The following is a 72,089-nucleotide window of genomic DNA, read 5'->3' as shown; positions in this document are numbered from 1 at the left end:
GGATAAAAGGTTGAAGACAAAAAGAAAAAAAAAAAAAACCTTCAAAACAGCAGAATTTATAATCAACATAGAGATAAAAATGCATATTATATTCAAACACTAAGGAGGTATACATATCAACCTTTGTTTTCACTGGTGTAAGTTCCTCTAGCTCAATTTGTAGATTATACCTTGTGTAGGGAAAGTGGAGTTAATCGGGCTTTCTCTTGCCTCCTGCCACTAGCCTCTACAGCTCCACCTGAGGCCTTGCTTTCCTCCCAGGTTTCATGCCCACACATGAGAACAGGTTATTGCAAAAAGCACTTGGGGGTGCAAGCATGGGGCACACACAGACAGTAGTGCCAAGAGCATGGGGCAGGCGTACCTATAAATGTAGATGCTAGGGAGATTACTTGGAGGGGAGGGGTGCTTGAAGCCTTGGTTGCTGCCAGCCTCCTGACCTCCCGGCCCTGTCAGCCCTCCTGCCCTGCCCTATGCCTGGTTTGCCCCACACCTTGTAATACATTTTCCTTGATTATATTTCTTTCAAAAAACTAAGTGTCAATTTTGTGCAGAGATGCTTTGCATTTCTTTTCTCTTATAAATTACAGGAAGAAGAGATCACGTTTTGGGAGAAGGAAAAATTGAGACTGAGCGTTCGGTAATTTTTCCTACAGGTAGTATGTGGGATGGCCAGGATTTCACCCAGGTTTGTCTGCTTGTAGGGTAAAGTAAAAGAATCAGGCTTTTCTTCCCTCCTGCCATCAGGATAGATGACGGAACCCTGCGGTCCTGAATGCATGCCTGATGGCGGCCACCTGGAGTAGGATGTGGGCATATGTAGATGGGATTCAGCTGGGCTAAGACTGGGCTTTTAAGGGTGGCATCACGGGGATGCCAGCAGAAGCAGGAGAGCAGAGAAGCAGAGAGAACACGAGAGAACGCCAGAGAGCCCAGATAGAGTGAAGACTGGCTGGGGGCTGGGAGGCCTGCCAGCCTCCCGGCCCCCCGACACCTCTGCCTGCCGTGTGCCTGGTAAATCCCAATAAAAGCCTGTAAAAGACACCGAGGACTCTAGGACTCTTTCTTTATCCAGTCTGCTGGATTAGAAAACCTGCACTGTGTCTTCCTGCCACTACACTGCTACGACACACTCTCTTAAACATCAGATGACTCCTTCAGTGCTCCCTGGACATAGCTAATGTAGGGTAAGTAAAGAATCAGGGTTTTCTGCCCTTCTGCCATTAGGATTAACAAAGGAACCCTGTGGTCCTAAATGCATGCCTGATGGCGGGCACCTGGAGTAGGGTATAGGCATATGTAGATGAGTACACCTAGGCTGAGAGACTGGGCTTATAAGGAGAGCGTTACGGGGACACCAGGGGAACAGCAGAGCGAAAGGAGCAGAGCAGAGAAGCAGAGGCCACGAGAGAACGTCAGAGAGCCCAGGAAGAGTGAAGACCTGCCAGCCTCCTGGTCCCCCAGCACCCCTGCCTGCTGTGTACCTGGTAAATCCCAATAAAAACCTGCAAAAGCCACCGAGGGCTCCAGGACTCCTTATCCCTTCTGCTCAGGTCATAGAGATCCTGCCCTGTGTTCCCGCTGCTACACTAATTTTCTGGAATTTCATTCAGGATAGATTCCCTGAGATCTTTGTTCATCAACACTTATTTTTCTTTCTTTTGATGACACTTAAGTTATACCCATGGCCTTCAGAATCTGACTAGACCTTGGCCAGTGTCGACTCTTTAATCAATGATTGCCTTAGTGGCCCGTCCTCAGAAGCCATTAAAACCTGCAGGAGAGCCTTGGGAGGATGAACCCCACTTGCTCAAGGACACAGCTGTACACTGCTGAAGAGACCAGCACTCACTCAGGAGTGCTGCATTAGCCACAAATGTAGGTACTACGGGAATTGGGCAGAGGATAAACATGTCTGATGCTAGGTGAGGGGTAGCCAGGGGGTTCCTGGCTCTTTCTCAATAGATTTATGTGTTGTTCCTGTCTCCACAAAAACAATGAAGCCTGCTGGAGTTTCCCTCACACCTTTCTGGCTAAAGCCAATCAGATTTCTGCCCTCCCTCAGGCTATCTGCTAGGAACCACTCTGCTATTTTCCTTACCTTCAGTGACTCTTCTTTCCTGTTCTTTGGACATCCTCAGCCTGAGGGCCATTCATACACAGTAAGAGAACCTTCTGTATCATCTCAGAAATAACTAATCTGTCTCTTTCACCATTTTATACTGAACCCAATGAAGTAGAGTTTCATAGATGTCTGCCCAGTTGTTTTTTTTATGGTAAAATTTAATAAGGAAATAATATTAGCATAGAGCCAGCACCTTAATCTTTCTGTAAGCTCCTGGATACATGCAGGAGTTTTGAAACCTCACATTCAGCCATTCTTTTTCTTTGTTCTTCTTAATTAGCCTCCTAAGATGAACCGCAGTGGTTTTTCCCTTAGTAGCTTTGGCATTTCGTTTTGAATTTATTTAGTGCAATGCCCTGAAGCAGCTAGGAAAGGAAATTGTTTGCTAATTAGGACATATATCTCTGTTTTTTGAGGTGATCCTCCATTTTCTTTGTGTCCTTTCTTTTGACAGAATCCTTAGTGTCTGCTTGGATCCTGGCATGCACATCTTTCTGCTGTAATGCTTTCTCTCCATTTGACAGGCAGGATTGTCTTACAAGGAAAAGCTGAGCACTCTGACAGCTGATTACATTACATGGCTTTTAAAATTTTGTTCCTCAAAGGGCACTGAATGACAGTGATGATGACCTATGAAAAGCAATTAAGGTTTCAGGATCATTTCTACGTGTGAGCTGGGGAGGAGATGGCAGGGAGCACAAAGGGACTGTTTATAAGTGGTGAGAGGCTCTTGGGATAAGCATAGGGTAGGACATGAAATATCTTAGGTTCCGTAAAACTGTGTTGTTTTTCTATGTCAAAATAGGTAGAAAAATCCAATAGAACTGTAATACTGGTCAAGCAATTTAATCTTCTCTGCTTTTGCCAAAAGATCCAATGAAAAGTAAAGTCATTTATCTTTTTCAGAAACAGGTTTTCTTCTCTTATTCAGAAAATTGCTTAGGATTCTGAAAACATTGCAGCACTGTGGACACTTCCATAGGAAGTGGAAGAAGCTACTCCCTTTGAAGACCAAGCTGTGAATAATTTCACATAGGTGGAGTTGCAATGCACAAAAGCGGGGCACCAGTGCTTTTGTGATCTGCGAGGCTTGTGCTGAACGTGGAGTGTGTGGTTTCTTGTTGGTGGAATCTGAATTTTTGGAGTTGGGAAGACTTGTCTTTCTTTGATTCACTGGAGGAAGCACCTTGGCATATTAATTTCCTAACTATTTAAGTGGTAGGAAGTAAGCTGATTGAGAAATCTCAATCCACCAGGATTCCAGAAAACTTGTAATTTATTTTCTTAAAATAGTTATTTTTGCTTAGAAGAGTTGATATTTTGCCTATATTCAGCGTAGGCAGTAATATTTGCTGTTCCATTTAACATATGAAGTTGATATAAAACATGTGTGAAAATATTAAGATTGGGCACCTTATATAGAGAACCCACTTCACTCAAAATTGGATAATTGCCAGGTATTCAAATATACTTGAAGAAAAGCTAAGTTTCCATGGCACCAGGCAAGACATATGTTTCCCAGTCCAAATACAAATTTTAATTTAGATTCAAAATGTTCTCCACCTTCCTTTATTTGGTTTTTGCTAATATGACAATGAGAGAATAGAAGAAAATATTTAGGACTATCTAACACAGGTCAATTTCCAGAAAACAGTTCAGTTCATTAGAAAAAGACATTGCAGAAAAAACCCTCGCAATGCTCATGAATATTTACTTTGTTCTGGAAATTTTGACATAGTGACAGTGCAATGAAAAACATCATGGTCTAAAATAATATCTGATTTCCACTCTACAGGCACAACATGAGGGAGATAGAATGGCACACAACAAGAAAGCTATCCCATGCATTATTTGTAATTCACTGTATTATCTGCCTCAGAATAATTCATGTGCTGCTTAACATTTTTTTGAAACATTCTCTTATGTCTTGGTAGTTTCCTTATTTTGAGTCCTGCTGTGTTAAGATAAATGCAAAAAAACTGACAGAACCTCAGTGTGTGAAGTACAAATGCACAGGATGTAGATTTCCCATTTGGATATACCTGGACTATCTATGGATGAGGAAGGGAGCGATTAGGATGTGACCCACACAGAAACATCTTCTGGCAAGTGTGGTAGCACAAGGGTTAGTTAGGTACGTGACAGAACAATGAAAACAAAGCATGGAAGCTTAAGTCAAAATTTAACCCAGAGGGCTTCCCCGGTGGCGCAGCGGTTGAGCGCTGGGTTGCGAAGCTGCGCGCAGCCTCTACAGCGCAGGTTCGATCCCTGGCTGTTCCCCGGCCTCCGGAGGAGGGTCCCACATGGTGCGCAGACCTCACCTGTCGCCCGCTGCTCCCCTCAGCAGTGTGCTTCGGTCCTTCTGCCTGCTCTGCTCTCCGCTCTGGCTCTGGTGAATTCTCTCACCCTCCCGCGCTTCTGACTGTACCCAGTGCTTGTATAAATAAATAAATCTTTAAAAAAAAAATTTAACCCAGGTGCAACAAATAAAGACACTGGAAATGGAAGTTTGGAAATAGTCCATAGAATGAAGGAATCTGAGAGATTTCAGTGATCTCCAAATGTAGTTCTTTTCTTACTTAAATTAGAATTTTTCCCCTCAGTGTTCCTCATTGCTTCTGAACCTAAATCTAAATTACCTCAAAGTACTAGGGGAAAATTTTTTTGAGTAGTTTCAAAGTTGTAAAACAACATTAAGAACATAAAAATTGTCCCAAATCATCATCTGGTATAACTTTTCATTAGCTTTGTTCCCCCAGTTTTGAGATATAATGGCACAATACTGTAATTTTAAGGTGTACAGCATCATTTTAAACATGTATGTATTGTGAGATGATTACCACAATATCATCACCTAATCATGTCATCAACCACATCCATCACCTCAGTCACCTCTGTGTGTATGTGTGTGTGTGTGTGTGTGTGTAGTGAGAATTACTACTCTCAGCAATTTTCAAATAAATGAATATATTATTGTTGCTATAGTCAACATGTTATGCATTAGCTCCCAAGAAGTTATTCACCTTATAACTGCAAGTCTGTATCCTTTGAACACCTTCACCCATTAGTACACCCATTTTCCAACTCTGTTTGACTTAATTAATATTATGCACTTAAAGTATATTCAGATGGTCACAAATGGCAAAATGTCCGTTTAATGGCTGAGTAATATTCCATTATATACACACATATAAACGTCTATAGATATATGCACATATATCTGGATGCTGGATATTATGATAGTTCTATTTTCAATTTTTTTTGAAACTTCATATTACTTTCTGTAGTGGTTTACCAATGTATATTTAACTAACAACACAAAGATTCCCATTTCTCCACATCCTTACCAGTACTTGTCATCTTTTTTGATAATAGTTGTAACAGGTATGATAGTTCATAACTGTGGATTGTATCTTGCTGATGATTAATGATGTTGAGCACCTTACCATCTACCTGTTGGCATTCTGTGTATCTTCTTTGGAAAAATGTCTATTCTGTTCTTTTGCCCATTTTTTCATTGAATTTTATGGTGGTTTTTCAAGGTATATAAGTTTCTTATTATTTTGGCTATTAACCCCTTATCAGATAAATGATTTGCTTATATTCTCTCCCATTCTGTAAGTTATCTTTTCATTTTGTTTAATTTTCCTTCTGCACAGAAACTTTCTAGTTTCAGGTAGTTCCACTTGTTGATTTTTGCTTTCTTTCCTTGTGAGTTGGTATCAGATCCAAAAACACCACTGCTAAGATTGATGTCAAGGAGCTTATCCCCTATGTTTTCTTCTAGGAATTTTGCAGTTTCAGTTCTTACATTTAAGTCTTAATCCATTTTGAATTGTTGTGACTTGTGCAAGATAGGAGTTCAATTTTATACTACATACACTATATATAGCAATATAGCATGTATGTATGTGCTTTTCCCCACTCGGCAGTACACCTTGAGCAAATTTTCACATTTTCTTATTGATTATACTCTTAAAAACATCATTTTGATGTCAATTTATTATTCAATGTGTGAATAGCACAATCTCTGAAAACAACACTAATAATATCCTTAAAAACTCCTAGAATTAGAATTTCTGGATAAATAAAATTCATGTTAACACTTCACATGGCCAAAGAGCTTTACAAATATGGATACCAAGTTATAATACTCTCATATATGTGAATGTCCACTTCCCCACATTTAACTGAGCTTTGTAACATTTATTAAAATTATTTTCTAATTTGGTATTAGAAGAATTCCATTATTCTAAAGTCTTTGTTTTTATATTTTATCAGTGTGTATATATTTAAATTTAATACTCTTTATTCTTACACTTACTGTTATAATAACTTATAATTATTATAAAATTATATTACAAAAATTAATTATATTGTCATGAATAATTTTTATACTATGAAATTTTCTACTTCATTTTAATGATAATAGCATTCTATTTCAGACGTATCATGATTTATTTATACATTCTTCAATTATTTAGGCTATTCCAGTTTTTTTTCAGTATTATACCTGTTTTGTGAAGAACATCTTTGAATATAAATTTTTAGTCAAAATTTCTAATTTCCTTAGAATATTTTCTTAGAGTGAGACTACAGGGCCAAAATGTATGAACTTTTTTAAACTTCTAATACCAGACAATGTTCTTACAGTTAATGAATAAGTCTATTTTCTCATCAGTCTTGGCAATTGACTTTAAAAAATCAGAATTACCTTACAAAGAGGATGATCAAGAGCAAAACAGTCAGCATATTAAAAATACTAATGAGATTTAACTTCCACCCAATCTATGTTCCTTAGTTTTCAATATTTCCTTTTATATTTATAAAATGAGAATGTGACATTTAAAATTAGCATTTATAAATCCAGTTGCATTGGAGGAGTCATTTTGTAAGTTCTTAATTTGCATTAATTTATATAGCCTTGTAAATGAAACAGCTAGAGCAATAAAAATATACTTGATGAAGTATATACACTTAAAAATTAAATTTCAAGGAATTACAGATATATACTTTTTGCAATTACCTATAACTTTGATGTTGGAGATAACTTTGCTGTTATCTGTAGTTCATACTGGAGAGGTTTAATGGCTGTGGAGTTGCCATGGCCCATGGAGGCAGATCTGTAGACAAAACTGAATCATCATAAGATTAGAGAAGAGAAGACTTTTAGGAGCAGAATGCTATGTATGATCACAGACACAATCCAAATGTCAATGCCCTGATGTGAACAGGGTGGGAATTAACAGAGGAAGACAATGAGGTAGAGTTTGCTGTGTTTTTATTTGCACTGACATTATTTTATTTTATTTTTAAATATTTATTTATGCATACAAGAATTGGGGTGTAGAGCAGAGGTGCAGGGGGTGGTGAGAGGATTCCTCAGAGAGAGTGGGAACAGAGCAGGCGGATCTACGGAAACACTCTGCTGAGGGGAGCAGCGGGCAAGGCAGGAGAGGTCTGCTGTGCCATGTGGGTAGCTCCCTGGCCAGCTGGGGATCAAACTTGTGCTGCAGTGGCTGCCAATAGCTTAATAGTGTTGTGTTTTTAACCCCTGAGCCACCAGGGAGGCCCCTGACATTATTTTAAAATAAATACTTTTGTGTTGAAAAATATGCTTAAATTTAAATGTTTGATTTGATAGCATAAGTTTAGTTCTTCTCAGCCTTTATGATATTTTTATTAAAACTCAGAAGTGTATCCATATCATTAAGGAGGAGTGGCTGAATCTGTGCTTTTCTATCTATGATGGCAGTTACTACCTTAGTGCCTGCATTGATGGACTGGGATATGGCAGCCTCTTCTGAAGGTTATTTCAACAGGATCATTTCTGTTTCGGTGAGTGCTCCCTAATTTCAGTCTATATCACATGGGTTTGTATAAAGGAACAATGTTCTTCAGTACTTAAAATTCTCTAACAGCAGTTTTAAAGTCTTCTCTAGGAGTCCTTTCAAAGGATACACAGACCCCTGGGAGTCCCATAGCCCTTGCAACTCTTTAAGGGTGTCTTCAGAGCCCAAACTATTTTCATAATAATTCTGATATTATTGGTGATATTTGTGTTGATGACACATCTTCACAAGAGTCAAGACAGCTGGACACAGATATACTATATACACAGATATAGTCATTGTGTATCTGCTTCACCATCATATGCTGACAGCAATGAAAACAACAGCAGAAAAAAATGGCACAGCACTAAAAAGCAAATGTTGATAATTGAATGTGTCCTTTCAATAATTTAGATGATAAAATGGGAAATATATATGAAGCACTTGCCGTATATTACGATGCTATCTTGAAAAGAGTATTTGTGCAACTGTTTGAATTGCAATTTGAGCTACTTGCATTTTTTCTCATGACTTACCATTTTTACTTGAAAAAAAAATGACTGGCCAAATATGATCATTTTGACCTGGATATTTGGCAGAAATTTTCTTGAAAATAAATAAAGTAAACCTATCATTTTAAGAAAAGCAACTGACAGTATGTTGCTAAAGATAAAATTTGAGCTTTCAGTGAAGTTAAAAATGGAAAAATTTGTACCTAACATGAGCTAGACAACTTCTTAGTACTAAAGACTTTTTGATGACATTGTCATGATATTAACTAATGTCATTTTAAAAACACATTGTCCGATGAAATGTGTCAACATTTGTCATATCTGCATAACTCTTTCAAATAAAAATTTCAAGTAACGGACATGGTGTTACAAAGTTAAACAAAGATAAAATTTTGATTCAAAGTTCAAGATAGATCAATGGGTTTTAGTTTAAGAGTGCAGAAAGTTTATTGATATGATTTCATAGTCTACATTTTATTTATTCTTTAAGAAACTACTTTTTGAGTCTTAGTGTACGTCAGCAAAAAAATCCATAAATATACTCCTTCTTTTTTTAGGTGTGTGTATGTGAGGATATATTTTCTTCTTCAAATACTTCCCTGCACACTTTTCTTTCTTCTACATATGCTCAACCAAGCCATCATTTTGTAGCAAGATGAATGTCAAAGCAGATAACAGTATGTGAATATCATGACACTATCCCAAGTAAATGTATTCAGCAAAAGATTAAGATGACCTCCTGATTTGAAGGTAACATTGAATATAATGTCAGTAACAGTCACATAAATAATTCAGAGATGTCAAAAAGAAGAAACAAACCTTTAAAAGCCTCTTTAATACTTTGTTCATGTGCACGGAAGACTGCTGAACTTGGTTATTGACATGAGATGGTGAATGCAGTGCTTGGTCTCCTAGGGAAACTGTTTGCTTTGCAATGTCACACACACACGTGCTCTTTTGATCTCAAATACTCGTCTTCTGTCTGCCTTCCTTGTGTTTAATAATCTGACATATGGCTTGTTTATATCTTTTATTATGTTATTTCATCAAGGTACTTTGAGATCAGTATCAAGAATAATTAGCAAACTGTAATTTGGTTTTAAGTACACATCCTTATCAAAATACATAGAATTATATGATATTTTTAGGATTTAGTGCTTCAACTGATGACATGCAAGGTAGAGCTGAAAAAACTATATAACCTGGCATAGTTAAGTCTATTGTTACCTGACAGAGGACACAGAAACAGAAGATGGGGAAAGGTGCTTCAAAAATACGCAGCTGGATAAAAATAGCCAGATAAGAAAGATCTTTTCCTGCTGCTTTTCTGATGTCAGTATTTCTCTTTCTGAGCTTTGACTATCACTCCTCATTTCCTCTCTCCCTGGGACTCTGAATTCTCATCTCAAATTTGATCTAACTTAAAGATGCTGTCAGCATAATGAGATTACAGGTATATCTCTACCACTAGCTAAGTGACCTTGACCAAGTGACTTCACCTGTTTGTGCTGTATTTCTCTTTCTATAAAATGGGGAAAATAAGTGGATCTGTATCATTGAATAAATATTAAGTGAAACAATCCATGTGCCACACTCAGCATCCCTCCTGCCACCATGTGAGTTCTGCATGACTATAAGCCATGATTCCTCTTTTCTACTTTTACTCATTGACACTTTCAACTGTATAATAAATGGGTAGGAAAATAAAGAACTATATTAGGTAATTCAACAAATATATATTAAACTAAATACAAACGTTGTGCTGGGACTGGGGATACAAAGTTGAATCAAAACAATATCAGTGAAGGTGAAGACCATGTCCAGTAGCACACTCCTCTATTTATGACTCTGTACAAGCATCTACCATACAGTTTATGGTTGGCAAGTATATGCCACTAAGCAAAAAGCCTACTTTATAAGGTCAGTATAATTACTTTTTCCATTTGCAGATGCAGAAACTGAGGTCTAGAAAGGTAATGTAATTCATCCAGTGTTATCCAGTAACTAAGTGAAAGAATCAGCATAGAAACCAACTCACCGTGACTCAACTTAGAGCTAGTAACTATGCTGCATTCCTACAAAGGAAATACTAACACTAGGAATCCATTCTGCTTGAGAGGTGTGAATTGGGATCCCCCAATTTTTAATTTCCAAAACTTATCCTGCACATATACCAAATCTTCAACAAGACATTCCCTAAGTATCAAATATCCATCTTCTTGTGCAAGACACTGTTCTAATCTTTGAGGATTTAAAAGTTAATATGAGAGATGATAATGGAACTTACATTTCATCGAGAGGGACAGACAACAAACAATGATGTGATTGTCGTTGTGATAGATGCTGTCTGGGAGCATATGACAGAGGTTCTTCCTTAATCTGCTCAGTGGTCATCAGCCTTCCCTGAGGAAGGAATTTTAAAACTGAGCGCTGAAGGACAAATAGTAAAAAGTTAATTAAAATAGAAATAGATGAAGAGCATTTTCACATGATTATGTGAATAGCATGTCCACAAGATTAACTTAGGGGGGCCTCCCTGGTGATTCAAGGGGTTAAGACACAACCTGTGACACTGTCCGTAGCCACTGCAGCATGAGTTCGATCCCTGGCCAGGGAGCTACTCACATGGCACAGCAGACCTCTCCTGACTCACCCTCTGCTCCCCTCAGCAGTGTATTACAGTCAGTCTGCCCGTTCTGTTCCCCACTCTGTCTCTGGTGAATCCTCTCACCCCCCACACCTCTGGCCTGTACCCCAGTTCTTGTATGCATAAATAAATCTTTTAAAAAAAGATTAACTTAGGGTACTGAAGTAAACAAAAGAAGGCTACAGAAATGAGTTAAGGCAGTAAGATGATATGAAGCTATAGAGACAGGTAAGGGCTAAATTTTCCAGGACCGTCAAACCAGTTTAAATATTTTGGCCTTATCCTAAATACAGTGGGTTTTAAAGAAGAGAGTATGTGATAAGATATGAAATTTGGCAGCATCACAGTATGAAAGGAGACTATGGAAAGAAGATGGCAGTGTGGACCTGGATAGCAACAATGGAGAGGAGAAAATTGGATAGATCTGAAAGATACACATGAGATAGAATTCTCAGATTTGGTGGCTTAGATCAGAGAAAAAAGCAGGAGGCAAATCCAGATTTGTTGGGGCCTGAAGTTAATGGAATTGGGGAGCTTTCACAGAAATGGATTTGCTATACAAAAGAAGGGCCAAGGTGGTTGGCAAAATCTCAGACATTGCACACACATGCAATGAGTTCTGGATGAAAAAGTATAGAGGATTTTTCCCTGCACTTCTTTTTATTGAGGAGAAACACTTTTCCCAGAATCCTCCCCAGAATTCCTCTCATGTGTAGAAAATTACATGGAAAAACCAATAACTCCTTCCAATTCTGAGACTCTCTGAGTTGAAAGGAAACTATTTAGAGAAGTGCACTATCATCTGCAAGTCACAGGAAAGGCAGTCCATCCCTGCACTCTAGTAACAGGATATTATTGTACAAGATACTTTTGAAGTAATAATATATACTTGAACAGCAGTGATAAATTGAGCTGTCCTCAACAAGTAGGGCCAATGATCACTATCTAGCCCGACATGAATGGCTGGGTGGATTCCCTCCTTTTCTCACATCTGAGTCATCTTCCCTCATGAAGATGAGTTCCAGCTCTCCACGGTTTCACTGGTGGTGGATTGTGACTCATTGAAAGCAGTTGGCACCTGTTTTCTGTCAGCTGACTGGTGCTATAGCCTCTTAAACTGAGGCAAAGAGAAGTCATGAGCTGTAATCACTTAGAAATAATTGCGTGCATGGTGATTATAAGCCTTATTTTTAACAGGGAAATTATTGCTCAAAGGTAATGTCTTCCCAAGTTAGCGGAGAGAACACTGGTCCTAGAAGATGGTCCAGGAAAACAGGATTCTGTCTGGAGAAATGTATCTCCATCTTAAAGTTTCACAAGATCCACCAACATGTTAAAAAGGACTTCTGAGGACTCCTACAATAAAGAAAAATTCTGTGGTGAGTTAACATACATATGAAGGGATATGAACCTCTATCTACCCCTGAAACATATATGGTTTTGTAAACCAGTATTACTGCAATAAAAATGACATAATTAAAAATGATAAAAACCACCAAGTGAATGTATTGATGAGTGCTCATCTTTATATAGTGTCCTTCACTGTTTCTTGTTACCTTTTTCACCTGGAAATCTATTTTATATGATATAAGTAAACCTGTCCCTGCTTTTCTTTGGGTCCCATTTGCTTATAGGATTGTTTTCCAATCCTTTACTTTGAGCCCATATTTATCTTTGGAGCTCAGGTGTACTTCCTGGAGACAGCAGAAAGTTGGGTTTTATTTTCTAACTCAACCGCCCACTCTGTGCCTTTTGATGGGTGATCAGTCCACTTACATTTAGGGTGATTATTTATATGTGAGGGTTTGCTACTGCCATTTTGTCCTTAGTTTTTTTATTCTATTTATTCAGTTTTTTTTTCTTTGTGCCTATTGTTCTTTGCTCCTATTTAGATATGAGAGCTCCTTTCAACATTTCTTGTAGGGGACAACTAATGCATGCACACTCCTTCAGCTTCGGTTTATCTGAGAAGGATTTTCCTTTTCCTTTACATCTGAAGGAGAGTCTTGTAGAATATATTATTGTTAGCAGGAAGTTTTTATCTTCAAGTATTTTGGATACCTCATTTCATTCCATGTATTTCCTCAGAGAAGTTTGATGTAAGCCTGCTGGGGTTATCTGCTATTTCTCCCTTGCCAACTTCAATATTCAATATACTTTTTTTGTCTTGAACTCTTGGATGTTACACTACTATTTCTCTTCACAAGGGGCCAATATCCAAGATACACAGAATTCGTACAATTCAACAAAAAGAAAGCCAATAACCCAATCAAAATATGGGCAGAAGGACTAAATAGATACTTCTCAAAAAAAACTTGCAGATGACCAATAGGTACATGGCAGAATACTTGGCATCACTTATCATCAGGGAAATGCAAATCAAAACCATCTCACACCTGTGAGAATGCCCCATACCAAAAGACCAGACACAGGTTTCTGTAACTGGAATGAAAGGAATCCTTGTACAGTGTTGGTGGGAATGTAGAGTGGCCCAGCTCCCATGGAAAGTAATATGGAGAGTCCTCAATATATTAAAAACAGACCTACCATATAATCCAGCAATTCCACTTCTGGGTATCTGCCTGAAAAATGAAAAAACACTAATTAAAAGAGATATATGCACTCCTTTGTTCATAGCAGCACTATTTACATTAGACAAGCTATGGAAACAACCAGTGTCCAAAGGTGGATAAGTGGATTAGGAAGTTTTGGTATAGACACACAATGGGATACTACTCAGGGATATATATATTATATATATTAATATATAATATATATATATAAAATAAGCTCCTGTCATGGATGAAACTGGAGGTAATCATTCCTCCAATGATGAAATAAGTCAGGAAGAGAAAGACAAGCACTGGATAGTGTCACTTATATATGGAATATAGAAAAGAAAAGAAAACATAGAGAAACAAACAGCTAAACAATATATCATATATCTAGTTTCTGGAAGCAAAAATTTGCCTCCTAAGGGATAAATTTTAAAGAGGTGAAATAAATCTATAAAGTAAAGCAGGGTGGCATAGTGAAATGATGGAGCCATTTTATTTTTAATTTTTATTTATTTAATTTTCCTGACACTTATAGCACAGTATATGGTTTATAACATAAGTTTCAGAGGTACAGGCTCATATTTTAACATGTATATACATTATGATCACTACTGAAAATCTTGTTTCTATCCCCAACCTTACAATTGACCCCCTTTCACCCTTTTTACTCATTCTAGTTCCCCTTCTCCTCTGATACACACCTTTCTGTTGTCAAAACTCTAAGGGTTTGTTTTTGTTTTTGTGGCTTATCTTTGTTCATTGCTTAAGCTCTTTAGCCAACTTTTAAAATTCTGATTTAGCTGTATGACTTTGGAGTAGTGACTTAACATCTCTGAGCCTCTGTTTCCATATTCATAAAAATATGTCAATTGCTGGATTATGTAAGCATTGGAAATCATATAACTTATTCTCATACATTATTACCTTATCGTTTTGAAAATGTAGAATATATGGGCTTAACATGTAAATGTTCAATTAATAAAAACTATTTCTATTATTTCAAATAACAGAAAATAACTGATAATGTAAGACACATAGTACTCATTGGATTCCAGTCTTACAAATTTCTTCTAAGAGGTTATGTCACCTTTTTGTCTTGCTGTCATAAGCATAGTGTGGGTTTTGGAATTACTGCCATATTCAAATCTTAACTTTCCTACTTGCTTTCTGTATGACCTTAGACAAACCTCAGTAACCTTCCATTGCCTCAATATTCTAATCTATAGAATAGAGACAATTACAATTCTTGTGAGAGTGCAATGAAACAATACTCAGTGTTGTGATATAGTTAAAACTCATTGCTTTTCATTATTGTAAACATCAACACTTCTCAATGCTTTATAAAATATTTATATTTGAAAACTACTCCCACATATTACACAAAAATATGATTGGACATAGAACAAATTATTTCATTATGTTCTTTTCCTTCATTTGTTGCCTCTGGCTTTCCTTTGCCTTGTATAACTGCTCTTGGAATCTCCTTTGTCATTTTGAACTCTTTTCTCATTGCATCCAGTCTACACTGGCTAAGATTAAGTTGTTTCTTAGGTGAAGGTTCACATTAGAATAAGTCCCATGACAACACTATCGTGGCCTGCAACAATTTAGTGTTACCATCTTCTTCATTGATTCTAATTATTTTCTCCTTTAATGAATGTGTGGATAAGAGCTAAAATTCAAATCTATTTGTCTCTAAAGTCCATTTTCTTTTCACAACAATAAGAACAACAATCTCATTAATAATAAAAACTAGCATTTATTGGATATTTACTTGGTACAGGAACCATGCTAAATTATTTATCTACATTATTTTAATTTTTTTTAAAGATTTATTTATGCATACAAGAACTGGAGTACAGGCCAGGGGTGTGGGGGGTGAGAGGATTCACCAGAGATAGAGTGGGGAACAGAACAGGCAGACTGACTGAAATACACTGCTGAGGGAAGCAGCAGGCAAGACAGGAACAGTCTGCAGTACCATGTGGGTAGCTCCCTGGCAGGGGATCAAACTTGTGCTGCAGTGGCTGTGGATAACTTCAGAGGTTGCGTCTTAACCCCTTTCACCATAAGGGAGGCCCTGTTTCATTTTATCTTAACAGCAAACTTATCAGGCATAGACTTCATTGTCATAAAGGAAGAAATAAGGCTCCAAGAGATAGAGTAACTTGCTCAAAGACATGCAAGCTAGGAGATGGTAGAGCCAGGATTCAAAGTCACCATGGCTGTCTTAAGAACCCACACCTCTAGCCACTTTGTGTAACTGTTACATGTTCAGATTATTTTTGTCCTTTAATTATTAGAATAATGCAATTTATTTCAGCACATCAATAATACTAAAACTCATGGCTCTTTGGTTTCTGCAAGTAAAAATAGCATCATAACAGTGTGGCGAGAGATTTGGGACATCCATTCATGTCATGAAAGCACAGGAAATGCTGGTGAATAATGACCAGAGTAATTGTTTATGAGTTAGGGGGACCACTGGACCCTTTCCAAGAATAAATTTAGGTCTGAGCTCTGGTGATGTCTGGAAAAGGGGAATGATAACACAAGAAGGAACTATATAAAACTTAAGGTCGAATCAAGCCTAAAGGGCACTCCCCCCTCACATTAAAACATTGTGTAGATAATTTAAAAATTATCTGCCAGGGCACTCCTAGGGCTGGTGATTAAGGGCCTGACAGTAGGAGGGAACATAAACACTCTGCAATAACAAATAGGAGAATGTTTTCTTCTACCCTCTTCCATGGACAAGAATTCTTTTGATCTTATGACCTCCTCCCCAGTCAAATACTCAAGGAAGTTACCTATTTTCTGGGGTTATGTGGAAGTGGATCATATGTGGGTGGTAAGGCAGAAGAAAGTGTTTTGTGACGTTCCAGGCAAATTGTCTGGAAGTAAAACCATGGTTGAGACCAGAAGAGAAATCAAGAAAGTCATTTCCTGCCATCCTGACACATGCCAGCAGAATGGGGGACAAGTAATGACTATAATCACCTTCTTGTCCATAGTTGATGACAACGTAATCCTGACATACTACCTGTATGTAGCTATTAATGCATACAGGCAATACAGATGGTACAAATGTACAAATTGCAAGTTAAAACCTAAAGTGAGCAGAACTTATTTTTTTTTTAATAACAGAACTTTGTTGAGAGCTTCCTTTCTGTTAGTGGAATCAAGTTTCTTTCCCTTACTGTAGAATCACCTCTAACTTCTGAGAGAGGCTGGTGGAAGTATCAAAGCATTGACTGGGATGGGAATGAGTGCAACAGGGGAGCAGAGTTGTCTGTTCTGATGACCTTCTACCAATGCCAATATCAGCTGAAATGTCCCTTCTAGTCTGAGAGGTCCTGAGCTGGTCAGTGTCACCCCATATGGCTCACAGGTACTTGTGAGGACATCTGATCCCTGCTATTAACCCCTAAATAAACTACCAGTACACAAGTCATCAGTTACGTGAGGCTCTGCTTTCAGAGGGAACAAAGAGAAGGAAGACCTTTAAAATTTTTTTCAAAGCTTCAGCAAGATCTTTGATTAGTTTCGGGATTAGAATTGAGGTGTATAATAGCGGCTCTGTTTTTGCGCTCTAAGCTCAAGTAGGCACAATTTGAAAGAGTTAGTGTTGGTAGCGGAATGGACAAATGGAACATTTATTTATTAGTGAGATTTGTTGTTACAATAAGGCCATGTAACAAGCTACCACAAGATGTGGTGGCTTGCAGTAAGCATTTATTCTCATTCTCACAAGTTGCCAAGATGACAAATTCAGTTTATTTACATTGCATTCATCTGGACAGATCTGTTTCATGCTGTGGGTTGGCAAGTTTGGTTCCAGAATCTGGATTTGGTTAGATCCGCTCTATAGATATTTGTTGTGGACACTGGGCTGAAGGAGTAACAGCTCCCATTGACATAATCTTCTCATAGCACTGGGTCACTAAAAGCAAGAGTCAAGCCAAACTGTGCAAGCACATTTAAAACCCTGTTTGCATCATGTCTGTTAATATTCCATTGACCAAAACAAATCACATGGTCAAGCTCAACATCAATGATCCAGGCAAGTATCCTCTGTCCAAGGGGCAGAAGGAGTAGTGTAAATCATCATCATCATCATCATCATCATGTGCTAGTCTTGCAAAATTATAAGGTAGTAAGGAAAACATTTCTCTTTCTCCTAAAGGTTTAAGTTGACATTTAACAATTCATGTTTATCCCTGGGACATGTGTATCTGTGTTTGTACTTCTAACCTACACATGGTTAATCTAATTACTACTGAGTGAGTGTTCAGAAGAAAACAGAGACACATCTTCAATCCTTCTGGTAGAAAGACTTTGAAGATGGCTGGAATAATTATGACTTAGGAGAAAGCAATTGAGTAGGAAGGGAAATCAATGTTCCTTGCTAGGAAGGTCATATTCTGAAAAGGCACATGGAAACTCCAGGAATGGAGGTCTGAAGCAATATAGAAAAGTATGTCTGAGGAGAGGGGTGGATCAAAGTTGGGGGAACCCCTGGGCAGAACTTAATGCTTAAGTGTTGTACTCTGTCCTGTGAACAAAGTCATGATGAATAGTTACAAATAAGTCATCTCCCATGTAATAAGTTCCCTTAGTTTTTCCTCTTTTTTCCTTAACACTTCAGTTAAAGCTCAGCCCCACAAGTTTGTGTGTTATCAAGAAAGTGAGAGACCGGACTGTAGAGTAAAATGAAATACACCTATTCAAGTGGGTTCTTAAACTGCCTCCTAGAAGGCCCATTTTTCTAAAAAAGAATTAGTGTTTTAATGTGAACCTTCATTTGTTTGTACCATCCATTTGGGAAACACAATAACTAAGAGAAGAAGATACTACTTTTGTTGGAAACATGAGCTTTTTTCTTTTTGACTGAGTGAGAAACCATTTATTTTTCTGATTGATAAGCATATTTTACATATTCTGGTTAATACATCAAGTGTATATAATGTGGAAGTGCCCTTAAGAATGCTGACTACACAAGAGAAACTCAGCTACACATTGTATTAGGCTATCAGGCAAATGGCACTAAAATCACAACACATACATATTACACTTTTTTTTCACTGACAGAGGATCATGCCTTTCAAAAATATTTTATTGGATGAAACTTTCTTATTTTCAGGAAAATTTTGGTTCTTTAATATAATTATGCCCTTTAAAATGCTGTTTGATAAAAGCATTGGTACATTATAAATACCTGTAAAGAAAATATAGTTTAAAATTCCAAGGGAAATATTATATAAGTTTCCTCTTTTACATTTTCACAAAAATCCACACAGGCACTAAGAAAGACTGACAAAAATATTTTATGTCTGAACAAAATACTCCAAGTTGGAAACATCCAAACATGACTTCATTTAAGTATTAAAGCTTCTCTAGAGTGAACCTTTGGCTAGAATCCAATGAGTTGGTTGGGGTTTTAACCAGGAAAAGATACTGTTAAGGATGAAAAAGAAAGCTTTATACATTTAGCACTAGATTAGAAGTGAAGAAAGGATGAGTTCTAAATTATTACCACTTACTGGTTTCTATGGGCCTTAGCTTTGTTTTCAGTTGAAAATATATCTAATATCCAATAATTCTCTGGTCATTTTCAGAGCTAATGCTTTTTGATATGCTGCAATTTTCAAAATTATAGCCAACACTTACTATATCAAATACCACCTGAAACTTTAAGGACATAGTGAAATTGCAATCCCATTAGGAGAACATCCTCTAATCATCACAGGTATTACTTTGGAAATCCCCTCATTCTGCCAAAATTCAAATGGTAGAATAGGGGTAAACATGACTACCTACATTTCACACCAAAGCAAGTGATTGACTCTAGTGTTCTCCTCCTGGTCCAGTTCAATGGCATGTGTGATCTTACGGAGTTCAAATGTCTTGGCAAGTTTGCAGATAGCACATTCCAGTAGGCAACTGGAAGTTTTGAGAGTATATAGATTATAGGAACCTAGGGGTTGACAGCTAGTGAATTAGTATAATGAGCATATGTAGGTGAGGTGAGATTAAGTAACCACATCAAACTGAATTTCAGATGTACTTTCAAGGGTCTAAAAATACTATTTTGGATTTATAAATTAATTAGATCATGGGAAATGCTCATCATTATTATAAGATCCTGCCTGAAAGGAGCTGTGGACATTTTTCCTAATGCATTTACACATATTACATGTTCGTTCAGTTCCAGAGCAGGTACAATCTGATGCCTGTGGAACACTGACAAGTGCAGTGGCTGCTATGAGCAGTGTGAGCAGGTGCCACAGGACCTGGCATCAAGTTAAACTTCAGCTCCAGCCAGCTGATGTTGGGGGAAAGTTATGTCTAGGGGTGGGATTTTATATGGAATCGTGTATTCAATAATCACTCCTGTTTATAAACATTTCACATGCCAAACAAAATCTACCTGAAGTACAAAGACAGCCTGGGAGCTGCCAGGTTGTATCCTCTGAGTTAAAGCGTGGGAGAAATTAATTGGGTGAGAATTTGTATGCTATCAGCTGTAAGACAGGGAAGGGTCTCTAGTATCTGGGAATGAACCCAGTTTCAATGACCTAGAATAAATATAATTTTCAAAATACCTCTAATTGATTCTCGTCATTATGAATATTTTCCTGTCATTATACTGGTTTTCTGTTATGAGTGGTGTCCTGTTAAGATGATTTAAAAAAAAAAATTGTGGCTAGGACTTTCTCAAGTTCCAAGTGTAGGTTCGCTCTAAGGGTAGAAATAGTTCTCTCGGTATTTAGTTTGTGGCTGAGAAATGAGACAGGTGAGGAAAACCTTCAGGAGGGGAGGGAGAGGAAGACCAGCATACAGCCTGAATCATTGCTACCTTTAAACCCATGGAGGCCTTTGTATGGAACACCAGGCAGAGTGTTCTAGAATTGTTCAAATCTGATATCACGTATTTTCAGGTCTGTTTTATAGTTAAACCACCAATCTTTCTCCCCAGATAACCGGATGGCCACCCCCTGAATGAGTGGTATTTTGGAGTACAAAGGCCTAGAATATGGTTCTAATTATGACTCTCATTAGACTTTCCATATTGTGCCTTGGCACCAAATATTAATAACCACATTGGCAAAGACAGGGGACAAGATATAGGAACGTTTTATCTCTCTCCTCTTTTCAGATTACTTGTTCAAATTAACCTACTGCCTAGGTTACACATTTTCTTTTGAGATATGAAACAGGGGGTGCCTAGAAGGGGCTCCAGTGTAGTGCGAGGACCACCTGTAAACTGTGGCTGCAGAAAGAACAAACCATTTTACTTGTGCAGGCAGGGAAGACACATTTTGAATGAGCTATAATCAGTTCAGAAAAATGGATTTACTACTCGAGCTTGTCCCTTTCAAATGTTCTTGGGGAGAAAAAGAAAATTACCACAAAGGATATTATAAGCATAAGAATCAATGACAAAAAACAACCACATCAGATACAGGCAAAATCTAAGGGGAAGGAAGAAGCGTGAATATTTCCAACTCAGGACCATACACTTATTTTAATTTTCCTCCCTTAGAATGTCCACCAGAGCCTGCAGCAGCCGGTCGTCTCTGTGCTTGTAAGGTTTCGTGTTATAGAAAACATCAACATAGTCGTTATACAGATTGTCCTCAGAGTCTTTAAGCTGGGAAGGTTGGTTCAGCTTTTCCAGGGCTTCATAGAAATTTTTGTAAGGGATGCTGAGCTTTGCACTTGGAGACTTCTTTGGTGATTGCTTTGCGGATGCGTTTTTGCTGAAAGCACTTTGTAGGAGACGCAGCATGGCTTCAGAGGGGGCTCCCTCTGCTAGGTCATCCCTTCTGCCCCCCACACTGCCGAGGCTGGGGCTTTTTGATGTCGCAGGCTTCTCGTTCAGGATCTCCTGTGTGGGCAGCTCCTAAAGCACAGAATGCCACCAGCAAAGAGAAGAAGTCTCATTATTTTGGATCTGGTAGGCCTATGACCTATTCCTGGAGAGGCATTTTGAGAAGTAGAGAAAGCATGAGACTTGGAGTCACACTAAAAAAACTTTGGTTTCATTTTTTCCACTTACTGATGTACTCTTGCTATCTTTTAACCTCCTAACTTTATATGTCAAATGGAAATCAGAATACCTCCATTTCTGATGGGTTTGAAGACTGAATGAGATGCTGACATAGGTAAGTGCTAATACTTACTCATCCCTTTCACATGTCAGTAAAATTCGTGTAGGAATACTTAATAATTTTTAATTCATTAATTTAATTTTATTTTTTTAAAGATTTATTTATGCATACAAGAACTGGGGTACAGGCCAGATGTGTGAGGGGTGAGATTGACTGAAATACACTGCTGAGGGGAGTAGTAGGTGAATCAGGAGAGGTCTGATACGCTGTGTGGTAGCAACCTGGTCGGGGATCAAACTCGTGCTGCAGTGGCTGCGGATAGCTTCATAGGTTGTGTTTTAACCCCTTGCGCCACCAGGGAGGCCCAAATTCATTAATTTTAATTTCTAAATTCTGGAATTCTGGATAAAAGAACACATTTTTAAAAATAGGGTTGTACCCTGTGGAAAATAAACAGCTTACCCCTCCTATTCCCTTCCCTCTCCATCCATGGTTTAGAAAGGAGCTGATATTAAATATTTAGTAACTCATAGACTAGACACCAACAATGCTGTCATATGGAAACAGTTTCCTAGGCTCCCTCCCTCTGTCAGGAGCTTCCCTTTCAGCTGTGAGGGAGATATGGGATCTGGGGACAGACAGGCTTGGTGGCTGGCTACTAGGGCAGGCAGGGGGGCAGACATTGAAAAAATTACAGAAATAAAGCTTTGTTAACCATTGTGGAAATATTTCATCATTTTGACAATCAAAGATTCCTACTCATGCCTGTAAGGAATCTCTGAGGGATAAAATACCCACAAGGTGCCTCCTTAAATGGAAAGTGAAGATGCCTGGCATGCATCATGGGGGTGAGGAGCTGGGGGTGGGGAACTGCTTTCCAACACATGAATAGGGCCAAAAATCTGAGTTGAGGCCTCCACACAACTAGTCTACAAGTGCCTTGAATAAATGCTGTGTCCTCCAAACACCCAGCACTGAGCCAGACTTCAGTAAAGGTCATGTACAACGAAGTGAAATTTTCTGAGAGAAACTGATTCTGTAATTCTGTAGCTTGGAGTTTCCAAGAAACTCCTTTATTAAGGAGTTAGTAAAGAGGTTGACAGGATTTGGTCACTTAGTCTAGATTTTCTTTCTGTAAAATGCACATACTAATAGCTATCCTTTCTTGGGATTACTGGTTAAATGAGACAATGTAGATGCTTAAAAATGAAGTCAGTTCACAAGTTAGGTATATATTATCATGCAAATCTGCAGTTCTCTTTACAATTTAATAGTTATTATAAATGAGTTAATTCACTTTAAGGAATTTAATAATTTCAATTCATTAACTTTAATATTAAATTCTGGATGAAAGTATAAATTTGAAAAATAATAGGGATTCAACCTATAGAAAATAAACAGTTTAACCCTTTCCCTCCGCTTCCTCCCCACTCATGTTTGACTCACTCGTTGCCAGATAAGTGCAGCCTCCCTCACTGTATTGTCTACTACAGTTAAAAAAGAGCATGCCAAGAAGAACCGAGCCACACAGACCTCCCCTGAATCCACCATCTTCTCCACCCCTCTTCTGTCGTTCTGAACGGTATTGTAGGATGTGTACACACGAGGCTGTTTCATGTGCTCTGGCTGGGTAGATGTCCCATGCAAAATCAGCTTCCAGTTCACAATCCTGCCTTCATTTTGCATTCTTCCAGACTAATAAATAAGCATACATAATCTTAGTGTGCATTCTGAGTAACAGTAAACAAACTCTTTCAAGATATCTAAAAAAGATTTTATAAAATCCAACTTAAAATTCTGTGCATTCCATGGGTACAGCTCTCTGTACAAATTAAGTAAATCACTGGAATCACTCTTACTATGAAAATTGACAGTGTAATGGATGGGCCTTGAAGAAATTATGCTAAGTGAAATAAGTCAGACCAAGTCAGATAAATACCCAATGATCTGACTCATACAGAGGATATAAAGACACAAAAACAAACAAAACAAAACAAAAACAAACTCCTAGATACAGAGAAGACTTCAATGGTTACCAGAATGGGTCTGGGGGTGGATGAAGTGGATAAAGAGAGTCAGTTCTGTGGTGGTGGATGGAAGCCAGACTTTTGGTGATGAACATGAGCTCGTGTACATAGATGTTGAATTACAATGCTATACATCCAAAACTTATACAACATAATGAACCAATTTTACCTCAATACAATTTTAAAAAGATTTATAAATTCAAAGCATTAAAACTAATTAATATCTTCATTTAGTTAAAAAAGCAGAATTCTCTTTTTCTATATTGGTGTGTTCTTGAAAAGTTGACTGTACCTTCCTTAAACAGTTATATTTACCCATTATCCCCTTCTAGAAACATTCTATTGGGATAAAACGTCAGGCTCTATGATGTATTATAAGTAGCCTTCAACATTAATCAATCCTTGAAATCTATGTATTGTGGGATGGCTAATAATTTTCAGGGGCTCAACAATTATGTTAGAAATAATGTGCTGAAGTATAAAATATCTAAAAAACACCTGAAAAGTATAAAGTCAGATTTTTGGGCTTATTATAAAGTGTTCCATCTTGGAAAACAGATTTTCTTAGTTTCCTGATGGTGAAATTGAGCTATAGGACGAAGGTCAAGTTCACAAATAGGTACATCCACTAAGAACATTTCTCTATTTTTCTATGAGAATAGGAATTTTCACAACTTTCATTTCCAAATCACAATTTTTGTAGGAAAAAGTTATTCTCAGAGGAAAAAGAAAATAAATGCTATTAGAATTTGTTTTCATTTAACTGACATCTTCAAGTTAATTATTTAAAATAATTTATTTTTAAAAAATTATCTAGACACCGAAATCTAGCAGTGCTAATACTTACAACACTTCTATTTTGAGAGAATTCAAACCCCAAACACTATTCATTTACATATTCACCTGCAGAAAATGCTGGATAAATGATGCAGAATTAAATAATTTAGGTGTATTTATTTGATTTTTTGCTTAGACATTTCTTGTCTTATTTTTGTGACTGTGTTACAGGTTTAGAAAAACATCAAAGAGGTTAGTAAACACAGTGAGAGGACATTGGAAATGCTTTTCAGTTTGTTTCATAACTGAAATGAGAGAGTCAAATAAAATATATTGTCTAATAAGAAAATTACATCAAAATAGTCAAGTAGAAAATATTTGTAAGAGTTACTTCATGTGACCACAACCAAGTGTCATACATTGATTGTGGGCCATGGGGTTGGCTACTTTCTGACATGGAAACACTTGAATTTGTTCCATAACCTGTCACATTGCGTATCAAAACATCTTTTCTTTCTTCTTATAGCATGGCTGCTGCCTAACCTTTGTTTATTTGTTTGTTTATAATCATTTTGCCAACTGGGCAAAGCTTGAAACACTACACCTTTTCCTTGGTCATGCTAGGGAGTGATTAAAGTTCCTTAGGACTTTGATTAATGATGATACCAACCTTAAAAGTATTTCAAAGTGTTTAAAAGTGAACTGTGTTTCTATATCCTTTCATTCATACTTACCATATCTGTTATTTGCAAAGTCCAGGTACCTATGGGATTCTCTCCCCATGTGTGAACAGACATGAAGTCCCAATTCTTGAAGCCATTGGGAGATGTATCCCGCTCTCTTTCAGCCAACAGTATGGTGCTGGTTCCTATTTTCATGCAACACACATAAGCTGATGAATGTCTTAACAGCTCTGATAGTAGGATACGTTTATAGCATCTGATAACTGAGAGTGAAAGCTGGGAGAGATTAGCTGTCTTCATTTTCTTTTTTTTAGTATAAGGCCAGAATTGAGACATTCACAAGCAAAAAAATGTTTTATCTATAGTACTTAGTACATTACCTGACATATAATAAATTCTCTTAGGGCAGAGAGGGAAGTAAAGTAAATTCTCAATAAATATTACAGAAAAATGAAGAATGGATGAATATATTGATTAAGGTTTATTTGAATAAGGAGAATTCAGACTACATTAAAATCAAACTATTTTAAAGCAGAGAGTCAAAGACTTAAAATACATTTCAGTGAAACAATCATTGTGAAATATCAGAGGAAATCTTACAAATGCAATAGGTGCCTGAATCTATAATCAGTATAAACATAAAAAAGTTATATTAAATGTTATATTAATTTAATATATCTTGTCATATAAAAACTAGTAGTAGGAGTAACTCTAATTTTTCAAATCCAAGCTCTTCTAGAAATATTTGTTGCTAAGTGAAAGGATCCTCAGTGAAAAAGGATCCCACTAATATTTCATGACAATTCCAAGACATCTAGAAAGTAACTCCAAAATTAACAGTGCTCACTCCAAACCTCTAGGAAGTTCATATCCTGTATGGAGCTTACAGAGATAGCTCAATAGTCCCCATACATCATCCAAAGAAATTGAATTTAGTCAGTTGAATCCCACTAAATCATGACAGAATGTTGAGACAGCATCTTCTGGTTATATTGTGGTTTATGGTCCACAAACTTGTCCCCATTCACATCTCACTTGCAAATATCACATTATATGGTCTTAATCATATCATTATAAGAAATTTGTTATTCATCTCAATCCTCTTTCATGTACCATAATTTCAAGCTTTTTAACTGATTCATTGAATGTGAAGCTGATATATGCCAGCTTTATTAATTAATTATCAGAATAACTTTCATTTATGTATGACCTGAGATAACTGAATGACACATCAGTGACCTAGAAAATTGTATACAATTTGAAAACATGTAATACTGGAATAGACTTCTTTCTCTACTTATCTGTGAATCAGTAAAGAGAGAAGGGCAGAGTTCTGAAATAAAGAAAACTAAAAAATAATTTTTAAGACCTGAAAATAGCTATTAGGAGACTTAGTCCTATAAATAAACAAAACACTCATTGGTTGGAAATCGTTCAATTTATAAACAAATGGCTTAGAAGAAATTTTTTAAGCTTAAAATGAATTTACCAGCAGCAGAAGTGAGTGTGACATGAAGGTCTCCTCTTCGGGAATATTCAATTGTTGCTTCAAATTGCACATGTTCCAGGGACTTGATAGCATTTTCCTGTCCTTCACAAGCTCTTGTTGGGATTTCAATGATAACTTCTCCATTGGCTTTCAGGGCTCTAAATACATTAAAGAATCATTTTAGTCAAGTACATACACATCAGTGTTAACCAGATACTCAACCAAGTTGTTGTCTCTCCCCTGTTAAGAGTAGAACCCAATGGAAGATTAGCTATATATGAATTTTAAAATGTGTGTTGCATAGAAAATAATGAGGCATGGTTTTTACTGAAGAAAAACCAATTGTACATTTCATGGAAATATAAAAAGACAACAAATAGCTCAATCCTGAGCAAGAACAAAGCTGGAGGCATCACACTAACTGATTTCAAGATAAGTTACAAAGCTACAATAATCAAAACAGTATGATGATGACATAAAGACAGACACATGGACCAAAAAATTCATGCATATGTAGTTAACTGATTTTTGACAATGGTGCCAAGAATAATCAATGATGAAAGGGTAGTCTCCTCAACAAAGGGTGGAAAACTGGATGTCCACATGTAAAATAATGAAAGTGAGCCCTTATCTAACCTGTATATGAACATCAACACAAAATGAACTGAACTTAAACCTAAGACCCCAAACTGCAAAATCTGAAAGAAAACATGGAAAAATGTATAACATTGAAGCAATGATTTATTGGCAATAGTTTTATGGCTATGACACCAAAAACGCAGGCCACAAAGCAAAAATAAGCAAGTGAGGCTATATCAAACTAAAAATATTTTACATAAAAAAAGCAATCGAGCAATCAACAAATAAAAATGGATAACTTATATAATGGGAGAAAATATGTGCAAACTACAATCTGACAGGGAGTTAATCTCCAAAATATATAAGGTAGTCTTATTACAAAATATATAAGGTATTCCTATTACATATAAATGTCCAACAGGTCTATGAAAAAATGCTCAACATCACTAATCACCAGAGAAATTACAAATCAAAGTACTTGTTGTGATGCATTATAAAAAAAAAAAGACAAATGTTGGTTGGGACAAGGAGAAATTGAAGCTATTGCACAATTGGTGGGAATGTGAAATGGTGCAGTCACTATGGAAAAATTGTAGACTTTCCTCAAAAATTTAAAAATACAACTACCATATGTTCCAGCATTTCTGGATATTTGTCAAAAATAACTGAAGTCGGGAATGTCGAAGAGATCCCATGTTCACTGTAGTACTGTTTACAATAGTCAAGATGTGGAAACAATAAATATCCATAGATAAATGAATGACAAAGTGGTACATATACATACAATGGAATATTAGTCAGCTTTAAAAAAGGAGAAATAATTCTGCAATATGCAACAATATGGATGAAACTTGAGGACATTATGCTAAGTGAAATAAGCAAGTTAGTCACAGAAAGATGTATACTATGACTCTACTTTTATGAAGTATATGAAACACTCAGATTCATAGAGTAAACAAGTGGAATGTGGTTGCCTGGACTTGAGGGTGAGGGAAATGGAGTTACTAATGAAAGGGCAAAAAGTTTCAGTTAAGCAAGATGAGTAAGTTCTACAGATCAGCTCTACAGCATTGTACATCTAGTCAACAATAACGGATTGTGCACTTTAAAAAATTTGGAATGGTTTATTTCATTTTAAGTGGTTTTTCCACAATAAAATCTTAAAAAAAAAAACAGTAAAGAACACAGATATGTGAATACAATGCTATTTCCTGTGGAATCAAATTCAGGTGGGTTTGCTTTGAACCCATCAAAAAGTGGTCCATTATTACAATGGACAGGACTCTTACCCTCTTAAGAAGACTTTCTTAATAAATGGTTTTATTTTCCTAATGCATAGCCTGAAACCTCCACCCTTAGGTATTTTGTGTGAGGGGGTTTTCAGTATTGGCAGAAATCAACAAAACAATTGTAACAGATTCTGCTTTTGTGGCAAGTTGTGGTGGGTCAGGAGTTTCTACATAAAAATAGTATAAAAGTGGATGCTTTATGGCAGAGAAGCCATCTATCACATAGCACTGTGGCATGAAGTGAGGCTCTTCTAGAAATAGGTTTTGGATAATAATGGCTAGCAAGCACTCCATTTTACCAATTCTGACATGCATTATTTTTAACCTGTTAACTTCTTTATATCTTGGGTGAATCACTGATATAAATTGGCAATGATTTTTGTTAGTGGTATATTAAGCAATGTGTACCTTAAACTTAATGCTATATAGTGGGTAGACTGAGAGGGCAATCAAATGTGCCAATGTGATTTGCATGTCTTTGATCTCTCAGTGATTCCATATGGACTCACAAGGAACATTGACAAATGCCATCTCCACCTATTTCAGAAAGATAGGTGAGAAGAGTGACAAATATCATAATCAGGTGGTGTCATGGCATATATTTGTTTCAAATTCCTGAAGACACTTACCTGGGCTCAAAGGCATTGTCCTTTACAACACACTCTTTCTTCTCAGGAACGCTGCTCCAGGTCCTGGGATCAGCTAAATCCACCAGAGCTTTGGCATTAAGCAACCCAAATCCAAATCGACTATTCACCATTAAGCCTGCTCCATTCTTTTTCCATCCAGGATTATTAGCGAGTGGGTCATACTCAGAGGTCCAGACAACCAAGTGTTGCATATCTCGCCAGGTAAGATTTGGACTAGAGGGGAAGTGACCCGAAATATCATTCAGAAACAAAATAGAGTTTCCCTGAAAAAGCAAGAGCTAAAACAAGCATCTCCAGTCAACGATTGAAATGTGTCTTTTGCAGTTATACTTATATAATTTTAGTCTGTATTACTATAGATTTGTCTTTTCAGTCAGAATTCAAAACACAGGACTTCTCCCCATATCATAGGCGTTAAGTTGTTAATATGATTAAAATAGAGTATTCAGCATTGTAAAAGAATATGATTTATTCCTTGATTTAGCTGGAGCAAAAATTAAAAATGACAAAACTTCCTTTGTGTCTTCCAGTCTTCTGTTGTCCATTAACTGCCCTGCCATTTTCAGCATTATGAACCCATAGATGAGGCCTTGACTTCCTTCTTAGAAAGACTTCAATTTTAAAGACACTAGCAACCTACTCTTGTATATTTTTTGTTTCTTTTAGTTATATATCAAAAAGTGTCAAGAAACTCTTAGCTACTTGAGTTCACAATTACAAGGTATGGTACTGAATACCGTGTGGATATGCAAGGAGGTGGTTCTTGTCTTTAAGAGGCTTACAATCCAGTAAAGGAACTAAGTCTTTTTATAACCAAAATATATCAGTTGAATGTGGGCATAATGTATTGCAGGTGAAGAAAGAATTCTTTGAGGCCGGAAAGTTCTAGGAGACTTTGCTGGGAGGAAATAATTGAGCTGAAATTTGATGAGTAGGTAGAATGCCAAGAAGTGGAGATGGATCAAAGGGCCTAGGACAAGGGAGTATCTCAGAGGATGAGCAGGGAGTACAGGGAATGACCAGAGTACAAAGAATGGTCTCATTTTCTGAGCAGGAAAAGGTGATCAGGAACATTGAGCTAGATGGTCAGGATCTTGAAAAGTGAGTTAAAGAAGCTTATACATCACCCTTTGGACAGTAAAGGATCATCTAGAATTTTTGAGCAAGAACATGAATGGTACAATCAGACGTCTTGGTGAGATTAATATAGCCGCAATATAAAGATAATAAGGGATGCAAAGAATTGTTGGGTCTATTATAATGAAGATACAGACTTTCCTTATGACAGTTATTAAAATTTCAGTTCTCCCTGTGAGCTCCTAAGCTTATCATCCTGCTACACCTTTCATGCACTGATTGCCTTCTAACATTCTGGGCAACTCATTTGTTTGGTGTATTATTAATGTCTATCTCCTCTGCCAGCATTTGCCATGAGAAGGACTGAGCTTTTTATCTACCTTGTTCTCTCATGTTCACCAAGAACTCAGAAGAATACAAGGCACAGGGTACATGCTGTGTAAATACTAGTTGGCTGCATGACAGAACATGCCTAAGTATTAACTAGCCCCAGATATAATTTTAAAACCTGTTGCTATTAGTCATTAGATTCCTTCAAGATCTCAAACATTTCTTTAGTTTTAAGATCTGTGTCGCTGTTATCAAGGCAATCAGCCATTATTTAATAAATACATGCCCAATTGTTTAGTCCTTTAACTGTTTATCTTATCACTAGTTTATAAAATCATCACCAGAGGAACCTGGCTCAATTTGCCATCTTGTCTCCAGAGCACATAGTGTTCTGGTTAAACAATCCCCTCATGACAAAAAAGAGACAGTGCACATTCCTAAACACTGAGGAGCCCAGATCCTGGTTAAAAACTGGGCTTCATCACAGGCAAAGGCAAAGGCTCTACCTGGGTCTCCAGGGAAAGCTGCCTCCCCACGCCAGCCTGTGTGCACCATCCGGGAGCAGCAGTCTCTGAAGTGAGTTGTAGTCAAGGATGCGTGTCCCTTCACTGGCCAAGCTCTTCCCATAAATACATTCCTAGCTCCTGCACTTTCATTGCTAGGTCTGCTTTGGAGGACTTGGGTATCCCCCAAATGTGAGATGAGAGGAACCCCACAGAGATGAGATGAAGACACTTTATTCTAATCCGACTCCTAACTTTCCTCCTTACCTCACTCCTACCTGAGAGTCCAAAAAGTTGCCAAAGCCCTTTGTTGGGGTTCCTGTATCTGCACTGTTACCTGACTCTCAGTTGGTACACCTTTCCATGGGGGGAAACAAAAAGAGGGGGAGTTGACATCTTATCTGGTTTTAGACAAGTTTATACCATCAAAATATATTAATGTTTTCATTTTGGGTTTGTTACTTTAATCAGTGATTTGTTCTCTCTCAGTTCAGTTGTACTCCTGACAAATATGACATGTAACCTCAGAGAGTGACTGATAAAGTCCTTAGAAGGATTCCACTTTATTGATTCCAGGCGTCCCAGAGAATCCATATTATAATCAGTGGGTACACTTACAAATGATGAAAATTCTTGAGCCCCACCCCAAACCTACTAAATTAATTATCTTTGGGTAGCACTTGATTTTTATTATTTATATTTGAAAAAACTAGCCAGTTCTATCTTATAGCTAAAAATGTAGGAATTGAGAGAAAGAATATAAGCATATAACCAATTAAGAAAACTAGTAGTCATTTCAAATCATGGGGTCAGAATAAGGAGTAATGAAAAGTACTTTATCTATATTCCACTACCAAAGACCTGTATGACCTTAAGCAAGTGACTTTATTTCATCTTCTGGGTTTCAGTATATATGTATATGTATATGTGCATGTATGTATGTATGACAGAAGGGCTGAGTATGACAATCTCCACCATTCAGATGCCCTATCTTTTCAATATGATAAATATCTCATTGTGGATATCATTTCCACATCAGCCATTCCACATTCATGAATAATTAACTAGCTGAGCAGAAGTGGCTATTTTTTCAATGTAGAAACTAAATTCATCCTATAAAGTATTTTTTTGAAATTCTTAGTTCCTCCCAGTTTATTAAATTTCCAGGAAATTTTAGGTATGTCTCTCTCTTGTCAAGTCAGCCAGTGAATAACGTACCTATTTTCCTTGTGGACCTTAAGTATGAGCAGGTGTGCATGTGGAGGTTGGGATATGAAAGTGTACTAAGGAGGCAGAGAATTGTCTTGATAGACATATTGATTAAACACAAAACTTAGACTTTAATTTTATAATAGATCCTTTTTTATATCTAGTTGCAAGTTTTACTTTCCTAAATTTTCTTTTACCTATTCTTTGCAAAATATTCAAGGGAGCTTCATTGTCATGCAATTAAAGAAATTAAGCCCATTTCCTAACAGAGTTATTCTTCATTTGTGTGATTGCATTTCATAAATGAAAAAGAGCTGCTAACAATAGCATATCTCATTTCTGACAATCTTGCTTTGTTAATTAATGCTCAGCAGCAACCAAAATAATTACATTTTAAAAATTTACATTGGATTGCTAATCAAGGATATGTTTGTAGAAAATAAGGGTTATGTAATTAAACACTGCATTTAAGTATTGCTTCTAATTAGAAGAATGTAGGTAACATAATCTGGAGCCAATATTCCAAAGTGAAAAAATCTTAGGCCTACCTGGCTGTCTCTAATCTCACCTAGATAAACCAAGATATTTCAGACTTTCTAACATGGAAACTTGCCAACATTTCACAACCCACTGAGTCAAAGATTTCTGTAATGTGATTTATCCAAAGTTTCCATGCAGTCTTGAGAGTCCATTCCCTTTCTGCAGCCTTTAATAAAAAACCAGAAAATTGGTTCATCCCTTAGAGATGAGAGAGGATGCAATGTTTCAGTTCAGAATTTTTATTCTCTATTAAAAATCATCTTATTCATTTGGTCTCTCCTCAGAAGACTGAGGTTATTGCCTGCCATCTTTCTTAGGTATACTCACTGCATAATAATAATGGCTTCCACAGGAGTTTATCCAGAGAATCCCTCTCTCAGTAGAAGAAAGCTAGATAGGTAGATAGACAGAAGGACAGACAGACAGATGATAGATAGATAGATAGATAGATAGATAGATAGATAGATAGATAGATATAGATACTTTTATAGATGTACACACACAGGCTATGCCTATTAAATACACTAATCTTCAGAATTACAACTGGATGACTTATAGGAAAACTATAGTTGTAAAGTAACTCTTTATAGCGATAGTTCTCAAAATTTAACTAAACATTAGAACCTCTTATATTACTTGTTATGAAAAGAATACCAGACAGTGGCAATAAGACCTAGATATCTGCATGGTAAATAAACTCCCAAGGTGATTATATGCTGGGTTGGAGAAACACTTCCATGGAAGAGAGGTTCTTCTCTATCCATATTTGAGCCAGAAATATTTCTTTCCTCTTTTCTCCCTCCTTGTTCTCCCTTCTTTCCTCTTTTCTCCCTTCCTCCCAGTCCTCCAGGTATGTCATATCTAATGCAGCAGTAGTCTGTTTGTAATAAGAAACTTTTAGGAGGAACTCCTAAACAAATGAGCATTCTCTGTTCCTTTTTCAGACTCAATCTTATTGGCCATCACTCCCCCTTCTTTGGGAGGATGGAAATCAACATTTCGTCTCTTTCACAAGGCTATAGGAAGCAGTTTGTTATAGTTGTTGACAGCACAGATCTGGGGATCAGACAGACCTTTGAATCTCTTTGAGATATATTGGCAATACATCTCAATCTCTGTAAGTCTCATTGTCTTCATTTATAAATGCAAAGCCTAATTTGCATGTCACAAGTATGTGTAAGGATTAGAATTAAAATTTTACAATTACAATATTTATAAAGAAGCTAGCACAGTGTCTAAACCATAGTAAGAACCTGATAAATACTGTTATTATTCTTGATAAATTTAGCCCAGAGTTCTTCAGTTTCCATAGTTTCTCCTTGAGGAATAGCACATGGTTAAATCATTCTCCCAATTTTGATTGTCTGGGGATAAAGCTTGATCATACTTCTAGAAATTCTGGCATTCATAGTTTCTGAAATTATAATCTTGTTATAGATAATTGAACTGAGTTCAGAAAACTGTCCATTTGAGAACATGTACTTTGGCAGGAAGAATATAAATGTTAAGATAGATTATGTCTGTCTTACTGATGCTTCAATCAAAATGAAAGGAATTAAATTCTTATTATATGCACCAGGGAAATCATAGGCTCTTAATATCTCTGAAATCATGAACTGTGTGAGAAGCTGATGGAACCTATAAAACATTATCCAGAAGAAATACCATGTACACACTCACAAATACATTGTATATATTTTCAAAAAGGTTCATGGACTTCTGGAAACATCCATGTACTTCATAGCAATCCATTGAGCCCCTGCTATAGAAATAGCCTACCAAAAAGAGCCACATATTTTTGGCTTATATCATTTTCTTTTCTTTTTTTTTTTTAATAGAGGCATGTTTTATTTATTTATTTGTTTGTTTGTTTTGTTTATACATGCACTGGGTACAGTCAGAAGCGCGGGAGGGTGAGAGAATTCACCAGAGCCAGAGCGGGGAGCAGAGCAGGCAGAAGGACCGAAGCACACTGCTGAGGGGAGCAGCGGGCGGCAGGAGAGGTCTGCGCGCCATGTGGGACCCTCCGCTGGTGGCCGGGGAGCAGCCGGGGATCGAACCGGCGCTGCAGAGGCAGCGGGCAGCTTCGCAACCCAGCGCTCAACCACTGCGCCACCGGGGAGGCCCTTATATCATTTTCTTATATCATTTTCTCCTTGCACAGATAAAGGTTTGAAATTTTAAAAACCGGAAATTGCAATTTAAAAATTTCAGCTCTTATGTGAAATTAATATTATAATTATCTGGCTAAGTGGGTGTTTCTACTATATACTAGTCACCAGACAAGGATGCTCTAGGCCTGTCATGCTATATTGATATGCATATAACCTGCTGGGCAGGAAAGACTTAAGACTTCCAGGATGTTTTTTTTTTTTTTAACAGTTCCCTGGAGTTAACAGCTTATATCCTGAAGCCATAAATATCATATACCACCTGTGTGAACTGCTTGCCTTCATGAGACCTTATTTTCTTCCACTCTGGATCCCTCACCATGAACTTTAACAATTCATTTTGAATGATCCATATATGTTGACGATGTCCATTCAAAGCTCAGAATCTTGTAAAGTGAAGAGATTTGCCATAAATAAATAAATAAATAAAAAGGTGGCTGCTCTCCTGCCCGCCTGTGACTACACAGGTGTTTCCTGTCACCAACCTTCTCCCTTTGCCTGCTGTGACCATCCAGGCTTCTCTTTTAACAAACCTATCCCTTTCAAGGGCAGCTCTTTCTGCCCACTTGTGTCTGTGCAAGTATCCTTTATTCTTCTCTCCTTTCATAATAAACCTGCCCTTTTAAATATAAAAAAAAAAATGATCCAACCCCTTCCATTTTATAGATGGCTAACTGAACCTTCAAATGTGGATTTATATGAAGTTCACATGACTAGTGATATACTTAGAATGTGAAGTCACGTGTTCCTTACACTTTCAATTTTTGATACTACTTTCCCTCAGATTTGGTTTGAAACTGAAGAAACCAGTTTTAGATTATAGACGTTGTCCTCTGTTTTTCCCTTCCTATGACAACTGAACACAGATTCTGGACACTGAATCTGTTCAGCCCAAGAGCTCCAGGTTTCCCTGTTTGCAGCTGAGCATGTGGGCTTGCTCTTTGCTTACCACACACTTGGCCAGCTCCTCCAAGTAGCAAGACTCTTAGTACAAGCCTGGCTTGTTCCGTCACTGTGGCCATCTCATAGCTGATCTACCAGGGCTTAAACCACAGCTCCACAGAGGCCTCAGGGCTCCTGGGCTATCCTGGACTCCTCAGGACAAAGTTCCAGTAACTTCAGGGCTTTTCTGTCTGTGACACAGGCCAACACGTTCTACTCTTCTGCAGCCGTGAACCTTGTTTACTAAACGTCATATGAGGTAAAGACTTTGTCCTCTCTTTAGAGAATGTGTGTGTTCTTCTATGATAACCTACTTATTAGGAAGGATAATAGTAATTTACAAGTTTAATCATTTCCTGTAACATGCAAGCATAGCATCTGACTTGGCCTTTAACGATTTCTCCCTACACAACATCAGGGCATAGAACAGAGGACAAAAATAACAACTCTGACCATACAGTGTGAGTTTTTTTCCCTCAGTATTAAGTATTGGACTATTGGTTAACTATTATAAGGATAAAAATAGCATTAAAGACCTTTTAATATCAGGGAATAAAAGTAATGGGGGGGTGTTTAGAACTTAAATATGGTAAAGGAACCATAATAAAGACAAATTAATGTATCTAATTTGGGGTTGTGAAGATTTTTTTTTTGAGCATAAAAAAGGGGAAAGTCGTGAAGAAACAGATTAACAAGTATGTGATGCATATTAACTTCATTGCATTAAAAATTAAGTATAAATAAAACCCAAAAGGTAAATGTCAAGCTCACCAAGTATGAATTGCTTTCTAAAGTAAGACCAAAAGACAAAATCAAAGGCTCAAATGAGCAATCCTATAAGTTAAATAGCCAAAGAATATCAGCCACAAAGCTTCATTAGTAATGAAATAAAAGCACATAAAGATGAGCTACCATTTTCACTTATTAAAACATTTTAAAAGATAATAAAAGTAGCTTTCATAAGGGTTTAGGAAATCAGCACTTACACAAATATACAGCTCCTGGAAAAATAAAATGCTAGAGTTTTTCCAATCAGAAACTTGTCAATGTATCAAAATCACTAAAACATGTAAGCCCTTTAACTCAGAAATTCCAATTCTGAGTGTTTATTCATAGGAAATTATCAGAGATAAAAGCAAATATTTATGCACAGGGGAGTTTATCTAAGCATGATTATGTGACTTTAATCAAGCTTACACTTGTGTAATAGAGTATTCTGAAAATATAAAAATCCTGTTTTTAATTCTCATGTTCCCTGATGTGTCATATCAACCATAGGACTGGATTTATAAAATCTGGAAAAAAGGATGTTTTATAAACTTGATGTTTCTAGTACGATGCACAAGAAATCATCTGAACAAATTCTTTCCTGGTGAGACTGAACAGACGTGAGAAGGCCTTGCAGCTGAACAGAAGGAGAACAGGGGAGAAGAACAAGAATTCTTAAAAGTCAAGGAACATTGACTTCTAAATGAGTACATGCTCTTAATATACTATAGGGTATATTTTAAAAAAATGACAAAGTAATGTGTATTTAAATTAAGATATGGATGTGCATTAAAACTACATTGAGATGTTAACAGGAAGAAAGCTGGTTTTTATTATTTTTGTAGCTTTCAAAGTTATGTATTGTAACTGTGTATTTACAAAACAATATGTGTTCAAACAAAGCAGAAGAAGCAACCTCAGTAAAGGTGACTAGATTTCTTGGCCTTACTTTGCTTCCAGGGCCAGAGCGAAGATACCAGCAGCTAAGGGCGCGGAGGCTGAGGTGCCAGTGTGGGTCTCCGTGCAGTCATTGTGCAGGTCAGCACTCGTCTGAAGGAAGGAAAGAACGAAGAAGAACACATGAGGAGTGTGATGCTGTCCCCAGGGGTTAACCATATTGAGGGCTGCATCTGCTATGAGCAGGAAACTCAGCTGATTCGATCCCCTACTTCCTCCTCCAAACCACAGGCGGATGTTTGCCATCTGCTGATATTTTAGTTCACTCTCCTCTATATGCAACTTGTCTATAATTCTGGCATCAGGATGCCTTTTTCTGGGGATGAAGTACTCCCACTATGAATATTTTCTCTTCTGAGATTCCCAAACGAAATGCTGTCTGTAAAAAAGGGAATGTTTCAAAATCACTGTGAATCATGCTGGCCCATTAATCATCAGGTCCATTGTGTTTGGTCTGGCATATTTAGAAATTCTGCTCATGCAAAATTCCCTTTTGCCTTCAGACTGACATTTGATGGCCTCTCCAGCATGAAGATGTAAAGCTCTCCTGGCCTTGGCCACTGGAACTACTTGCACAAAATGTTTAGTGTGTCTTGCACCCCAGTTGATTTGATGCCCATGAATTAGTGTCACATTTGCATTTTGATGAAAATGCTGAGTTTTTCAAATGAAAAGTGTACTAGACTTAGGTCTATGTTCAAATTCAAAAACTACTACTTAGTAGATGCATCCCATGAGCAAGTCACTTGGTTTTCCCATCTGTAAAACGAGGTTGACACTTCTTAACTCATACTCTGAGGCAGAAATAAGATACTGGCTGTGAAAGCATTTCTACACAATATTATTGCATGCAAGGAATTACCCGGGCTAATTTTAGCAAAATGAAGAGGTTGCCAAGATTAAGGAAAGAAAGCAAAAAGACTTCTAATCAGTCTGCCTTCAGGACCACAGTGCTATTGGTTGAACAAGTAGTTGGGCCAAAGGATTACTAACAAGACACCCACCCAGACTCCAGCACTATGGTTTTTAGCTAGAGATTTCAATGTGTGGGAGGGAGGTGTAAAAAAATAATTTGTTCTATTATCACCTCCTTTGGCTTCCCACTTGGAGTCGCTGAATTTCTCAAGTTATGGTGGCTCTGTTCCTCGGCAGGCTGCGGAAGCAAGGTTGCCCTTTTTACCTGTTGACGCAAGTAAGCCCCCAGAGATGACTGTGCTAAGAAAGAGGTTTGCGTAAGACAAAGCCGTGGTTTTGCAACCATCTCAAATAGAATCCACCAGCTGTCTCTGACTTACCTAAGGGGGAATCTTTACAAAGATGGAAACTCTTCCTCCTACTTCCATGCACAGTAAACCAGAGGAGGGACAGTCTATGAAATGAATTTGAACTATGTAACAGGTCATTTTCTAAAAGGTAACTTGGACACCCACAGGCTCCACAGAAGCTGGGGGCTCTGAACACAAGTGGGCAAATGTCTGATAGCCTTCTCTCAAAGACATAAAATATGCCTGCCATAAAGAACCCCTGGGTAGAATGACACTGCCTATTATTTCAGGAATTGAAGATAAAGACAAAGTTTTTAAGTTGAGACCACAGCTTTACTGTCCAACCTAGAGTAAGTTGCAGAGACAGGCATATTTCCAGAATAGTGATCGTGGATTAGATTCCAAGGTCTAATCATTAAGGATTCACCTGCAATTGAATTGGACCATGACCTATTATTTCACTGAAGTTAGGATCTACACACTAGCTGTTACAGGCTTGTTACAGGTCTTCAATATGGGGCTTTAAATTTTAAAATTAAAAGTGCCCTTGTTTGTTCTCCAAGCCCCAGAATGGCCCATCAACATTGTGCCCCTGAAGGGAAATCAAATAATTGCCCTTGGCAGTCTGACTCATGGAAGTGAAGGCAGAGCCCAGCGTGGGCAGGAGATACTCTCTGAGCAGATAACCTTCCTGAGCTGCTTATTTGGACGCTGAGAAGTTCACCTCCGGGGAAATCTAGACTGTTATTTTCCTGTAGGCCGTATGTTCTCAGGAAACAGAGCTGTATATGTGCTTTATTTTTATCATCTGCTAAAGAGCAAGTCAGACCAGATCTATGCTATTACAGGATCAAGAAGAACGAGGGTGACAAATTCCCTATGGCCCTGCCATCTCCTTTAAGGCCCTTCGCAGGGAGGTATCACACAAGTAAAACAGACATTTGGAGTCTTTTCTGTAGGTAATGACAGGCTTGGTGATTTCTCAGGGCTGAGTTTAAAAATGACAGAGGCAACATTATCTTGGCAGAAGTGTCATTATCTCCGAGAGAGAAAACTTCCCAATATATGTCAGTCTTTCAAGCAAGCGAGTAAAGCGTGAGTCTCCTCAACTGAGACATCAAGCTTAAGCAAATCGATTTTACCAAACATAATGACCAAGGCATCCTTCTGAATGCAAGCTGCACTCTCCCACCAAGGCAGAGAGTTAGACAAAAGCAACATACGATTCGCTGGTCCGTGTAATCCCCGCTGCTGTATGAGGTGGCCAGCGTGGAGGAGCACTTCTCGGCGTACCAGGGGGACAGCCCCTGCTGCGAGGCGCTACTGATGGAGATGGTGTAGATGCTGTCTGTGTACCCATCGCAGTCACAGTTATCACCCTGACGCCCCCCGTTTCCAGAAGCCCAGACAAAGATGGAGCCCCTTCCTTGTCGCCCCTGAAGGAGAAGACAGAATATACAACATTGTTGATCACTGACAGCGGCCACTGTCACACCCCAATAAAATTCCCAACAAATACATGAAGTTCTTAGAGATAGTTATTTGGGATCGCTTTCCAACACCAGATCCTTCAGCCGTAATGTGGGAAATCTCACGTATTGCAAGCCACTGGACTCTGGTCCTGCCAGTCTTCCTTCATCTGGGCCCTTTTTGCAATAAGGCTGAGCAAGGGCTTTTCTTTCTTTCCTTTATTATGCAGATTCATAATCTGGCCTTTAGCACTTGCTCATATTTTTCCACTTTTCCCTTGGCTTAAGTCACTGTGCTTGAATCTTTGAACTTCCTCTCTTTCTTTCTGCTTGAATCTTCTGGCTGACTGATAGAATGACAAAATCAGGCATTATTCAGATCTGCTTTGCAGCTGCATTAAAGACTCTTCGATTGAATGGAACTCGTCAAGGCTACCCTTTCTATGATTTTTCAATTTGTGCTCTCCAAAGTTCCTACTTTGTTTCAGCCTGTGCAGAACAAGGCTTTAGAATCCTAGCAAGAATGCAGTAAACCCAAGTGACAGAGCAACACACAAGGATTCACCAGTCACGTGCAGAGTGGGAGGTAGCATGTAGCTGTTACTTAAGGAACCAGCTTACCTAGTGTAAAAATTTAGTTTACCTAGTGTAAAAATTCAAAAGCAGCAGGAAAATGAAAAAGGGTATATCCCAAATGGTTTTAAAGAAAATGTTCTAAAAGTAATGAATCTCTCATGAATGTCGGAACCAAACAGGGAAAACGCTCTTTTTTTTTTTTAAAAGATTTATTTATTTATTTATACAAGCACTGGGTACAGTCAGAAGCGCGGGAGGGTGAGAGAATTCACCGAGCCACAGCAGGGAGCAGAGCAGGCAGTAGGACCGAAGTACACTGCTGAGGGGAGCAGCGGGTGGCAGGAGAGGTCTGCAGGCCATGTGGGACCCTCCTCTGGTGGCCGGGGAGCAGCTGGGGATAGAACCGGCACTGCAGAGGCTGCGGGCAGCTTCACAACCCAGGGCTCAACCGCTGCGCCACCGGGGAGGCTCCAGGGAAAACTCTCTTAACTTCCCTTCCTCTAAAGAAAATTTAGTTCTATAGATATATTTCAAATATAAGCAAGGACAACCATTCTTCCCATATAAGCTAAGTGTTTTTCTTTCTTTCCTTTATTATGCAGATTTCTATCCAAATGGTCATGTTTCATTTCAGGTGGGTCTGTGTTAATCATCTTACCTGTTTGACACCATATTCGAAAGCCTTTTGGGCCAGTCTGCCTGGCCCCTCCACAGTTTTCCCATCATCATTAGGGCCCCAGCTTGCACTGTAAATATCCACGTGTCCAGGATTGAACCCAATTGAACTGGCCTCAATCGCATCAGTCACAATACCATCCAGCATTCTTATTCCTGAAAAGCGAAACAAATACATACATTGACATCAGCGTGTATGAGTAGGGTAGCACAATATTCTTAATATTCATGTTTAAAGGACTTTCAAGAGAGGAAATGCAAATGGCCAACAGGCATATGAAAAAATGTTCAACATCACTTGTAATCAGGGAAATGCAAATCAAAACTACCATGAGATACCATCTTACACCAGTGAGAATGGCACATATTAAAAAAAGTAGCAACAACAAATGTTGGTGAGGGTGTGGAGAAAAAGGAACTCTTCTGCACTGCTGTTGGGAGTGCAAACTGGTCCAAACACTATGGAGAGCTGTGTGGAGATCTCTGGACCTACTAAACATAGAGCTTCCATATGATCCAGCAATTCCACTCCTAGGTATTTACCCAAAGGACACAGAAACATCAATTCCAAAGAACACCTGCACCCCTATGTTTATAGCAGCACTATTTACAATAGCTAAGCTTTGGAAACAGCCCAAATGTCCAAAAATAGATGACTGGATCAAGAAGATGTGGTACATATATACCATGGAATATTACTCAGCATTCAAAAAAGATAAACACATGCAATTTGCAGCAACATGGATGGCGCTGGAAGGGATCATGCTCAGCGAAATAAGTCAGAAAGAAAAAGAAAAATACTGGATGGTCTCACTCATAGCAGGAATCTAGAAAACTTAAATAAGGGACCAGGAAAATGAATAACTATAAGAAAGTGAAAATCAAAATCAACAAACAACTATGAACCAGAGACACTTTTTGGGGGTGGGGGGCGTGAGGGGAGGGATTGGGGTCAGAATGGGAGGGTTGCAATTGTATGGGGAATATAAAAATAAAATTTATTATTTAAAAAATAAAATAAAATCTGAGGGGGAAAAAAAAGGACTTTCAAGAGAGTCACAAAAAGGGGGACCACTGAATATTCCATGCCCTAGATGTTACTAGCACAGTAGGAAGTCACTGCCTCTGTAAGCTTTCTTATCTGTCCTTGTGAGATCATTGTATGTACTCTGCAGTAGCCGTGGTGTTTTAGGTTACAAATGTGTCTCCTCCCTCTGCCATACCAATAAACTAAAAATGATGGGATAGCTTTCAGAAAGAGCCATCAAACAGCACTGTCTCAAACTGCTAGGTCATGACCATGCCCATGTTGCTGTGCCCATGCAAAGAACTCTGCATGGGAAACCGTGCAGCTTGGAAAACCGCGATAGAAAACAAGCAAATAGGGAAAGAATTCTTGTTTCTAAGCACTGATTAAAAATAACCCAGAGGCCATTCTTTTATGTGTTTGCTAAGAAACATTTTCAAGGAACACGCTTCCTTTTCTTCTAAATAATCTCAAGGATGAAATCATTGCCATGGATTTCACTCCTGAGGGGGAATCATTTTTCATCAGGAGTAGGCAGAAGCAGTGACTCTTGGTGCTTCCCAACAGGCTGTCGCCCATCATCAGACTCAGGATTTCAAGAACCACAAAGGCAAAAGCAATTTAGACAGATACAGTCAGCTACATGGCTTTAGGCTGATAAATACAAAGGAGTGCACAGTGTTAGATTTTTCACAGTATTATTTACTATGGAACAAAGGTAAAGGAACATGTAATTGACAGGATCAGTGAAAAGTCATAATTGTAGGAAAAAAATATTTGAAAATGTATTTGGAGGAAAAAAAATGCCAGTCCTAGTTACTAGCACTGTGATCTTGGTAAATTTGCTTAACTTCTCTGGACCTCAATTTCTCATGCACTAAGGGTATTCTATATGCAGCCACCATTCTATAGACCATAAACATATGAACTCAGGTCGTACAGCTTGAAATTGGGGAGCCAGGACCTGAACCCCAGAAATATGGCACCCAAATCTGCTGTTAACTTCCAGGATATACCACCCATCATGTGTTGTAAGATAAGTAATAGACACAAAACAGATGCCTAATAAATGGATATAATTTTTCAAAAAGCTGCATTTGGGGTTACACCATCCAGGGATGGAGTCATGAAAAAAATCATTAGACCTGAAATCAGAAGTCTTGTGTTTTATATCCACATTGCCACAAACAACCTTAAGACCCTTGTTTAATTCTTCCTCTATAAAATGAAGGGATCAGACCATTCTCTCACAAACTATAGCTGCTTAGCTCATCATGACTAGACAAGTAAATTCTTCTTCTAAGTGATTACATAATTTGTGCTTTTGCCTTCATTTCTTTAAATTAACTTTGAAGAGGCTAGCATCAAAGGAATCAGGAATGACATTGAAAATCTAAGTATGGGCTCTACTAGCAGAGAATGCATTATATATGCCAGGCTGTTTGTTGTTTGTTTGATTTTTTTATTAGTTTCTAAAAGAGAATGTGTAACCAAATTCAACATATACTTATGTGGTGTTTAAATCAACTTTACCATCACTGACATGTTCTACAATTGATCTGCTTTTGTGGTTCATACTTTTTGAAAACAAACTCAAAGTTTATAGCATGGCTTTGGAAGCCTGAGGTAGGAGTCGTGGGAGGATGAGAGACATCGTTTTATTCTTGGAGCCCCTGCAGAATCCTCTCCACCTTTCTCCAAAGGAACATAGACTATATAAATGCCTTCCCATTGGGTTCAACCAACTAAAGGCAGCAGCAGGAAGGTGAGGAATGAAAGGTTCCCCTGAATCTTCCCTGCCTAATGCAGTATAGTTATGCTCAAGGTCACAGCTCCTGTCCACAAACTCTCTCTTACGTTCACAACTTCCTCTCTCCAGTTTCCACTGACCTCTCCTTCCTTTGCTCCTTTATGTCTAAAGATGGTAGCATCTGCCTACATTTTGGGGGCTTTGTCATTTACCTTTAACTTATAATTCCTTTAATAAACTGTCCTGATGGAACCTACATGTTTCCCCAAAAAGACACTGACTAAAGTAATAAGAGCTTCCAGATTCTTGCTGTCAAAGATAACCTTAGGTTCCTTCATTTAACACATATGTATTCTTTTTATTTTTAAAAACTGTGCTATGAAATGAAGGACTACAGAATTGAGAGTCAGGGAATGTCTTTGACTAAATTTACCTCCTCCTTCTGTTCCCTTAGCAAGCTCTCAATAACAAACCCTTCTAAATCAGAACACAGAGAAAATTAGATTTGCTTCAAAAGCTATTCAACATTTCCATTTTTTTCCCCCACAAAGAAGCATGGCTATATTCAGTTATCATCTGCCAGGAATCTAGATTCATTGATTTGTTTGCAAATCACAGTCAAATTCTGTGGCAAATTTTTCATAGAGTTCATTTCTTCCTCTGGTTGTTGAAAAGTCCCTCCTTCCCCACCTCATTTACATTGAGTTATATAAGTGTCAAATTAAAGTGCAAAACTACCATAATGGCCCTCTGCTTTACCTCCAACTTTGGAATTATAAGCAATTCCAACCCCGCACTTGTGATTATTTGCTTGCATGGCAATTTCTCCTGCACATCTGGTCCCATGTCTGAGGATTAAAAAAAGGAATTAGAAAAAATAAATGAGAACAAACATTTGTTTCATATAGGAACTCATGGTGCATAGATACATTAACAATTGGTCAGTCTTGCACTGCTTTTCTTCCTATCAGTACTAGATGAAGTGTAGGTATGAGTTGAAAAGCACAGCACTGGAGCCAAATGTGGTGAGTTCAAATTCTCTTTCTGCCACCAATTAGCGGTATGACCTTGAGTAGTTATTTGGCCTCAAAGGGTTGTGACATCCATGAGATATTGTGTGTAGAGCATTTTGAACAGTGGCTCATATGTAGTAAGAACCCAGGAAGTATTAACTATTGATACTAATATGAGCAACTCTGATACTTTCAGAAACCATTTCAAAGAAATGGTACTGACTCAATCCTTTTTGGTAGTGAAATGGCTCCTCGCATTCCCCCCAGTGACTTCTTTGGATTAGATTATCCTGGACCAGTCCTAGTAGGATACGGTAGAACATAATTTCCTCTCAAGCCCTACTCTCCTCTTCTAACCATATACAAGACTTTAAACAGCTGAGGGTTTTCTGGTACCGGGAAGAGTTTGAGATTTTAACAGCACACCACATATTAACTGTAACCAGGATGCTCCTGCAACTCTGACTAGGGGGAGAAGCCTGAAAAATACTGGTTTTGTAATCAGGCAAAGATGGTAATTGATGATTTCAGAGTATTTGGGGGGAAATTCCATCACTAAAACAAAGCAAATTCTGCCATTAAATCATCAATTCTGAATTCTTTCCCACTATTGCCCTGACCTCAAGAGGGTCAGTAGGTCAAGAGCACTTTCATGGTGAATGTTCTTCATGAGTTTTTTCCATTATGGAAACATCTTGGAGCCGTGTGAAGCTGTGGGTGCCTTGGAGGAACTACTGATCAAATATACTGACATAGAGGAAAAGAAAAGGAAAAAAAGGTTAGTTTTAAGCAATTCTGCTAGCCAGCTACCACTGCCATGGACATCTAGTAGTATAGCCTGGCATGGAATTTAGAAATTCTAAATTACTGGGACACCCCAAATAATTCTGTTTCACTTATACACTTCACCCAAAGTACCAAAGATGATTTCTTGGTCTCCTTCCACTAAATGATGTTCCTGCTTCTTGATGCTAATACTGGATAGGAATCCTAAGTCAGAGCAATATAATTATCTTTCATTTGAGATCTTCTGTAATGCAGTAGATATCTTTGTCCTTTTTGTCGATATAGCATTTTATCCTTTGGGGAAGTGGCTCTCCCTCACACCTTGTGAGTCTATCCTTTTTCTACTGAGTTTTCAAGGATTATGCAGATTCTGGAACTTTTTTTTTTAAAGATTTATTTATTTATACAAGAGCTGGGGTACAGGTCAGAGGCACAGGAGGATGAGAGGATTCACCAGAGACAAAGCGGGGAGCATAACAGGCAGACGGACCTAAATACACCGCTGAGGGGAGCAGTGGGTGAGGCAGGAGAGATCGGCCACACCATGTGGGTTTCTCCCTGGCTGGCCGGGAATTGAACCCATGCTGTGGAGGCTGCGGACAGCTTCACAGCGCGGTGCTCAACCCACTGCACCACCAGGGAGGCCCCAAGAACTCTTTCTTTTTCTAGAATCTTGAGTGTTAAGTTCCATGTGAGCCCTGTGGATCTCCTGCCAGGCAAGATTCTCTGAGAATGAAGCTAAGTGGAAGAGAGGGGATCTAGGACCTGGGGCCTGAGTAGTTGGTGTCCTGAAGGCACATTATCTGGGCTCCAGGATCTTCTGATACTAGTGTATCCCTTGGGTGAAATTATTTTTTAAATCCCCATTTTAATGAATCTTTGAGTTACAATTCTCTCACTTGCAACAGCAGCTGCCTGACAATACACTGATTCTCTTAGATGTGTACCTGCTGGAAATATACAAGGAATCTTATGTTTCTCTGATGAATTAGCTCTCTTTGCCTCTGCAGGAGAAATTCAGTTCTAATGCCTATGAATTGTGCTCCTGGAAGTCACCACAACCTGTATTTCCACTTACACAGGTGACAAGACCTAAGATAGCAAAGAATTCAGGGCAAAGTCTCCAACCTGTGCCAATGGAATCAACCTATGGCAAACATCATCAGCAACTGTACCTCTGTCCTAAAAGTGATATGATGTAACACAACCTATTCTTTCTCTTTCCTTTCATACTGAGGACTATGTTCTAGAAAGGTGTGGTAGGATCATGATTCAAATTTTTTTTTTAAGATTTATTTATTTTGTATTTATTTATACAAGCACTGGGTACAGTCAGAAGCACGGGAGGGTGAGAGAATTCACCAGAGCCAGAGGGGGGAGCAGAGCAGGCAGTAGGACCGAAGTACACTGCTGAGGGGAGCAGCAGGTGGCAGGAGAGGTCTGCGCGCCATGTGGGACCCTCCTCCCGTGGCCAGGGAACAGCCAGGGATTGAACCGGCGCTGCAGAGGCTGCAGGCAGCTTCGCAACCCAGCGCTCAACTGCTGCGCCACCGGGGAGGCCCCATGATTCAAATTTGGGTTGATATTTTTTCCTCTTCTTATTATCACCTCTGTCCTCCACATCTTGAGAATAAGGGAAGACTTTATCAAGTGGCTCTGTGTCATTCTTCGTAGGTCTGGCACTTTTTTACCCCCAGCTTTCCTTAAATCAGGCTCTAATATAAAAGACCTTCTTTTATCTTAGAACAATGGTAGTAACTGGCATTTAAACAAATTGATTTTTAAGAAATTATCCCACAGGATAGTTTAAAGAGTACTATTATACTGGTTAAAATATCCTTGTCACACATGCTATTTAATTAGGAAAATAATCTGTAATTGGTGTTAAAATACTGAATGCAGATTCATGCCAGCTTAATGGTAAGAGTTACCTGCACTTTAAGATTTTTTTTATTTAGCGAATCTTCTTTTGATTTGCAGAGGAGAATTCAAAATGCAGCTTTTATTACTATCATTTGCATCATAATAAAGAACAGCAGCAACACAGGTAGGTTGGAAAGAGTATAAGTCTTTAACTACTGTAATGGCCAAGACAAAATGGGGCCTTCATTTTTCAAACCTAAAGGATTTATTTCTGATAACATGCTAGAAGGACAATATTTTGACAAATGATAGTGGTGTTACCTTTTTCACTGATAGTCAAGAGGAGCCTGAGAGATAGTAGCTTATTGTGTAATTTTCAAATAGTAGATTCTGAATTGAATCAGCAAATTGACTTGTCTCTGCTTCTGCTCCTATCAGATGATATTATTCGGGTCATGCTGATATCTCATTGAAAGGTCTAGCTTAGTTGCTAAATAAGAAACTTTGATCAGCATCATCATCAATATCAATGCCAGTGACATCACCATCATAGCCAATGTTCAGCTTTTTCATGTACCAGATACTTTCCAATTCAACTAGACATATAAATTCATTTAATGTTCATAATGACCCAATGAAGCAGTATTATTATTGCATTTTTTAGAAGAGGATCAAACTGAGGCACAAAGAAGTTAAATAATTTTTTCATAGTCACTCAACTACTAAGTGGTAGAACTAAAATTTGATCTAATCTCACAGCAAAGTCACTGCTCTTAACTGGTTGTCTCTGTCATGCTAACACTACACTGTACAGAAGATCCTCAGTGTACTGTGCTCTGGAAGCACAGAAATTTTGGGCACAAATAAGTACCTTTTGATGGGTTCTAAAGAAACTTTAGGTCAGTATTAACTGCCCCAGTCACAAAGGAGTTCTGAGAGACAATAAAGGAAAAGGTAAATAGAAAGTGTAAGTGAGGAAGAGTGGGAGAGAGACCTGGATTGACTCAGATGGCTAATCATCCGGCAGAAGGAGGTCTCCATGTGGTATCCGTAAAGATATGAGTGGTTTCCCATTGCTTTGCTCGTTCCCTTTCCACTTGCAGCAGTAAGCTCTACTTTTGCTTGCTTTTGATCCTCTTTGGAACAAGTCCCTTTTGGGTGGATCAAACAAATAGATATGGAACTGTCTCACTGAAACCCGCAAGAGGTACTATTATAAAGCACACATGAGCAATGACATATGGGCACTGACTCTTGACCGTGTACACAAAGAATGAAGTTTTTTTGAGGTCAGGAAGAAGGTTAAAAAGTCTCTTGCCTCTGAGTCTTTCTTTAGTCTCCTGCCATGGCAAGTTTGACTCCTGGCCCTCTTCATCACCCTAAGGCTGCTCCAGAGAGGACATTAATTTAGAAGTCAGATGCTATCCTCTCTCTCTTCCATTTAGCTCTGGAACACGCTGCAGGAGCATTGAAACAGGCTAAAAGGTAGTTCAATTTTCCAGAGATTCAAGGGCCAGGCCTCAAGTCTATTTCTCTCATCTGACATCTGGGCATGCTCTTCTGGGGGCTGGTATGTGTGTGGCTATGAGAGGGGGATTTGCTATCTTGGTCATTTATATTTTTTTAAGATTTATTTATTTGTGCATACAAGAACTGGGGTACAGGCCAGTGGTGTGGGGGCGAGAGGATTCACCAGAGACAGAGTCGGGAACAGAAGAGGCAGATTGACTGGGATAAACTGCTGAGGGGAGCAGCGGATGAGCCAGGAGAGGTCTGCTGCACCATTTGGGTATCTCCCCAGCCGGGGATCAAACTTGTGCTGCAGTGGCTGCAGACAGCTTCATAGGTTGTGTCTTAATCTCTTGCACCACCAGGGAGGCCCAGGCATTTATATTTCTTTTCAAGAATAACATCAGGCATGTTGCTAAAAGTAAAAGATTCTCAGAAGCTCAATGTTTTTACTCTTATGTCCCAAGCATTCTTTCTGGAACTATAACTATTCAGTAACATTTGAAAGGAGAATTTCATAATACTAAAAGAAGTTTAATTGAAATGTCATTCTGTAAGCCAAAATGAATGTCAAAATAGAAGATCTAGTTTATGTTTTTAAAGCAGCAAAATACTGCGGTATAGATGGCGTGTATGAACATTTTCTGAGAGCTGAAGTGTAGATCATATTTACAGCACAATTTTCTCAAATTAGATAAAAGCATTTTGAAGAACCATTCCCACCAAATCCACATTTACTCACTTGTTCTCATTTGTGGGATCATATCGGGGAAATGGATCATGGTCATTATCGTTAAAATCGTAGCTAGCCTCTGGATCCTAAAAAGACATCAAAATAATACTGTAGCATCATTTGAAAAGTATCACTTCCCAAGTGTTCTTCTCCTGCCCCAATCCTATCTGGGCTGACAGTTACAAAGTCTACGTTTCAGAGTTTCAGGTCCAGTCACTGAGCCTTATTATACTCATAAACTACACGGAGATGATGTACACAGCAAAGCAATCCAGCATCCAATTCTCATTGAATGCTGCCAAACCTATAGCTCATAGAACCTGAAAGAAACAGAGTTCACTTAGTTCAATAACCTCATTATAATTTTTTAATTTTTTTAAGATTTATTAATTTATTATATAAGCACTGGGTACAGTCAGAAGCATGGGAGGGTGAGAGAATTCACCAGAGCCAGAGCGGGGAACAGAACAGACAAACTGATGAAGTACACTGCTGAGGGGAGCAGCGGGCGGCAGGAGAGGTCTGCGCACCATGTGGGACCCTCACCGGGACCCTCGCTGGTGGCTGGGGATGGAACCAGCACTGCAGAGGCTGCGGGCAGCTTCGTATCCCAGCCCCGCTCAACCGCTGCACCACCAGGGGAGGCCCTACCTCATTTTTAAAATGAGAAAGTTGAGGCCTAGGGAAGTTGAATGACTCAACTACGCTATAGAGCTAGTTAGTGACACTTTGATACTCATCTTTCTTATGTGTATAGGTGCAAAGAGGTGGCTGTTGGGTGCAGTACAGGTCTACAGTGATCTCCAGCCTTCCCAGATGCACTAATTAATGAGTTAATTAAAAGATCCCCCCCTTTCCAACCAGACTGCTACACTTAAGCATGTTCCACATAGGAAACCCATCAACCTTTACTGTTACGTTTCCATTTCTTTCAATAATTCCTACTTTTTGCTAACCTTTTTCTCCCCTTTCCTTTGCTCTTTAACTACAGAATGTTGGATGAGTGGCAGGATATGAGAAAAGCAAAGAATAATCTTAAAGATAAAATACTAATCTAAGATGTGATGGAGAACTTCATGAACAATTAAGTAAATCATTTTCACTTAGAAATTTTTCCACTTCTAGCAAACTTTTCATTTCTCAGCTTGTCATTTTGTACTGTGTGGTATGCATTCTTGATTTTCATGGAAGGAATCATACTCATGTAACTTTACAACATCAGAGAAAGTGACCAATAGGGATGCAAAGAAGACGACTGTGGATATGATCTCTGGCGTCAGACTTGATTTAATTGTCTTATTACCCTGAAGACAGAGTAACATAGAGTCTGAATAACTTTTAATAATTTGTTTGGTGTAGGTGCCTACTTCCAACCCCAAGGCACGTGCTTTTGGGTATTCCTTGGCACCGCTGAATTCTTTCAGTGCTCACTGGTACAAAAAAAAATGTTCATATGACTGATGGGAGGGTGAGGTAAAACCTTGTTCCATCATTTTGGGAGCCAATATCAGCCAATAGTCTTCAACTGATTGAAAACAAGCTCTAATTGTGTATCTATACAGACAATTCCCTAAGTTGCAGTCATGGGAGGGCCCAGACTCACATAGTTGGCATAAATGTCTGTGTGGTTCCACTCCAAGCCATCATCCAGTACCGTGATAACAACTCCTTTGCCTGTAATGCCTTTTTGCCAAACAGGTATCACATGGAGATCCAGCTTGGGCAAGGTAGCAGTCATCCTAGTATCTTGCTGGAGAAGAAAAGTGAAAAAGCATTGGTTAAAACACACACACACACACACACAATTTTCTTACTGCAAATTTATAACTGAAGCTCCATTCTGGAGACCCATCATTCTTTTTGTTGGGGTCACTCTTTAGAAGAAAGCAATTAGGTAAAATAAAAATAAAGTTGAGGGTAGGGCCAAGTGAGTCATCAGAGTGCTGTTCTTCTCCCAGTTGTTCCAATGGAAAATCACTCAGAAGGATGAATCACCCCGTGCCCCTTCTCTTTCAACTATGTGGCTTTGAAAAAGTTTGTCCCTAAGTTTCTTTCATTTATAATTACATGTTCAATCTTTTCATCTACTGAAGCTTTATTTGATGTTCTATGTTTCCATCTCCCTGAAAATCCTGAGCTTACATTGCCATGCTGAACCTACTTTATATTGTCTGGCTCACAGTCATTCATAGATGTTTTATGACTTTTTTGAAAGAAAAAAAAAACAGAACTTAGAATGCTCAGGGAAATGTGTTCTGGCCAAGACTTGTAATTTAATTGCCTGTTTTAAATATGACTGATTTAAGAACAAGTATCTTGCTTGAGAGAAGATCTGGAGTTTTCATTTTCAGATAACTAAACTGATAGTTACTATGTGGGGGGACTGTAGGGGTAAACAGACTGCAAAGGAACACAGGTATGAATATATCACCAAGAATTTCAGAGAGATGCAATAGAAAAAAGTCAGGCATCTGGTGAAAAGGTCAATAAGAAATTTATAAATGAGATCAATCAAAAAATAGAAATATATGGATTTCCCCCTGGCTGATGCTCTTCAGAAAGAGGTAAGGGAAACAGAACTTACTAGGCCAATGTGAAGCTGAATCACAGATTTTTGGCCAAGGTCAGAGAAGGAGGTCTTTGTGCTGGTCACAAGAATAATTATAGAGTGTGGTTATTAGAAATATGGCCTGTGGAGCCATGAATTATGGATCCAACACTAGTAACCATGTGATTTTGGAAAGTTACTCAAATTGCCAATGTCTCTCTTTCTTTATCTGTTGAATGGGCACAATTACTTTATCTACAACATAATGTGAGAATTAAGTGAGTGAATTCATATCAAACATTTAGAATAGTATTTGGCACACAGTCATGCCTGAATGTTTATTAATAGCCTCTTCTGGTGGAGTAAGCTAGTATTGTTTACGCTAAGTGTTAAGAAAATTGATCTTTTTTCTTAAATCCATTATGCAACAGGGTACCTAAGCCTTATATTATCATGGAAAATTATTTTTTGTAATAGTCGCAACAAAAAACACTTCTGTTAACCCAAATTACTACTATAGAGGCTTGATATTACAACAGAATGGAGAACACCACCTTAAGTAGGAAAAATCACAATTTCTTCACACCAGTAAGAATTTTGTAACTATCTTAAAGATAGAATGGCTTACAAGTCTGCAAATAGACTTCACTTGTTTCCTTCCTTAGCCTACTTCAGAAATTCTTACCTGTAGCATGCATGTGAGAAATGTCAGTTAGGGCTGTTCATACTGAACCATGTTTACTGTACTCTTGGAGTGATTTAAAGGGTGCTCAAGAATAACTTTGACTAAGTGTGATTTTTTTCATGAGTACTGTTTTGGATCCATTAACTTGTAAGACATGATTCATCTGTACTTACTCCAGATGAGCTTAAGGAGACAAAAAGGCAACAACACCTCTTCTATTAGCAGCTCAAAATCAGTGTTTAAGACACTCATCTTAAACAGAAGATTCAGATCATGAAAGGTCCCATTCTCCCTAGTCTCCAGATAACATAGCCCTCTGCTGAATTCTTCATCACTAAATAAAATGCATTGTGCAAACATCACAAGAGAAACAACCCATATCCCACACAGTCCTTCTGCAGGTACTTACCAAGTACCACTGCTGATTCCACATTGGATCATTGAAGAGATTTAGTACTGAGTCTCTTAGAACTGAACGTTTCCTTCTCTCTTTTTCATACTGTTGTTCAGCCCATATCACCTACAAGGATTTTATACCAAGAAAATTGACAGTCACATAGCCATCCATATGGGATCACCTTCCTTCTAACTAGTTCCAATGCCCTTTCCAACAGAGTTTAGGCATCTTTACAATAATTTCATTTCACTACAGGTCAGACTGACAGCTGAGTGAGAAGAAGGAATGGCCCACTGTGGCCATAAGCATTCCCTCTATTACATAAAGTGTATCTTTACGGGAAGGAGAAGCGGTCAGTGATCACTGTGCAAGTAACTGTTCAGCTTACTTTCATGAGCAAATGGACCATACTATCCATCTTTATATTCATATTCCAAGATTCCAGACCTGAGAATTTGTCCATTTTCATAGAATAAATCAATAAGCTAGAGAGGCCACATATTGCAGCTATGGTGCTGGTATAGCTTAATTTCTCTTTCCTTACATGCAAAAGGTAGACATTACAAATGTTACACAATACAAGAAAAATACTGTATGTTTGAGAATTCAAAACTCTGGCTCCCCTTTGCTGCAGCCTCCTGCTTACGAGTATTTAATATGAGAAACAGATCCAAGGTGATGAATATGCACTACTGACCATGCACACTTGCCATTAATTTAGTCTCATGTATTATGCAAAGAGATCTGACAATACAAAAATTACCTTCTCCACATTTATGGCTTAATCCTATTATACTTGAGGCCCTGAGAGGGTGAGGGGCTGCCTTGTGGTTATATTCATTATGAGATAATACCATGCTCTTATTTCCTGGGTAACATGATTGTTTCTTACCCAAAAATTATCCTCTCTGTTGCACACAGGATGACAGTCCAGTGTGTGGTGGGATATTGTTAGTGTGAGAGTATTCATGAGTCAGATCCAAAAATAATTTGCAACTAAAGGATAAAACCATCTTGAATTTCCAATTAGAAAATATACCGCAAACCTATTATAAACATTGGGAGGGATTTGAGAGGTAGAAATTAGTCACTATAATTTACTTTTAAAGTGCCTATGTTTCCAAGCTTAATTGTTTTAGCTTAAAATACCTCATTGCTTGGAATATACTGCCTGTCTTCTGAGCTGGTCTTTGGAAGCTTACTGTTAGGGCCCAAGTACTAATCTTTGAGGGAGAGAATCACTTGTACTTAGAGATTTCATTAACAGACTTGTAAAGACAGTATATTGCTACACTTCAGAGGGCTCATTTGAAAGAATATTATTCCCATACAAATAAAAGGAGCAATAAAATTAAAATCAAAAGCAATTTTTAAAAAATGGAATAGAAGAAGAATCACTGTCACCTGATCAGATAAACATCCAATTATTTTTAACAGTGTTCTGATTGTATCATTAATTCTAAATCGAGTATTAATAGCTGGAAGAATAGACCGAATAGAATAGAGCAAATTGGTGGTGTCTTTCTATTGTGTATATGATAGGGACAATGTACCTAATTTTAATTGTAGATAATCTATTTAATCTGGCAAGAACAATAAATTATCTAATATAAACTTCCACTGCAAGCTTCTATGACTTCTAGAATTTTTCCTAAAATAAAAATTATTCTGGGGACAACTCCCCTGCCCACCTTGATAAGATTTCTAATTCTATTCTCTGTACAACTGCATCTTCCCCCCACTTCATCCCCACAATCCAAAGAACACCTGTTTCCCCTTTGCAAGCCCCCATTCCCCATTTCACTCACATTCCATAGTCTAGTCAGATCCCAAAGGAAGAGGGAGGAGTAGTTTAATTCAACTAGTAGGGATCAGATCAGATCAGATCAGATCAGATTATCCCCAGTAAAGTATATTGGGGAGCAGAATGCTGCTGGGGTAGAGACAGATGAGGGATAGCAAAAGAGGGATACCTTTTCATAGGATGATATAGACTCCCTTGTTAGGAAATTATGTTAGAGAGTAAATTCTTAGCTCTTTTTCATTATGCCTTAGGATTTCTCCCTGAATAAACTATTAAGGAGCTATGCAAAGAATAGAACTGAGCCATCTGTTCATTTTAGTGAGATACTTGGAGTAACAATAGTAATAGGTATTTTCCACTCTGTCTAATTTTCTCCTATGAAGCTGAGGAGATCATTTTGACTTCTTTGTGTGTTCATGTCAGGCATGAATTTAGGCAGACAGGTACATTTGTTTTTCGCTTTGTCCAAGAACTAAGTCTGGTCAGATTGTTGTAAGTTGTCATAATTTTCAGAGTCTCTAGTTACAATGACTGAGTCATTTGCCATGGGATGGTTAGTGGTAAGACCTCACTGGACAAGAAATTTTCAAAATAATATTCAGGAGCTTTGATTTGGCTTCTCACATCTGGCTATTGCTTGAATAAAAGGGCCAGTAGCAGGTATAAATGAGCTGCGGGTTGCCATTCACTATCCAGATACAGTATTTAGGGTACGGTTGCTTCTTTAACATTTGAACATTGGTAACCTAGGTCCAACCATGCTTGCCCTCATAACTTGTCTTCTTCATTTTCTATAATTCTATCATGTGCAGAACAAATAAAAATAGCAAATTATTCCACAGGTTTCATGAATTCCATGTACTTTCAACAGTTCTATCACCTTCTGTCACTTAAGCTTATTTTCCCCCAGGAAGCTAAAGTGTTCTATCTCTCACCAAACTGCCATAACTCCCTAGGGTATCTGAACAACAGAAAATGTTTACAGACATAAGTCCAGGCAGAATAAATTTCTATGAAAAATTCTTGAGAAAAGACAACATAGTGTATGCAAATTGCAATACTTCCAACAGACTATATTTCTATTGATGTTTGTCAACCTTGAAACTATTACCTATGTTCATTCTAGACATTCCTTGCTTTTGCCTAATCATTGAATATGTATACAAGATCAAATAGCATAATACTTAAGGAAACATTTGCCTTATGAAGACATGAAATTAAAGCCCTGCCGTCCCCCATGGTGGAATGCTTTAGAGTTACACTGTAATTAAAGGAAGTTTCATATATTGCATTTCTTTGGGAGCCTCACACCGGTTATTAAAGTGCTTGGTACACAACAGGCATATAATAGGAGGTTGTTGAGAGATTGTATTGCCAAACATTTTTATTAGTGTTACCACTTGATTTTCAATATTCATTGTTATGCTCGTAGATCGGATTATGTGCTGACATTTTATTTATACAATATATATATCAGCCCATTGACTATATATATACACAACTGTATATACACAATTAGTTAATTCAACCAACCCAATCCAGTTATCATTATATATACCTATAATCTTATAGAAAAACAAGAAAAAATGCAGATAATAATTGGATCATAATGAAAAAGAATCACATTTACAAAGCACCTTCGCTCTTGTTGACAATCATAAACAAAGCAGATAAGTCAGTCACTAGTTTGAAGACACTGCACAGCACTTACACGATCATCATCAGATAATCTCTTAGTGATATGAGGAGCACTCCTTCGAGACCTTCGGGGATGGTTTTTGTGTTTGAATAAGTAGTGATTTTCAAGTGAGCCAATCTACAAGAGAAAAAAGGAAAAATAAAAATCCACTCCACAAAATAAGTATTTATAGGCTATTTTGAAACCTGACTAACTTAGAGAGTGTACTTGAAGGTAACTTTTTCTTCAAGAGGAAGACACTGATAGAAGGTTCCCTCTCTGAGTCAGTGTAGTAAATGAGATGAGCCTCATGCTATTATCATTTGGACACGGGTCATGTTTCTGCTTCACATACTTCAAAGGAATTGCTTTTGCTTTTTTATGTGACAATATTTGTGTGGTAGATATTTCTCAAAAAAATTGTCTCATTACTGGAAAAGCAAGCAAACTCTTTGGGTACTATGTATGATCAGTACCATATTCAGTGAAAACAATTCTTTGTTATACAGTACATCCATAAAGTCCGTAACAATGATTGCTATAAGCTATTGGTAGTTAACTATTTCACCTTTTAGTAATTCAAGGTTTTGGGGACAAATCATGCCACTTTTAGGACAGGTGTTCCACGTAGGAGTGTGCAAACTTTTGTGGGTAACTATCAAAAGAACTATTTAGAACTATGTTCATTATTCTTTTAAGCCAATGTCCCTTTGTCCAAAACAGTACTTAAATTGAACCTACCACATTCTCTAGATGTTTTGTATTTTTAAAGAGAGAAATCACTGACAATGGAGTATTTCAGGAGAATAACATTGTATAAGTTGGTGTTTCTCATAATCCAGAGAATTTTTAAATACAGATGCTAAGGTCCTGTTCCAAGTCTGAGCAGGAGTGAATCTGCTATAAGCTGCAGATTGAGTGGATTGAGACATCACCCATACTTAGGTGAGTCTTTGCTGTCAACTGGTTGTGCTACTGTCACTCCCTTAATCTTAACTTTATCCAGAAGTCTTAAGAGCCTCAAGATAGTGATGCTAAATTTGTGTAAACAGAGGGAGAAATAAGCAGAACCGGGAAAGCACTATCAAGCCTTTTACAAAGAATTATATATTTCAAATGTTATTAATAATGTCATTTCTAATGAAATGGCTAGACAGAATATAACATATACAAATTACATGTAAATATAGATGATTTTTCTTACTATTTTTTAAAGCTTCTTGTAGCTATGCCATCGTTTCCTTAAAGAGCCTCCAAAGAATACTGACAATGTTTTTTTTTAGTTTGGGCATTTATAGTGTAGATTTTGAAAAGCAGTTCCCAAAATGAATAGGCCACACACCTTTGGATGTGTTTCTAGGGATAACAAATGAAAAAAGCAGGAGGGATTTAATTTTTTCCTTCCCCAATCTGTTCCCCTGGTTATCAGTGCTATTTAGCTGCCCAAAGGATATAGGATTAAGTACCCAAGTTTCCCCTCTCCCCCCACCAATGGAACACACAAGATTTCCAGTACAATTCCAAGCACTACTCACTCTTTCTTTAGATCCCAACAATTCCTTGAAGTTTCCATACTTATTAGAAAGCTGCTTTCGTGTTGTCTTCCTGGTTCCCTACAGCTGTTTCTATGCCTGGAATGCCTTCTCCAATCTCATCATATTTTCCTGTTAACCTCTGGCTCTTCTTCCTAAAACCCTGTGCAAATGCTTCCTCCTTTGGAAAGGCTTCTTTTCCCTCCCCAATTCCTTTTCATCTTCATTCATTCAAATCACAAATAATGAGACTCCAGGCACAATTTCTATTACTGCACAATTACATGCAATTGCAATCACTTGTTTCTAAGCCAGTCTACTCTGAGTTCTTGAGTCCCTGAAAGTTTCTTTTATTCCTGTTATTCCTCAGCCCCTAACATGGAGTCTGGCAAAAAAAAAAAAAGGGGGGGGGGCAGGGAGGCAATAGAAAAAGTTTTGGTGGGCTACTGGATTATAGAGAAGCCGATCTTTCCTGCAGGGCATTTCAAAAACAGTTTTACTTATAAAGTTGGAGAATGAAGCCTCTCCTCTGGCAAGGGAAGTCTTATTCCTCAGCGGATTAGATCTATGGACTCGCTAACGCCCACGCCTATTACTCATCCATGACTTCAGCGGCCTCCAGAAAAAAAACGCGCCAAAATGTTTTACAACTCCTTCCACCCCCGCGGCGATGCACGCCAACTTCCAAGGCCAGGGGCAAGAGTTTGATTCTGAGTCAAATATAAGGAAAGCTTAGAATAGAACTCACACCCCTTGGGGTTTTCCTGAAATTGCACAGCTAAGCAGCCCCCTTCCTGATATGTTAAAGCCATCTCTCACTCACAGATACCTATTAAACCAATCCTCACTTGGACAGGCAACAGTTTTCCATCACAATCTGAAAGCCCTCAGGATTAGACTGAGGGACGAGAAATAAATGTATCCTTTCCTCACAGTCAATTCCGCAGCTTGACCTTTCCCGGAGACTGATCCTGCAAACTTGGGAAGCTCAGACTGCAAGTTCCGGGTGAAAACCTGGAGCTCGGGTAGAGGAGCAGAGTTGGTCCCAAGCTTTTCACCCACCTCTTCCCCCCACCCCTGGACTCCCCAGGACACTCAGTGACCCTGCCGACTCAGCATCCGGCGTCCTGCCATTGGCGCTCTCCCAAAGTTCTGGGCTTGCCCCCTAAGGCTGCCGGCGGGCATCCCCAAGCCTGCTTGGCCCCTTGCATCAGGACTTGTATCAGACGCTGCCATATTGAAAAGAAGGAAATTGTGGGCTCCCGACGCAGACCCTGTGGGTTGCAGGGGACAGAGAGCACGGCCTCTCCCAGGGCACTTGGTTGATAAGAGCCTGTGTGCACCTCAAGCTCCGTGAACAAGAAAGGAGAGAGATTTCTTCCAAACCGCACAGGAACGGATTTCAATTCCAGAGCCCACAACAGAAAAAATCTCTATCCAGCTGCAGCGGCTTGGTTCTGCCTGGCTGCGCCCATCCTAAACAATAAATAACGCCAGCTTTCTCTCTCCAAACGCACCAGGGGAAAGTGATAGAGACGCGCCTAGTATTTGCCACACTGGACTCAGGAGAGTGCAACCTGGGGCTCCACTTGGGAGATCGAGCTCCAGTCTTGCCAGATCCCTAGGATCCCAGAAAGTTTCGTGAAAGTGCAAACTCTTACCTGACCCAAAAGGTCATAGCCCAACTCCTGGGCTATGGCCGAGGCTGCCTCCGGTCCCCCGGGGATCTCCGCCGCCCATTCATTCACAAACTGCCTCTTTGCTTTTGCACTGTTCAATGCACACCAAGCGCAAAAGAGAGCGAAAGCAGTGTACTGCAGAGTCCAGGCTCGCTTCACCATGGCTCTCGCACTCGCTCGCACACAAGTGGGAAGGAGAAGGGAAAGAAGCAAGAATGTAAAAGCTAGAAAGACTCGCTCAGGCTCAGGACCACTTCTCGCTCGCGGCTGTTCTGGGAGCAGATGGGAGGTGCGCGAGCCGAGGCTGGGCGGCGGCAAGCGCTCAGTGCAGCGCCTCGGTCTCCCGGCTGAGTGGAGCCCCAGCCCTTCCCAGCCGGAATGGAAATGAGTGTTTACACGTCAAATCGACGAAAGCCATCTCTTGACGTCAGATCTACCTGGACTAAGATCTGGATGGTATTCCCGGGGGGGTGGGGGGTGGAGAGGCGGCTAAAATAAGCAGTGAGGGATTAAGAAAAGGAAGGAACCGTTTGCTGGGATCAGTTAAGTCTGCTCCCTGTATGACCTTAAATTCTGTAGCCTAGAGAGACTCCTTCACTTGTCAGAGAAGTGCCCTATTTGAATATAACTACCGAGAAAGAAAGGCTGGAAATGCAGCCCACGAGCATTCTCCCTCCCTTCTGTCATTCGTGTGCGTGTGTGTGCGTGTGTGCACACACACATGTATGAATACATATGTATATACCTTATTTGATTATCTCGTGCGTGTCGGGCAGGGGGTAGGGGGAGGGAAGGGTTCTTATAATGGTCCTGTTTGTACCAGCACCCGCTATGGAGAACAGGGCTCTTAGGTCTTTCAAATCTGTCGGAGGCTGGGAGGGCAGCGAGGAGGGACACTTCTGCCGCCCAGATTCTCATCTAATCTCCTTGAATACAATGCTAAACCAATACTTTTTCCAATGTATTTTTGTTAACAACTTTTTTCTCCCCTGTTTCTCAACCCCAGTGAAACAACGTCTAAAATTCTATTCCAGATGTCGCAGAGCTGACTGCAAATACCTTTATGGTGCTTTTCAGAAAAAGAATTAATTACATGATTTTTAAACAGAAATTTATCTTTCTCGTTTAAAATCAACAAGGAGATCTAACAACACAAATGCTGCTGTGTTGACTTATGGAGGGAAAGAGCAGGTTTCATTAACTCTGAATTTTCCATTTTTCCTTCATTAAAGGTCTTCACTTTCTTGTTGAACTGAAACTGTGCCAATACTTTCCCATAAAATGCACGTGCCTCTTTGTGGAAGAATGTTTTCCCGTGGAAGAGAATAAGCAAACGTCTAAATAACGCCCCCTCCCCCACCCCGGAAATGAATTCCGACTCCCCAGGCGGAATCTTTTCAGATTCCGAGGGGTTGAACCTGGCGCGAAATGCCCTGTGTGTGTGTGTAGTATTCAGCACCAAGGGAATGGACAGCGCCACAATGACTGGAGTAGCCTTTCTTTTTGCGTGCCAAGGACTGCAGCCCTTTGGCAACTGGTCAGAGTCAAGCTGTTTTCTTTTGACCTGTGCCTTTCCCCCTTAAAAAATAGAATAATACAACACTGACCGCATGGGTAAGTGTGGTTCGGTTAATGTTCGTGACTATTTATATGGAGATTGGGGGAGGTGTTGGACTCAATCCAAAAGTAAAATTGCAGGGGAGTCAAAGTCTCTGCAAAGGTTTTTTCATTTTCTAAACTCCCAACCGCCTGGTGGCGCAACCCATTCTAGAGATAGAGCAAAGAAAAGGGCTAAGATTGGGAAGAAGGCATATAAGCTTGTAGAGAAAGGGGGAAAGGAGATATTCTTTACAGAAAAGAAATGAAGAGATTTGGTGGAAGATGAGGCTGTGTAGTCCTAATTCTTCCTTACCTCCAAGTTTGCCAAACTGTGGACTAGAATGATAATTTCGTTAAACTTAAAGCTTCTTGACAAAATAAATGTCAGTGTTAATAAGCCATGTGATATAGTAATGTGCATTACCATAATGTGAGTAACTCTCAGGTGATATGTTGTGGAATGGACTCAGACTGATAGCTCTCTGTGTCTGCTTTGTAAGTACATATGTGATGGTTGATGATTGGGTGAGCTGTCTTCTTTCCTGTCATACCTCAAAGTAAGTGGTGACTTCAAGCTCTCTGAGGTGTTTCATTCTCACAGCAGACAGATGCTGTGTGCTGCAAGGCACAGGGCATTCATGACAAATGTTTAGCATGAATGGTTTTACTAGAGCAGGAATATTTTTCATATTATTCATGTAAATCAGTTTTGCTGAGCGTTGGAAATAAGGCCAGTGTTTCATTAATGATGCATTTATCTTAAACGAAGCACTATACAAGCCTGAAATAAGCAAATATGTGATTGATATACTTAATGGGGCAACCAGAATTCTCACAGTAAGATGATACCCTATTCAAACTATGTGTATCTATATCCTGTGTATCTATATTGAGAGCCATTTGGCAGAACTTGATCTGCTTTGTTGACTGCACCAGCTTCTCCTCTAACATATACAAGGATTTAGCAATAGAACATGTAGAACTGTAGTCTCTTCTAGAAAAGAGTATTTTTTGTACTTTGTCCTCCTTCAGGTTCAATCGGCATATGTGGGGACTTCTTAGAGGGATGAGATTCTTTGGACAGAGCAAAAACTTAAGTTAATAGTAACTCCAGAAATATATTGTTTTTTTTAAGATTTATTTATTTATTTATACAAGAACTGGGGTGCAGGCCAGATGCGTGGGAGGGTGAGAGGATTCACCAGAGACAGAGTGGGGAACAGAACAAGCAAAGTGACGAAATACACTGCTGAGGGGAGCAGTGGGAGAGACAGGAGAGGTCTGCGTGCCATGTGGGACCCTCACTGACTGGCCGGGATCGAATCTGTGCTGCAGAGGCTGCAGACAGCTTCACAGTGCATTGCTCAATCACCAACGCTACCAGGGGAGGCCCTATATTGATTTATTAATGAGAAAAAAGTAATGAAGAAAAAGCCTTCTGTTTTTGTTTAAGAAAAAGATTTAAGGTGGGATGGATGGATAAAGTGAAATATGAACTTTGTCTAACTCTTAACTGAATAAAAATGCCTATAGATTTTAGGGGGGAATATGATTACAAAGTTAGATGTAGTTGCATATCAGTAATTTACTCTGAAATTGCCTTATTGTTTTTATTCTACAGACCTTATTTGTCAGTTTTGGAGATGCAGAAGAAATAAGCGTTTGGCAAGGCCAGAGGTACAAATAAATGTAGCATCTATCTAAGCGTTTTTATAGGAAGGGTGTGTCTAATCCTGCTATGTGGATCACAATAATAGCCTCCAGTCTCATCAGTGTTGTATTTTATATCATGAATTAGAAAAGTCAGTTATCACCTGTAACTTGGTTTTAATGGCATTTGATTCATCTGATTAATTATATAGAAAGCAGGATAATTCAAAGACCAAAGAGGACTGTGTTTCTATTATGAATTATCCAGTGAGTGTCATGCCTTTTATGACTACTCTCAATTCCCCAGTGATACAGTAAATCATTCATTAAGTTTTTTAGAGAATAATAAGAGCAAGGCTAGGGTGAGCAGGAAGTAAGAATATGTTTTCAAGAGAGTTATAGATCATCATATCCCTTTAGTCTTAGAAAATAATTTTTAAAAACTTTGCTATTGTGAAATTGTGTTCAATTGATGTATCACAAAGTAAACATGATGTGACAGTTCAGGTCAGGAAAAGCTAGCCTTTCAGAATAATATTCCAACATTTTTAAGAGTCATAACAGTAGAGGAAAAATAACTTTAACATTTGCCAGTTGTTGGTAGACTTACCTGTTTCCTCTGGGCAACAGTAAGTATATATTAAGACAAGTCTATGATTAACTAGTATGCAATTATACTAAAAAATATTTGGTGATAACATATTATAGAGGGAAATGTACATATAGCAGTGTTTCCCAATATAGAAAATATTTGCCCTTCACATGAGGGTAAACTGCATGAAATTTGTGGATATTTAGATGGGATTTGTTAGAGAAGCATTTCATTACATTTTCTCAATATGACACAATTTTGAAAAGAAAACATTTTTTGCAACATGTAAAATTGAATAGACAACTTTAAATTGAAAAAAATGACTGTATTTCTATCAGATTATATTCCTATATTTTATATCAGTTTATGATTTGAAGACTATATATCATTTTTAATTAATACATTTTAATTATCTTCAAATTCTTGATAACTGCTATCAATGGAATTTTAATTTGAACAAGTAGAGAATAAAAATAATCATTTTAAAACAAAATTAGAAGGCAACTATAAATCAGAGAGATTCTGCAGGGGAGGGAGAGGGATCAAAACAGGGGAGGGAAGAGCACAAGGGACTATGGTGATGGTGCACAGGTGAATTGGTGGTGGAAATTTTGTGGGGACTGCGCCTGAGAGGAGAAAGCAAACATTGCACAAAAATGAATAATGATGTAATATATATATAAATACATTAAAAAGTAAAAAAAAATTTATAACCATTTAAAAATTTGCCAAACTTGATTTTAAATAATATAGTGCTCTTACTTTTATTTCCTTGCCAAATTTACCATTGGAATTTCATGAGACATTCCATATATAGATTTAGAATCTTCCTAAATTTTATATGTCAAGTATTACAGAACAATATTAAAATTCTAAATTGACAAATACACATGCATTTTATACTTGTCATTATGCATTTACTTTGCTACAAATGCATTTAAGTATTTAATATATAGGAAGACTAATATTAGGACTGGCAGCTGGGATGCACCTTCAAAGAGACCCTGACTTTCTTTCTTATTATCTATACTCTCGTGGTGAAATTTTGCTAGGTATGCTGTACTAATAGAGTACTTATAACATTATACTAATAGAGTACTTAAAACATGAACTCCTTCATTACATCCACAGATCATTTTCCCATGATGTAAAGGAACATACTTGCAGCGGTTGCTGAAGTAGTTCTCATAGTGGTAGACACTCTACTTGGTTCAGTTTACTGCCTTGAGACCAGATCAATGAGTGGTAGGTAGGTGTTGCTAGCTATGATTTCCAATTGCCACTCATCATGGGTTTTCTTATAGGAGACCAGGATCAAACTATTTGCTTGGTCAGATATCTAAAGATCTATAATTTATAGGTTGGAAAACTGATCTATAGAAGTAGAGCAAAGAAAAAAAAAAAGACTGTACACTGACAGGCCTAATGTGGATAAATAACTGTGAAAGAATGTTATTGAATGAACTAGACACACAATTAAAAAATTGAATTTAAGGGCCTCCCCGGTGGCGCAGCGGTTGAGCACTGGGTTGCGAAGCTACCCTCACGCAGCCTCTGCAGCGCTGGTTCGATCCCCGGCCACCGGAGGAGGGTCCCACATGGCGCGCAGACCTCTCCTGCCGCCCGCTGCTCCCCTCAGCAGTGTACCTCGGTCCTTCTGCCTGCTCTGCTCCCCGCTCTGGCTCTGGTGAATTCTCTCACCCTCCCACGCTTCTGACTGTACCCAGTGCTTGTATAAATAAATAAAACAAATAAATAAAAATAAAAAATAAATCTTTTAAAAAAATTGAATTTAATATAGAATTGAGTAGACATTAAAATGGAAGAAATGAGTACTAATAATTCCCATTGTTGAAAATCACTGGAAATGGAAATGGATAATTAAATGTAGTCATATACAAATTATTATTAACAATAATTAAAAATTATTAACAATTTGCCTTTCGTTAGAATAGATTACTTTTAATATGCATTTACTGAGACAATTTTGGAGCATCCCCATTTCTATTTCTAGGTAATATTCCCTGCTTGCTCTATTTATTCAAACAATACCATTCAGAAAACTACTTTCTCTGTTTTATTTTTCTGTATTATTCTGTGAGAATTATAGTTAAGAAAAGTGATCTTACAAGTTATCTAATTCCTCCCTTTTCAGTGTGATCCACAAACCAGTATGATAGGCATCACATGGGATCCTGTTAGGAATGCAGTCTTTTAGTTTCCACCCCTAACTACTGAATCAGAATCTGCCTTTTTAACGAGTCCCTAGTGATTCATATGCAATTAGTTTGAGAATTATTGATCTCCCTAAGACAATGACATTCCTCAGGAGTATTCCTATCAAGTGCTTTGATAATTCCTGATCTTCCCAAATAGCCCATTCTTGGTTTGGTTTGACTCAGCTGGTTACAAACATTTTCCTTATAATGGCATACATTTTCCTTTGTTACCTTCCTCCAGTCAAATATGCTAATTTTGGTTTGTAGCTCTACACTGATAAACCTCAATCTCTTCTCCATTTTGAAGACAGATTATTTTCTTGCTTGAGTACTCAATTGATTCTTCTTTCCTTCTCTAGGTAAAACATCCCCAATATTTCTAATGATTTTGTATTCTGGTTACTCTTTTCTGTTCTGGATCTTTTTAAACATACTATTAAAAATATGGCATCCTGAATTAAATGTAGTATAGTTAGCCAAACCTGTGCTGACTAAAGCAAGAAATTAATTTTTTTTTCCTGCTGCTGTAGTCTAAAACTGCTCTAGCTCTATTTTTTTTTTTTTTTTGCTGAACTATCAGTCTACTAGAGACTCTGTAGTTACATGTGTTATTAAGTCACATTTCCACTCTGACTCATCACAATTTTTATGTTTTGTTATATGTATGTGTGGAGGCAAAGGGCTAAATGTAAGAGCTATTTCTTTTTCTGCTAAATTTTAGTTTCTCAAAATGTTTGGAATCTGATTTTATCCCCCGATGATTTATTCTTTGCCTTATGCTCTATATTACTATAGTTAGTCTTCTATTGGTGTCTTCATTTAAGCTATTAATAAAGATTCACAAAGGACAGAAAATAGAGCCACCAGAATCTTTCTGACAACTTAATTGATTTAATAATCATTACTCTCTAGAAACTGTTACTAATTTACCTTACCAGTGACTCTTCAAAAGGATAGGAAAAAGACTTTATCTCTTGATATGCTGAACTCCAGATATAATATTATAGGCTTGGCTCCCTTAATGGCATTTATTTGACTTGCTCTGTGTTATGCTGGGTGCCAGTGATCAATGTTTTCTTAATGAGTTATTCAAACCAAGTTTTTGATAATGTTTTTCTGAGGTAGATGGTAGCCCATTAGTCTAGTTCGTAAAATTTACCTTCAGTTCATTTGTGGAAATTAGAATTTTTTACCATCTACAGTCTTTTAGCAAAAATACTTGTTCTATTTTCTAGTATTCCTTAGTGTCTTTGACACCTTTTTAGGTGTCTCCCATGTAGAATGGATTTATTCTTAAATTGAAATTCACCTGCATTACCTGTCACTTCTTTGTGAACATTCTCAAGTATCAATAGTAGTTTTATAAAACATTTCTTCTGACTTGTAACATTTTTGTCTATCGGAACAAAAGTTGGTTAGATGAATCAAAATTAAGAGTTGTATTCTAACTAAAACTTGCTTAAGCAACAAAAGGGAAATTTATTGGCTCATGTAATTAAAACATTAAAAAGAAATAAAAACCTGGCCAGGCAGACTGGGTCCAAAGACTTGAATCACATTACTGAGTGCCTTTTCCTGCACCCTCTCCTCCTCTAACTCTTGCCCTTCCCCCTCACTTCCCTGCTTCTACATCTTTGCAGCTCTTATTTTTCAGAATCTTCCACAGGGAAAAGTACATGACTATAGGTACTTCTGGTATCAGTGTTCCAGTTTATAATACAAAGCGAATAAAAGGGTCTCTTGTCTATGCTGAATATGAAAGTCCCAGAGAACTGTAGGTGCCAGGCTTTGGCAATGTGTTCATCCTAGCTAGTCACTATAGACAGGAAATGTTAATACTGTCATTGATCAGATGAAGGCCCTATGGACAATTTGTGTCTAGCTATACTATGATTAGCAGTCTGTAAAGAAGGAGAAATTCCCCAAAGGAAGGGTAGGGTGGAGGTCCCCATAGTAAAGGAAGAAAAAGTGTTGAGAAATAAACACCAAACACTATGTCCTTCAGGAGGCAAGTAGAGCAAGTAAATAATAATCATTGATAATCCATGTTATCTCATCTTGAATATTATCCCTATGATAGGGGTGAAGGATGTCCTGCGCAAACTCCATACAGGCTTTGTGGACTCCACCCCCACAACACTGGGAACTACAAATCCCATGATCACCAAAGGGAAGGTTGCAAGGATCTGAGGGCGGAGTTAAGCAACTAGGCTCTCAGTTTGGGTATTTAACTGGCCAAGTGGCTGGGGATCCTTTCCCTTGGCCACGCTGGCATGGTAGGTTTTTGCCAGCTGGGGCGTCATTGGGATTCCAGGTCAGCGGAACAGGTAGGATGCATTTACAAACTTATCTCCCTCTTTTTCTTCCTGAGTTATTCATTTCCCATTTCCCCTTCTCTTGTAAATAAACCTTTTATCAACCTTTTGTGTATGTCTGCAGTGTAGCATTAACAAGTCCCCTTTAAGCGCACAGGTGAGGACCCACAGTCAAGAAACCCCATTTTATATCGGGGTTTGCCCTGTAACAGCTACTGCAGTTCATGTGTTTAAGTATCATTCAACATTTAAAAGAAGATAAAGATGTTGAATTAAAATGCTGAATGATGCGAGAAGTGATGTTATGCTATGTTCATTGTTTTATGTTACAAGGTACCGACATCTGTATGTTTAAAAATAATGCTGTTATCTCTGATCACTTTGTTAAAGTCACATTGGTTGAAGTAGTGTCTCCACTGTAAAGTTACTATATGAAAAGGAATATTTCAATGCAGAAATAATTGTTGACATTATAAGCTATTATATATTAGAAGTATATTAATAATGATCACATTTATATTTTTTGAGAAAATGGAAAATACACTTCCTTTAACGTTTGTGTTTATGATTCTCAGGACTTATTATTTAATAAGTTAGCAGATTTCTTTTCAGTGTTATTGAAAATGTTAGTCCAATCCTTTAACTATAATTAGAGACAATTTTTTGAGGCTGGCTTTTCCTTGCTTGTTTACAGCAGTTTCAGTGCAATCCTTCAAGGATTACATTTACTTAAACAATAAGCAGATTAATTCCAGAATTCGCTGGTGGGAGATGATAAACAAAGGTAAAGTTAGGTTTAGTACATTGCTGTTTATCCCTCATTGGTCCTGCTAGAGAGAAAGCCTGAGGCTCACCAATCCTACAGCTGATGCTACAGGAAATTTTAACCTGATTCCTATCTAGCACAGATAGCTCAGTTCTCAGCTGCTTATCTCTGCTCTGCCCTCCTGGGCCTTTTTGACCCTCCACCAACTGGGAAGAAAAAACAAAAGTGTGAAGGCAGAATTGGTTCATAGCACATCACTTCAAAAATTCTAAATTGGTTTCTGACACTTAAACTCAAGAGATACCCAGTAATCTGTTTTTCTGACTCCTGTTTAAAAACTGAAAAATATGGGGAATATGGGGTTGACTTCCCTTGCAGAAACACACCCCCACCTTCCTAAACATTGACACATAGTGTCAACTTCTGCAATTATAATACCAGCACTTAAAAAAAAAAAAAAGAGTCCAGGATCTCTTTCCCTACCAAAACTAGAAAAGCAAAACATAGCAGAGGAAATCAAGTGTTTGGAGACACTGTTCTCTTACTCCTGATTTACTCTATTCAATTATGGTATCTGCCTGTCTCTTCTGTGCATTTGTGTCTGCAATCCTTTCTGCACAGCCTCCTTGACTTTCCTATACTATAGACTTTCCTATACTGTTCAGACCTGGCCAAGCTGCAGCCAAAGGACTGTACTCACGGCAAGAGAAATGCAAAATCTAGTGGGTTTGATACCTTGAGTAAATGTGTATTGGCCTGGGGAGAAATGAACAGGTAGCAAGAATTTCTTCCAAGTCCATGAACCCAGGAATGAGCTGGACTTGTGGATGGGAATAGATGTGATGTTAGAATGGTTGAAGAGGTCAATTTAAGGATTCATGTTGTTCTGACTCTCCAGTACAGGTTAATCAGGAATCTAGGGTAAGGCCACACTACACATGGGGAAATATAGTGGGTTGACATGGGAAGGATGGGAAAATATGAGTGTGAGAAAGTATTTTTGTGGGGTACAGTGATTGGTAATCCAGATTCTTTTCTGGACAAAGCAGAAACAGTGCTTTAACTTTATTTGTAAGATTGGTTGTAAATGATGGGGAAATTGACACCTTTTGTCAAACTGGGTCTAAACTCTTAAATGGACACTATTTAAAAAAAAAAAAAAGCACAGAAATAAGAGCAGATTCTGGAGCTAGACTGCCTGGATTTGAAACCTACTTAATAGTTCTGCCACTTAATAGCTGGGGAAGTTTGGACCCATTTTTCTCTGTTCTTTGATTTAGTTTCCTCTTTTATAAAATGGGACTGTCATGCTAACTCACCTCATGGAGTTATTATACATAATATACCTGCAAGATCCAGTGCACATGCATGATGGGTACTTTAAAAAAAATAGCTCCCTGGATACAGCACAGTATGTCATTAAAGTGTTTTTTTAAACAGTGAAGAGATAATGTGGCTGTGGATGCACATTGGATGATTTCAGAGCATAAACCTGCCTACCTTTGGCACCAGATTCTCACACTTCTCTCTTCCTTTGCCCTTTTCCAATATGTTCCCCTTCCTTTTTCCTTTCCATCAGTCTTGCATATTCTTAGTTGATTTTTCCCACAAGCCTGTTAAGAGAGGCAGGACAGAATTGATTAGTTTCAGTTCACTAAAATGCAGAATAGTAAAATAATTTAGCAAAGGCTCAAAGCAGCTGACTTCATGCATTTGTGTTTGGGTACCAGATGTTTCTTCTTTGAGCAGTTGGTGTTTGATTTCATACTGGAGGATAAACAGTGACTGAGTTAAAGATGAAAGGAAGACCTAGAGGGTTTCTTCCTATAAACACATTCACTAAAATCACACCTTAATAAATAAGATACTGTGTTGACTCGATACATTTAACTATGCTGGAAACGTATTCACCGTGAAAGTAGAAATCAGTGTGTTGGGCAGTCAACATCAGGAGTGGTGGTCAGGTCTTGAAGCACACAGAGAAAGTAGTTCAAGAGGGCAGCTTTATTTTAAAAGCACTTATCCCTCTACTTTGTCCTCCTGATATTAGAACCTATGATTCTCCTTTGGTGGTTGAATAGTACCGCATTACTTCATTTCTATTTCCTAAGATCATGTGAAACCGTGTGGGCCCCGTCCGTGATTATAGGAACATAATATAACTGGTTCTTTTTTGGTATT

At 38.3% G+C, this 72,089-nt stretch overlaps 1 protein-coding gene across 1 annotated transcript; it reads right to left on the bottom strand.

The window, feature by feature from the left end:
* Positions 1 to 21,201: 21,201 nt before the first annotated feature.
* PCSK1 (proprotein convertase subtilisin/kexin type 1) lies at positions 21,202 to 60,929 on the bottom strand (the record flags this gene model as incomplete). The annotated part of the gene is made up of 14 exons (XM_084233712.1): positions 21,202 to 21,579; positions 23,321 to 23,482; positions 25,326 to 25,459; positions 26,764 to 26,921; positions 29,261 to 29,494; positions 37,771 to 37,871; positions 40,267 to 40,479; positions 41,747 to 41,919; positions 45,300 to 45,388; positions 50,454 to 50,530; positions 52,048 to 52,194; positions 54,087 to 54,197; positions 57,590 to 57,694; positions 60,750 to 60,929. The coding sequence occupies 14 exons, from the start codon at positions 60,927 to 60,929 to the stop codon at positions 21,202 to 21,204; spliced, it is 2,262 nt and encodes a 753-aa protein (XP_084089838.1).
* Positions 60,930 to 72,089: the final 11,160 nt, after the last annotated feature.

This window comes from Talpa europaea (genome assembly GCF_964194135.1).
Source record: "Talpa europaea genome assembly, chromosome: 5".
In the NCBI taxonomy this organism is placed as follows: domain Eukaryota; kingdom Metazoa; phylum Chordata; class Mammalia; order Eulipotyphla; family Talpidae; genus Talpa; species Talpa europaea.
The sequence above is the reverse complement of the archived record's forward strand: the minus strand, read 5'-3'. Positions and strand labels throughout refer to the sequence as shown.